Consider the following 72089-nt stretch of genomic DNA (forward strand, 5'->3'; position numbering starts at 1 on the left):
ACTACATAGCCAATTTTTCAAAAAGTGTAAATATGTGCACAAAAAGACATATGTGAGATTGCTCTTGGCAGTACTATTTTTAATAGTCCTAAACTGGAAGCAATCCTAATATTCAACAACAGAATGGACAAATAAATTGTGGTATGTTCATCAAAGTAAAAGCACAGAAGTACATATAGAAATTACTGACTTTTTTTTTCCAGCTGCATAGAGGGAAGCAAGGGTGGTGAAAAACACATAAAAATGAAGTTTTAAAGTTGTTTTTATTTATTTATTTATTTATTTATACCGAGCTTGGAGTGTAATGATGCGATCTCAGCTCACTGCAACCTCTGCCTCTCAGGTTCAAGCGATTCTCCTACTTCAGCCTCCCAAGTAGCTGGGATTACAGGCATGCGCCACTACGCCTGGCTCTTTTTTTATTTTTAATTTTTATTTTTTAGTTTTAGTAGAGATGAGGTTTCACCATGCCCAGGTGAGTCACGAACTCCTGACCTCAAATGATCCACCCGCCTCGGCCTCCCAAAGTGCTGAGAGTACAGTCATGAACCACCGCACCCAGCCAAAGTTTTTTTAAAATTGGTCATATAGCTATTGTATATATAGCTACATACAACAACAGGAATAAACCTCACAAAAATATTGAAATAAAAGAAAATAGACACAAAAGAAGCCAGACAATGGAATTTTTATAGACCACAGACTCTTTGGCTTCCAATGTAATGAAAGTTAACACGGGCCAAACAGATTTCCCAGACAAGGCTTTTATTTGGGGCTTGTGCTTGAGTGTAAGGGAGACAGCAGAAGCAAAAGAATCCTCCAGCTGACTCCCTGAAAAACCTGGTGTGGATTTTTTTAATTAGGCAGAGCAAGAGAATTGACATCATGTGTAAGAAATTATGCGGGCTAGGTTGGGCAAACCTTGTGAGGGGTACCGGATGCAGGTCAGCATCTGTGGTTGTGATGATTATCTTGAGTAATGGGCCATCTGGAGGTCTGTCCAGAGGCAACAAGGATGCAAATCAATTTTTCAGCATTCCTTCCTGAGATGGGACACTCCACAACCTTGATTCCATATTTGGGTCTTCTAAGGCCCGTTTCTGGACTTAAATAACATTCACCCTATTTGAGTACTTTCTACTTACTGTTACGTTTTAAGCACTTTCATGCATTAACTCATCTTAATACAAAAGTAACAGATGAGATAGCTACTATTATTTCCTTTTAAAGAGAAAGGATTCAGGGCTGCACAAAGTCCACTGACTAGTGGCACTTCATGAATCTAATTTAGGCAGCTTAATTTAAATTCCATGTTTTAAAACATTGCCCTACACTGATTCTACCTCCTAACACAACAGGAATTCTATTCTTACACCTCCCCAGTAGAGGATGTACTTACCAAAAAAGTGGTGATAGAACAGACATGGAGTCATGAAATTATAACAGTGAACAAAATGTCTATATATACTCACTTTTGCAAATTCAAGGATAGGAAAACACATAAGAATAGATTTAAAGATAACTATGCACATAAGCAGACAATAATAGCCACATGGAAAAAATATGATATTGACAGAAAAATGTATCCTCTTTGTAGAAATGTATCTTGTTAGAATGCTTTGTGGTGCACGTAACTGAATACCCTAGTCACTGTGATTTAAACATTCATTATTTATTTTAGCAAGAAAAATGGAAGATAGGTGTTGCAGTGATTGGTCAATGGCAGGGAGAGTCAGGCCCAGTTGGTCTTTTTGTTTGGCCAGGGTAATGGGTTTCTGCCCTCAGGCTTGTCTGTCTTCTTTGCAAAGTAAGAGCTGCATCTTTCAGTTTCACAGACTTACACACTGGTACCTAAGGAGACATTTTCTCTTTTTGCATCTCTTTTTATTACAGAAGAAAACCCTTGCCAACCCTCCTCCTTACCCCCAAGTCTTCCTTTCAACAGCTAGGGCTGCATGACATGCCCATGCTAAATCAGTCACTGGTGGCAGGGATAGATTGTGATGACTGGCTTTGACTAATCAACATTCGCCTCTTGAAGATGCCAGTTTGACAGCATGTGAGAGGGTGGATATCCCCGGTAAATTGGAGGCTATGGGCTTGGAAGGAAGAAAGGGGTGGAAGGCTGGTTGTTGGTTAGGCAACCACCAGTGTTTGCCACAAGAAAGTAGTAATGCTAAAAACAACCAGGGCTTTACAAGTAACAGCCTTAGCCACAAACCAAAGTGCCACTTTTACGTGAATTCTGTGTGAAGAAGACATTTTCTTATGTCTACACACAGATTTCTCAACTACAAATAAAAAACGTGAACAGTATCATCTTTGAGTATTCAAGAATATTGTGTTTGATTTTACTGTTCAAAATGGCATTTCCAACATATATACTCAATCAGGAATGACAAGATGTATTATTGAAATGCTAACATGATGAATGCTTAAATCACCTGCAGTACCCAAATTGGAAGCCAAAAGAAATGCTGAGTCAAAGGATTTTTTTCCTTGTTTAGAGAAAGATTTGGAATTAAAGACCTAAAACAATTTTTATTTTCTTTAATGTGAGCCTTTAGGTGTTGGATTCATACATTGTGTAAGAATGTTTATAACTGAAATATTCAAGAGTTACAAATTCATTTAACTTCACTTCCCTATCATTTTAATTCCCTTCTTCCTAATTTGAATTCTCTTTGCAAATGTTTCAAGTAATATTATTACTTTCATGGCTCTTTATTCAATATTCAGTATACTTTTCAATGCCACATGGACATTGCAGTATAAAAACATAGTCTTCATCTGCTGTAACAAATGATAGTTCTTTTACCATAAACTTTGGAGGTTTTCTATCAGTTTCTAAGAGGGAAAGCCAGTTTTCTCAACCCTGTGCATGGAAATTATGAATAGTTATTTGAAAAATACAAAGTTAAGAACTTTTTTGTACTTAAAACTGCTAAAAAATTGCAAAATTACACTTCTATAAAAGTCTTATGTGCATCAAAACTTTTCACCTTCTGCACCTTTCTAATAAGTGATGCTTCCCTTTTCTTTGTGACAGGAAGCAAGGTCTCACCTCCAGCTGAGGCTTAGAGTTGAGTTTTTAGGTTTGATAGATATGGTGTAGTTGAATGGTGGAAAGAGACAGGCAACAGCTTGGGATGATTTGAGTTACTACCATAATATTGTACTTTATTTGATCATATGCTAGATACTCTAGCATTTAGAAAGAAGGAAAATTGAGACTATGATTCACCACATTAGGGAAGCAAACATAGATGGATTAAATAATTAAAAATAAAAATAAAAAACAGCCCCACACTTGGTAGGGTAAGCTGTTGTGAATTTAAAATTAGTAATTTTCTTACCCCAGATTACAACATGAACAAAGGAACGGCCTCTCCTTTCACTACCTATTCTAGCGCTGGGGTTTCAATTCCTGTCAACAATCCCTGATAAATTAATGGTACCCTTTATATCAACTCCTTAAATGTATACATCATCAGAAAAAAAAGTGCTATGGCCACCTTGAGAAGACAATGCCTCATATTTTATGAATAAAGAGGGGGTCTCAACTGTCAGGCCATTCTGAGTCACATATTGACCCCAAATTCTATTGAACATCTTCCCCATCTGGTCCTCATCAAGGATGCGGACCCCTGGGAAAAATAAAAGGAAAAGTATTTTTCCATTTCGTCCCCTATTTCCCCTTTTGTGCCTCCAAGATTGAAGGTGTTATCCCCATCCCCCACCCACTCCATGCTCTATGGGGCAGCCCCTCGTCTGTAAGGACCCTTAAAGGCATTTCAGCATCTCAGCAGAAAGGAACTGACTGGGAGGAGGATCTTTGAATGCAGGGGAGCTGGGAGGACTGAGGGGGGTTGGGGCCCTCCTTGCACACATCTCCCACCAGGGGCCAGACCTTCCGGGCTTGGGTCTCGGGAGCCCAAAGCACGCCCACAAAGGCCGAGCGCCCTGGCTTCGCTGCGTTCCGGAGAAGCAGGGCGGGCTGCTTCTCCCGGATCTGGCGGGCCTCTGGCCACGGCTGGTTGGAGGTGGGGGTGGGCGAGGAGGGGCGCTCAAGTCACGTGCCCGCGCTGGGGCCGCAATAAATGCTCGCGAACGCGAGAGAGCGACGGAAGCGCTAGGCGCCTGGTTCTGCGCGTACTGGCTGTACGGAGCAGGAGCAAGAGGTCGCCGCCAGCCTCCGCCGCCGAGCCTCGTTCGTGTCCCCGCCCCTCGCTCCTGCAGCTACTGCTCAGAAACGCTGGGGCGCCCACCCTGGCAGACTAACGAAGCAGCTCCCTTCCCACCCCAACTGCAGGTCTAATTTTGGACGCTTTGCCTGCCATTTCTTCCAGGTTGAGGGAGCCGCAGAGGCGGAGGCTCGCGTATTCCTGCAGTCAGCACCCACGTCGCCCCCGGACGCTCGGTGCTCAGGCCCTTCGCGAGCGGGGCTCTCCGTCTGCGGTCCCTTGTGAAGGCTCTGGGCGGCTGCAGAGGCCGGCCGTCCGGTTTGGCTCACCTCTCCCAGGAAACTTCACACTGGAGAGGTAAGGGCGATTCTAAAATGCATCGCTGAGTCGTCAAGCTGCCACCCTTTCCTATCTCCCTTTGCCTTCTTAAACTGTACTTAAAAAAAAAAAAAAGCCAACTGTACAGAGTGGTTGGGCGCGATGGGTGGGTGGGCTACCCGGAAAGCAGCGACGATAGAAATTAGCGGGAGCTCTAGTTCTTGTAAGTGACTTTGTTGGTTTCACCTACTTTCTCTGTCGCGCGCTTTCCATTTGAGTTCAGAGAAAGAACAGTGTGTGCCTTCACACTTGAGAGGAAAAGCTCTCAAGTTGCCGGGGAGCTGCTGGCTTCTTCGGGTGCAGGCCACAGATTAGTCACAGACTTTCCAGGAAATAAAGATTGAGTTCTTGACCTGAGCCTGAATAGGAAGAGACTTACCCCAGGAACCCAAACCATTCATTTGCAGTAGTTCACGGGGCCCCCTAGATGTAGCCATGGATGCATATATGAATAGCCTTTTGTATTTCTTTGAAACATTCACTCTCAATTTTAGAATGCTGTGGACATTCTGAGTGTGAAACAGAGATGGGCCACTGGAATAAAATAATACCAAATAAAATATTCACACCTTAAAACTCTTCATAGAGAAACATGAACCTCTAGATTGAAATCAAACGTTCTAGGTAGATATAACATCCTTTGCAGGGTATATGTAATGTATAGCCACTTAAAGTCTTGCAATTCACATAGTATTTTCAAGCTTTGACTCTTCTAGGCTACTTTTGCCATTTACTTTTGGCCTCAGGGGTATTATCTTGGATAATACAGTTGTCTAGTTTGTGGAAATTGCATTGTGAAAAGTCCTCTGGAAGAAAAAAAATGGGTTGGAGATAAGTTATTTCAAAATGTGAGTGTCCATTTTCTGCTGTTAAATAGACAAATCAAACTGGCACACTTCCTTTGTAACTGTTGTTTTGCTCGTGTTATTAGAAAATTCATATCTGCTGGAATTTTCATCTTAATCACATGACATGTCGTTATAGCCAAAAGGAGTGGAAGAGCCTGTCTTGGAGATTTTCCTGGGGAAATCCTGAGGTCATTCATTATGAAGTGTACCGCGCGGGAGTGGCTCAGAGTAACCACAGTGCTGTTCATGGCTAGAGCAATTCCAGCCATGGTGGTTCCCAATGCCACTTTATTGGAGAAACTTTTGGAAAAATACATGGATGAGGATGGTGAGTGGTGGATAGCCAAACAACGAGGGAAAAGGGCCATCACAGACAATGACATGCAGAGTATTTTGGACCTTCATAATAAATTACGAAGTCAGGTGTATCCAACAGCCTCTAATATGGAGTATATGGTAAGGACATTTTTCAAGTGGTATGTACAAAAGAAATGTTTATTCATGCTTTCAGTCAGCAGTCTTCATGCTGTTCTTTAATCATTTATTTTATATGAAGTTGAAAAAAGATTTTCTTTGAGGGTATTTTCCTCTGCATATTCGTTTATTAATGTTCCTTTTGTTTCTAAGAGCTCTTGACATTCAGAGTAGGACGAAATGCCTTTAGATGCAATGTTCCTACTAAGTGCTGTAAATTCTACTCTCACCAGGAAGGTTAATATAGTGAAAATGCAAAACAGCTGGTATATTTGCTGTTAATTGACTTAGCTGAAAATTTACTTCCTAATTCCTGATAGAACCTTTTTATGAATGGTGGATCTGAAAAATTCAGACTAATAATCGGAAGAAACTTTCTGGATTGCTGAAATATATTGTTCCTAATGGGTCTTTGTTTCTTATAAACATGTAAATGACATTGTAAAGGATACATTTTTATGGTTGCTTTATGTTGAAGAGTGCTTTGGCAATGGCTTTTTTCTCCCCTTGGATTTATTATTTGTGAACTTGAAGCATGAAAATAAGCCTTGGCAAAGGATTAATTTAAAATATTCAGCTTATCCTTAACAACCTTATATTTACTCTGAGTAAATTTGCAACTTTAAGGGACATAATTACTTTAAGACTACTAGCATATAACTCATGAGTATACTGCCATTTCATACCCTAAACATTTAGAAAACTTTTCAAAAATCTATTATATTCCTTCCATGAATGAGGAATGCACTAGCAAAGCCTGATAATAAATAGTTATTGGTGATGGCAAAACTTATTTAACAAACATTGGAAATGGCATTTTCATTGCAGTTAATTTTCATACATTCTAGTTTTTTTCTGTATTTACCTTAGTTTTGGTGGATATTCTTTATTTAGATAATTTTCATGAAGCATGGAAGTTCTAAGTTCCTATTGCCCGTTATAAAGTATGGCATTACACTATTTTAACTTTTACCAGAAAAAATTATTTTACCCTAAAGAAAGTAGGTGGCACTCAAGAGACTAATCAGGGATTAAGAATTGAGACTCAGGAGTGAGGCTGTCTGGGTTAAACTTCTGGCACTGACACGCACTAGCTATGTGACATTGGGCGCTTGCTAATTTCTCTCTACTTTGGTTTCCTGGTGTCTAGTATTATATACTCACCTCAAAGGATTATTGTGAAGATAGAAGGAGATAACCTGGACAAAGTTTAGCTCATTAGCAAACATACTTCAAGATCTCAGTAAATGTTACCAAGACATATATAACTAATTTTATGTTTCCTTATATGGTTTAAATATAATATCTAAGGAAATTGTTAGCTCTTCTCAAAATACTGTGCAGGATATGACATCTGTAATGTCTCATATTTCTGCTTCTTGTATAGTGTTTGTCTAAAGTGAAAAATTCTATGACTTCTTCATCTGTGAGACTTCAAACAGAGTAGCCAGTTCTGGAGCCCCTCCAACTAGGCTACTGTATGCTTATTCCATGTGAATAGGTATTCAGTTGCTTTTTACTTAAAATAAGGAAGACTTGGGAGTTCAAACCCACAAAATGAAATCTGAGAATATTTGTGTATGTTTTAAGTAATATGGAAATCATGAAAGAACAGTTCTGTGATTCGTTTTCATGTCTGGCTTCCAAAAAAAATAATAATAATAACTGCCTATTGTATGATGTCTGGTCTGGGATGTTTATATGAGTTTCTTTTTAGTTTCACTGGTTTCAGTCTATCCTTGAAATGTAGATTCAGAAACCAGCCAGGGTTTATGTTGTGTTGCCCTTAGATACTATTAGCACTGGAACTGTGTCTTGGCCATTAACTGGGCTGCAGAGAAGTGCATTGCCCAACTGTAATACACATTTTCTAGAGTACACATTTAAGGCGAAGTCTAAAATACTATTTTATTTGAAATACTGTCGAGTTAGGCATTTTAAAACAATGTAAATGAGATGTAGATCATTCTTATAAAAATCCAATTTATTCAAATCGTTATTTAAAATGTATTTATTCTGAGAAAACAAACCTTTAAACTGGCTAAAGAGCTATTTCCTGTAAAATCTCTAGTGTCCTATGATAAGTACTGCTGATTTTGGCCCCTTATACCCTATGTGTCTGTCATTTCATGTTAAATGTTTGACTAACCAGTTACCTATTGGTTCATATTTTAGTTAACTCTTTGTCTTTAAACCTATGGGAGCCAGGCTATATCCAGACATTATTAATATTACATTTCTACCCCTATTCTTTTACTCATTTAACTTTTAGGGTTAAAAATTGAGTCTGGGCTGGGCACAGTGGTTCACATCTGTAATTCCAACACTTGGAGGCAGAGGTGGGAGGATCACTTGAGGTCAGGAGTTCCAGACCAGCCTGGCCAACATGGTGAAACCCCGTCTCTACTAAAAATACAAAAAATTAGCCAAGCATGGTGGCATGTGCTGGTAATTCCAGGTGCTGGGGAGGTTGAGGCACCAGAATCGCTTGAACCCAGGAGGGGAAGGTTGTAGTAAGCTGAGATCACACCACTGCACTCCACCCTGGGTGACAGCGAGACACTGCCTTAAAACAAACAAAAAAAACTTGAGTCTGGAAAGCCTTATTTTCTTTTAAAGAGCTCATTGGCGTTGAGAATAAAGAAATAGACTCATTTGAAAATTTGCTCATAAGCAAGGACACAAGAATTCTTTGTTCATGTCTGTAAGTAATGCCAGAGGAGCACAGAACAAATGGAACATTTCTAACTTTGAGAGCTAATCAGTGGGTGAGATGAGGTACATACTGTTTCTGAAGGTGGTCAGAAACATGAATCGTAGGCAAGAGTTGGGGGTATACATCAATTAGAGGAAGAGGAAGAGAAAAATGCAGGGTGGCAGGAATTGGCAGGCTGGTTGTGGGGAACTGGAAGCAGATTAAGTTCATGGAAGCAGATTAGTTGATGAAAGCACAGACCTTGTGGCAGAGTCAGGAAGGGGAGAAATAAGTTATTGGTGATAGAAACCAGTAATCCTAAGGAAGGAGATTACCTACATTTAATTTGGGGTAAATGGAGAAACTGGAACTTTTAGGTCATTCAGTGATACTGTTGTTGAAGTGGTAGTAGATTTTGGAGGAAAAAATACGGCTTTGGATCTAGATTTCAGCAGGTTCACATTTTGCTTCTCCTGCTTATTGGCACATGAACCCTGATAGTCAGCAACCATTCTAGGCGTTGTTCTTCTCATTGGCAAAATGAAAGAATATAAACCTTATATGTTTATTGGCCATTTTTATGTTTTTTTTTTTTATTTGAAAAATGTCTGTACATGTCCTTTGCACACTTGTTAGTGGGGTTGTTTTTTTTCTCATTGAGTTGAGTTCCTTGTAGATTCCAGATACTAGTCCTTTGTCAGATGCGTAGTTTACAAATATTCTCTTCCATTCTATAGGTTGTCTGTTTACTCTGTGGTTATTTCTTGCTGTGCAGAAACTTTTTAGTTTAAGCACCATTGGTCTATTTTTGTGTTAGTTGCATTTGCGTTTGAGGTCTTTGTCATAAATTCTTTGCCTGGGCCAGTGTCTAGAAGAGTTTTCCCTGGGTTTTCTTGTACAGTTTTTATAGTTTCAGGTCTTACATGTAAGTCTTTAATTCATAAATCATGCAGTGTCGCTCAGCCATAAAAAAGAATGAAATCATGTCTTTTGCAGCAATGTGAATGGGACTGGAGATCCTTAAGTGAAATCACTCAGAAACAGAAAGTCAAATCTCCTATGTTCTCACTTACATGTGGGAGCTTAAATACTATGTGCACATGGACATAGGAAGTGGACTGATAAACACCGGAGACTTGGAAAGGTGGGAAGGGTGGCAAGAGATGAGAAATTATGTAACGTGTATATTACATTATGTAATACATGTAATTATGTAATGTGTATATTGTACACTATTTGGGTGGTAGTTACACTAAAATTACAGACTTCATCACTACACAATACATCAATGTAACAAAACCGCACTTATACTCCTTAAGTCTATTTAAAAAAAAAAAAAGAAAACAAACCTGATAGGTTGTAGTGAGATAAGACATTTGCTTCTGTGGAATAGCTTTGCTTTCTTCAAGTGTTTGCCGTATGGGTTTTAAGATCCCATTGCTTGGTTCTTCCATATCCCCATGCTCTTATTTCCCACACATCTCTGAAAAGTTTGTTTCCCAACTTTTCATTTCTGTCCTTTTCCCGTTCTACAGGGACTTCTCTACTCCTTTGACTTTAAATATCCTATGTTTGTGGCTCCATGTCCTGTATCTCCAGCTGACAGCCTTGTCTTTGAGCTTCATTTTTATGTTTCCTACTGCCCATTGGACCATTCCATGTACTGTTACTCCACAGATATAATACTGCACACTGCAAGTGTCAAAACAAAAACAAAAAAACTGCCTTATCCTTTTCCTCCACCCTCACCCGCCAGTCTCTTTGTTGTTGATTAATATCACTAACATCTTCTCAGTACTTTCTAAGAAACATACAAAAAAAAAAAAAAACCAGAAAATTGGGCACATCGTTAACTTTTTACCATACATTTCCATATATCACACACACACAAACATCAATACACCATTACTTGCCAAATTGTGTAGGTTCTGTCTCAAATGTCTTTCGAATCCCTCTCTTCTATTTCATTCTAATCTTTGCTCTTTTTATACCTACATTGGTACCACAGATGCCCACCTAGCAGACTATACCAATCCTATTTTTTTTTTTTTCGAGATGGAATCTCACTCTGTCAGCCAGGCTGAAGGGCAGTGGCACAATCTCAGCTCAGTGCAACCTCCACCTCCAAAGTTTAAGCGATTCTCCTGCCTTAGCCTCCCAAGTACCTAAGATTACAGGTGCGCACCACCACTGCCAGCTAATTTTTATATTTTTAATAATAGAGATGGAGTTTCATCATGTTGGGCAGGCTGGTCCCAAACTCCTGGTCTGAAGTGATCTGCCCACCTTGGCCTCCTACAGTGCTGGCATTACAGATGTGAGCCACCATGCCAGTCTTTGTACCTACTTTACTTCTAATTTATCTCACTCTCCTCACCATTAGTAAAGGTGACTTTTCCCTCAAACCAATCTGCGCTGGTTGCTTAGTTGCACAAAAGTTCTGTTGACTTCTGGCTGCTCACAATTTAAAGCCCACCATGATTAGCTTATAAAGGGAAGCATGTTGTCCAGTCTGCCCCAGAGTGGTCAACTCCCTTGTGTTTATTTGAACCTGTGTTCACATTGAATTACTCAATGTTCTTGAAGATGGGCATAACTCCTTATGCCCTTGTGCTGGGCTGGAGCGCAATGGTACTGTCTCGGCTCACTGCAATGTCCGCCTCCCAGGCTCAAGAGATTCTTCTGCCTCAGCCTCCTGAGTAGCTGAAATGGTGGGCGTGTGTCACTTTGCCTGGCTAATTTTTTATTTTTAGTAAAGATGGGGTTTCACTGTGTTGGCTAGGCTGGTCTCGAACTCCTCACCTCAGGTGATCCACCCACCTCAGCCTCCCAAAGTGCTGGACAGGTGTGAGCCACCAGACCCGGCCACAAACTCTTACTTTTCCCTCCAAACTCAGCTTAAACCTTGTCTTTCCTATAAAGCTCCCTCTGCTCTCGCCATTCCACTGCTTCATTCCTACTTATTTAAGCCTATTTATAGTATTAAAGCCTATTTCTTTTGCAGTGAAATATCATATTTGTTTTCCTTTCTAAGACTGAATTGCTAGAAGGGTAAGTATCATACCTTATTTATCTTTATAACTAAGCTTGGTGAATAGAAGGGCTACTCAGTAAACATTCATTGATTGAATATTGTTGAATGCTCAATAAATACTTGTTGAATGAGGGGATGGATGGATGAATAGGTAAGATTATATGAAACAAATATGGAGGACAGGTAAGACAGAGAAATTAAAATAATAAAAGTTCTGGAAGGTAGGATATCACCAAAACCAGAGATATCGATGTGGGAAATTGGAAACACTTGAGAACAAGGTATAAATGCTTCAAATAATTCAGGATTTTTTCCCTAGTTTTTCAAATTTTCATGAGCTGCTAAAAATTGTCCTATAACATAGAGCTACTAAACTATTAGTAAAGGTATTGAAATGTTTTGGAATTTAAATAATAAAACAGATTGATGAGTACTTACCCCTTGTTACATATTTTTAACATAGAGTCTCTAAAACATTATAGATAAAGTTCAAAATAGTTTGCTACTATACAAAGTGTGTCTAAGTGTAGAATGTACTTCAGCAACCAGGGAGGGCACCTGACCTAAAAAGGACACATGGGTCAACTATGTAAACTGTTTCTTGCTGTTATTACTGTTTCCCTGTTTTTATGAGAAGTGTTGGCAGACCCTCTACTGGGGGGTTGATTGCTATGCATGCCTCCTCTGCCCTCATGTATTGGAGAGGCTAGGGGCAGAACCTTCTCATGACACTTTTCTAACTGTAAGACGAAACACATCTGAATACCTCTCCTTTCGCTAGGCAACCAGAACCCAGGGGCCAAATAACTGGTGGTACTTTCAGTCCTGGGTGTATGTTGATGCAAACAATGTCTTGGTTTCAATTGGTTACTTATGTTCTTTCTAAGGCCATGCTTAAAATTAGAAATTATGGTTTTTTTTTTTTTTTTTTTTTCCTTCTGTGCTTCAGTATAGAAGATAACTCCAGAAACTGGACATGGGACAACCTAGTTTGTTGAACAGGGTGATGCTAATCTGGAATATGCAAAAGTGATCTTTAGCTTGTGAATTGCTTCATTTACTCTTATAAATTCATATTTTCTAACATTATTTGCTATCAGCGGTATATGTCCAGAATAAATGTAGATAAAGAAATGATGGCCTTATAACTTATTTACCCATAGCTTGTTTCCTAATCTTGGTACAAGTGCCAGGAATTGATTGCAATGAATATTTTATTGCAATTAAGGTTTAATGGCAATTAAGGTTATTGCAATTCTTGATTCCTAAAATAAGAGTTTTCTCTCTGTATACTGTTGCTTGACTGGTCATTTTCAAAAGTTAAATATTTTTATCTCTGACATATAGTATCTGCACATACCTAAAGGTGTATGAAATTTCTGTTTAAAGAATATCATTATTACTTAAAATTACTAAAGTTCCCTTATTCTGAATTTAAAATAGCTTATTTAATTTTCCTAAGGTGTTTTTGCTTTAATAGTATTACTGAGATACAATAAGTTGTTTTAAGTATCATTTTCTACAGAATTTTGAAGTTTACAAAACCTTAATTTGAATATTTTTAAGACTTCGACCTTTAAAGTGAATGTATTTTTCTTTTTGAAAATTGCACCATAGATGACAATACCTATAGAAAAAAAAGTGACATTACAACCCAGTTCTATTCTCCCTTAAATGTTAGCAACATATCTAGGGGTTTAGAAAGACAAGAGAAGAAAAGTAGTTTCAATAGGAGAATGGAGCATCCAGAGCCTGAGATATGCCACAAAATTTTGGAATTGTGCTTTTATTCATTCCTTTATTCAGCATGTATTGGGAGTTTACTAAATGCCAGGCACTATCTAGGGTTCTAGTAGTAAACAGAACAAACATTCTTCCTTGCATGGAATAGATGTGAGTCTCCAGACAGCCAGGGTGCCCATGTGGCAGACAGAGGGAGCATGAGAAGTGTGGTAGGAGATGAGGTTACAGATTTAACTGGGGAAGGATGCAGATCATCGTAAAGACTTTCTTTTAGCTGAGTGATAAGAAGCCATTTGAGGCATTTCGACATATGAATAGCATGATCTTACTTACAATTACTCAGGATCATTCTGGCTTTGTTGAGAACATACTTTAGGCAGTGCGAAGAGGACTTTAGATGGTGGGAGGAGCACAGCTGTGAACAGGAAGACAAGGCAATTGCAGTAATCGTACAACAGTTGATGGTGGCTAGGAGTGGGGTGGCAGCCACGAAGGTAGTAAGAAATGGAAAGAGTATGAATATAAATCCCTATGTGATCATAAAATTAATCTTGAAAAATTCAAGGAGGCCTTGTTGCAAGATGAATGAAATTGACTTGGTTGGCCAGCCAGCCAGTAGGCTGGGATTTCCTGCATTTGATGCAAGATCTAAATCCATCCAAGCCTTGGCTACTGTGTTTTGAAAACTGATGGCAGTTTCCACTCTGGTTTGAATATCAGTGGAGAAGATTCTGGATCCTTCAACTTGCAAGGACTTCTGGAATGGTTGCAGAGATTCCAGAAATCTCTGGTCACCCATTTTACCCACACAATTTCAAGAGATTAGAGGAGGTGGAACCCAACCTCTGTCTCCTCCCTTCCTGGGATAGATACGCCTGCTGTTTCCTCACCTAGTCTGCCTTCCCTCTCAAAACGCAATCTGCTTCCTCCCTCCTTAAAAACAGAAAATGAGAACTTTTACATGAGAAGTAGAACAGGAAACTGTCCAGTTTCTGCCCAGCAATCATTATTAATTGCACTATCATGGGGAATGTCTTTGGGATTTTATTTCATTTTGGAGGCAGTGCAGATAGATTTTGCATATGGGGTATAGCTGTACAGTTTGCGCCATTAGAACTTGGAAGCATTGTAGTTGTTATTTTTTCTAAGATGGGGAAGAATATGGATAGACCAGCTTTAGGTAGAGAAAGATGGGGCGCAGTGTGAGACATATTAAAATTGAGATTTAGCTTAGATATCCAAATGAATGTGTCAGGTATGCCATTAGATACAAGGCAGTTAATATATGGAGGCCAATCTTGAACATGAAATTAGGACCCACCACCATTTAAGTGGTATTTAAACTCATGAGGAGAGATGAGATCATCAAGGGAATGAGTATAGATAGAGATGTTCAAGACATGAGTTATTGACACACTTTAAAGTGTAAAGGCAGGGAAGGTGAGAAGGAAAAACACAAAGAAAATTGAGAATTAGGAAGAAAACTAGAAGAACATGATGACCTGGAATTCAAATGAAAAGCAGAAAGGGTGATCAGCTCTGTCAAAGGCTGCTTATAAAGCTCAAGTAAAATGCAGATATGACAATTTTATAACATATTTGACAATGTAGAGGCTACAGAAATCTGATAATACAGTCTGGGTGAAGTCATAGTGGTCCCAGACTGGTTCAAGAATGGGATCAGAAAAATTAATTCATTACTTATTTATCAAACATGCAACATCTCCTGTGGGTCAGGTAGTTCCCACAGTCCTTTGTTTTGAGTCAGGGTCTCTGTCCCCTAGGATGGAGTGCAGTGGCACGATCACAGCACACTGCAGCCTTGACCTCCAGGGCTCAAGCCATCCTTCTACTTCAGCCTCCTGAGTAGCTGTGACTACAGCAATGTGCCACTAGGCCCAGCTAATACACAGTCTTAACTCTCTTCCAGCCTGAAGTTTTCAACTTAGTTTTAGAAGAGATAATTCAATTAGGGAACATATCTCAATTTTTATGATGATAAATAGGAAAATGTAATTTCTTTGCATAATTTTTTTGCAAATTATGCCTCTATTTAAAATGGATGCCTTTATTTAAAAATGGAAATATTAATTAATCATATAATACCGATTAAGAATTACATTTAGTTCAGGAAAATTCTCTCTTTGCTATTGTTCAGGCTGTGCTCTCTCACATATTCCTTACGGGAATTTATACACCAAATTATTGCACATGCTTTAAAACTTAAATTCTCATATTTTTAATGATTTTTACTAACTCGAAGCCAAGTGTTTATAAAAATGGCAATGGGTCATTGCTTTATATATATATATATATATATAAATACGCATGTGTTTTATATATATATACATGCACATACATCATGGATGTTTATACATATATGCATATGTAATACATGTATATGTGTGATATTTAGTTTACAGAAAAATGTGAAAATTCAAGTGGTAATGAATTATCTGGTGAAGATATTACAGTATTTATGTCTAACCATGTTCTTACTTTCCTAAATATTTGTTGCCTTCATAATTTTTAAAAGCTGCTTGTAAGGCTTTTATAATTGATTAAAGTGATTTGTTATTATTGATAAATTTATGTTTAAAAAGGCATTTAAATCAACAAATATTGATTGAGCACTTATGTGACACACTGTTCTTAATGCTGAGGAATGCATTAGTGTATAAAAAGTTTGAAAAGTTAATGAAAATAAGTAGAGTGAGGTGATAGAGAATGAGGGAGGTGGAGCTAATCATATTGGGTAGTTGGAGAAGGCTTTTCTGAATTGGTGAATTACAAGGAGTCAGCTAAGGAAAGATACAGAGACCCATCATTCTAGGCAGGAGAAATACTAGGCACAAAGTCTTTAAGTCAGGAATAAGGTTGGAATTTAACAAAGAAGGACTGTGGGACTGAATTTTATTCCATAACAGGGTAAGTATTAGAAAATAAGGTAGACATACCAGCATGAGCCAGAATCTTTTTTTTTTTTTTTTTTTTTTTTTTTGAGATAGGATCTTGCTCTGTCACCCAGGCTGTAGTGCAGTGGCGCAATGATGGCTCACTGCAGCATCAAATTTCTGGGCCCAAGCAATCCTCCACCTCAGCCTCCTGAGTAGCTGAGACTACAGGCACATACCACCACACCCAGCTAATTTTTAAATTTTTTGTAGAGATTGGTCTTGCTGTGTTTCCGAGGCTGGTCTTGAACTCATGGGCTCAAGTGATCCTCCTGCCTCGGCCTCCTGAAGTGCAGGGATTATAGGCGAGAGCCACTGTGCCTGGCCCCAGAATCCTTTTTGGCCTTTTAAGTGAATAAAAATTTGTTTTATTTTGAATGAAATGGAAAAGCACTGGACAGTTTCTCACAAGGGACTGACTTGCTCTTATTTCCAGTTTCAAAAAATTACTGTCTACCTTATAGGGAATCATCTGAAGGAGGAGAAAGACTGAATGCAGAGAGTTAAGAGGCTATTGCTATATTCTGTGTGAGAGATGGTGGTTACTTGGATCAGGGTGATAGGGGTAAAGATGGAGAAGGTGAGTGGTTCCACGGTATGTTCTGATGGGATTCCCGATGGGTTTTGCTGAAAATAATGTGAAGGGTGAAGGATAAGGAGGAATCTGGGATGTTCTTAGGTTTTTACAAAGCTCTTTGGTGGATAGTTGAAGCATTTGCTGACACAGGAGGAGAAACAGGAGAAAGTGAAGATGAAATCAGTAATTTCTTTTTGGCTGAAGTTTGAGATGCATGTCATCCTTAGTTATGTTTAGTGGTCAGTTGAGTGGTGGGACACAGGTAAAAAATATGGAAATAATGTAGCTATTAGGAACTCTCTGAACTGACTGAATAAGATCACCCAAGAAGAAGGTTTTTTATAGACAAGGGTTGAATGCCTTAGACTGAGCCGCGGGGCATGCAGCTATATAGAGGTTGAGCCGAAAGAAGTTAGCTGAGAACCAGTGGTCAGCAAGGTAAGAGGAAAGGATAGGATAGGCTGGTGTCCCAGAAGCCAGGAGGAGAGTTCAACAGGAAAAAGTTAACCTTTTTCACTATTGCTGAGAATGAGATGAAGAAGGAAAGTCTACAATGGTTTTGTCAATATTGAGGTCACTGATGACCTTTCTGAGAGTAATTTCAGTGGTGAGGAATGCTCAGAAGTCTTGTTAAGCAGATAAGAAGAGAATGGGAGGCGAGGAAGTAGAGAAGTAACTATCTCAAGATGATGTTGCTGTGAAGAGATCAGAAAAATGGGATAAAGCTAGAGGGACATAAGGGAAAGCTTTTGCTTTTTTGTTTTTTAGAGAGCATGTTTGCAGGTTGCTGGGAATAAATAGGTTGAGAAAGCACTTGGCATAGGAGAAGAAAATATAACTTATTCTAACAGGAAAAGCTGAGGTTGTTCGTATAGAAGCAGGTAGTTTGGAGCGTTTAATGAAGAAAACAGAAGGGAATTATGTGAAAGCTTCTCTTTTGTCCAGACACAGTGAACTGTCAAGATCATCAGCTGAGTTGAGAGGGCAGGAAAGAAGGGGGTTTGAGGATAGGACATTATGAAAAAATAGTAGTTTTGGAGAAATTGCCTTAAGGATATTTGTGGAATCAAATGTATGGGAAGTTTTTAAGTGCTTTAAATTAACCTGTTTTACCATGCTTTGAAGTTCTTAGGTTTAGTCCAGCGCCGTGGCTCATACCACGGCCGGTAATATCAGCCCTTGGTTGCTGAGGCAGGTGGATCACCTGAGGTCAGGAGTTCGAGACCAGTCCTTCAACATGGTGAAATGCCGTCTCTATTAAAAATAGAAAAATTAGCCAAGTATGGTGGTGCATGCCTGTAGTCTCAGCTACTGGGAAGGCTGAGGCAGGAGAATTGCTTGAACCTGGGAGACGGAGGTTTTAGTGAGCCAAGATCGTGCCACTGCACTCCTGCCTGGGCAACAGAGAGACTCCATCTCAAAAAAAAAAAAAAAAAAAAAAAGTAAAGTTCAAAGGTTTAATAGCAGTGAAGAAGTTTACTATATTATTTCAAGGTATTGCCAGGAATCAGAGATTTAAAGTAGTGGTTTCTTCTCTGATTTGCCATTGGTCACACCACTCTGTCCAGCCACTTTACATGGTGTCTCCTGCTTGCCCTTTGGAGACATTTGACTAGGCAACATCTGGAGACTAGAACGAGATAATCAAAGACATGTTAGTAACGGATTAACTTTTTAAGTATTCAGATGTTAGATAATATGGATCAAGTACAGATACATACCAAATAGCATGTTTGGGGCTCATATTGCAGATTGAATGCTAAGTACAGATGGTTGTACAGGAATCTAAATAATGAAAATTATTTAACTGTTGACCCAAATATGTAACTTGGATTACTGGGTTATTAAACTGGCTAAAAATAAGAACCTGAAACTGATCTGGCAAAGGTTACTTTTTTCTTCTTTTGACTTGTTAACAGAATCAATAAGGTGTGATTAAGTCAACTACTTATACATACATACATAAAAGACAGCAGATTTTCTATATTGGCAGCTCATAAACCTCAAGGCAAACATTTGAACAAGGACACAGTCTATTTAGTAAGCCATGCATGCTTTATATTTTAAGTTTTAAGCCAAAAAGTATTTTGAAATTAGCAGGATATTAAAGATAGAAAGCATATTTTTGTCATGGCAAAGCAAGTAGGTATGATTTTGGAGGGTAGAAATAAGGTGTGCTTTAGTCTAATACTACTCAAACTTTAATGTGCCTATGAATCCCCTGGGAATCTTGTTAAAATACATATTTTGATTCAGTAGTTTTGGGAACCCCAATATTCTGCATTTCTAACAAGACCCCAGGTGATGTGGTGGCCGCTGTTCTAGCAACCTCATTTTAAGTAGAAGGCTTTAGCCTTCCTGGAGGAAGTGGGGTTTGAATTGGGACATGAATAATTGTAAAATACAGGTTCTTTATTTTCTCCCTCCTCAACTATCACATTCGCCTCCCTTTTTATAAGGTAGTAACTGTAACTATTAAGGCAGGAAAATGAAATTTCTTTTTCTTTTCTTTTTTTTTTTTTACAAAGTACTTATAATACACAATGTTGGAGAAGTTTGAACAATAATTTTCTCTCCTCTAAGGCCAAATGTTGAAGTCAATCTAATTGGAAGAGAAATGGGAAATGAATCTCAAAATTAGTTAATGACAAAATTCTGCTGGATAGTGAAAGTGAAATACAGCCACCGACAGAATAAACCTTAAAGGCCATATGAGTAAGAAGGGAGGAAGTAGAATTTCAGTTGAGTAAGTATGAGGGGTTGGAAGGCAGCAACTAGATACAAGGATAATGAGCTATTAGGCAAGACCAGGAGTGAACATGGGAGTTACTGTTTCTGGAATGTCCCCTGTATGTCATAGCAACTCAAACAATACAAAGTAACCACCAGAACGCTGGACAATCCAGTAAAGGTGCTGCTGGTAATAAAACATGAAACTATATCTTATGCTTGGTCAAGACGTGTCAAATCTGTATCTGAAATAGTGAATGAATGAGATCAGATGTTGTCCAGAGAAGGAAAATCAAATGATAAAAGTGTTGAGAGAGGGGCAGCTCTTGAAGGAAGATGGAATAAGAACATGGAAACTCCTGTGTGGAAAGAAAAGGCCAAGAGGTCTGCTAAATCAAGAGTACTGTGAATAAGTGAGTACAACCTGAACAAATACAAAGCAGTGCTATCTCACATGAACATCTACCATGTTATTCCGTATGCCTTGAGATTTTTGATGCTGAACAAATCTTGCCAAGCCTGCTGCCCTTTGCAGATGTGAGAATGCCTATTGCCCTCCCTGTTTTCTTTGTAATGAATTTCTCCTTTCTGCTTCCTTTAAGACTCACTTAGAGCCTAACCTGCTTTTGTCTAAACCCTCCATACAGAGTTAGGTGCCCCCAGACTCAGTTCTCTGACTTCCATAGCCTCATTTACATGCCTCTGCTTGCAGTGTTTACATCCTTGTCTCTTTCTCTAGCCTCACATTCCTTTGTAGGAAGGGACTGTGCCATGGTAATCTTTGCATTCCCCAGTTGTGTGGCTGACACATGCCCTAAGCTCAGTTTATGTTAGCTGGAAGGAAAACAAAATGGGATGAATGAAAAAAAATGAAAAGATGACTAGATTTTCAACAACAATTTAAAGTGGACAGAATAAAAAGGATTGAATTCTGTCTTGACAAAATAGTTTTATTAGAAAATTGCAAAAACATTCTTTTTAGTGAAAGCTTTTCACTAAAATATTTTACATAATTACATATCATTGCAAGTTTGATGTGATATGTAAAATATTTTACATATCCTGAAGTACTCTATTGAAAAATATAAAATTATGTAAAACATAATAAAAATATAAAGTCATGTAAAACAATTTTGTGTATTTTAAACATAAATTATTTTATGCAAAACAATTTTACATAAAACACAATTTTATATAAAACAAAATTTTGTGTTTTTAAATAGTAGAATACCTTTTGGCTTAGGGCAAACATTCATTTTGGGTTAGTGCAAACTCATTCTTTAATAAACATGACAGGTGGCTAAATTATCACTGGATTTCAGTGACTTTCTGAGTTGCACTGGGTTACTGACATCTCTGTCTCATGATTTGGGGGTGGCCAGAACCCCTCTGAAGTTCAGGATAGGATCTTCCAGGAGATACAGTGATCAGAATGCCAAGACTCTTGATGAACTGTTTTCAAGATGTAAGTCACAGTATGGTAAGAAGTACAAAGTAGTATATTTTAAACTGCATATAAATCATGAAGAATTTCAGAGTAAAGCAGTGAACAGTAAAGCTTCTTAAAAGAGGTATGTTTTGAAATAGTATTTGGTAGAAGTTACCGTCATTGTGTGGAAGGGAATATGGTGAGACCCTTATCAGTAAGGGATTGTTGTGACAATATGTGTCCAGCTGATTCAATGGGGAGGAAATGGCAGTCACAATCTGTGTGAATTGATTTAAGCCTCAATTATGGAGATATTTAGGCTTGGTCAGATTTTCCCAAATGGTGGAAACAACCTTGTTCTGTCAAGTGTGAATCATGGCAGACTTGAGCATCATAGCACTATTCCATTTTCTTATCTGCTTACTTATGATGAAACGTTTTATTTGAGGTAATATGACCGTATTAGTCTAACTTTTTAAAGCGAAACATTTATTACAAATTATTTCCAAACTTTGAGTTTCTTGACCTTTCTTGACCTAAAAAATGTTTTACATATATATGTATGTTAGTGAAACCTGAACTTCAGGGGTACTTGGAGGCTTCAGTTGGAAATGAATCTCAGATTTGTTTTTAACAAAGGTCTTAAATTAGTTAATTGTGTAAGAATTTACAGCAAAGCTAGGAGTAACATACTCCAACCTTTGTTTTGTAATTCATGTTGTCTTAAATATGAATTATAAGATTATTTACTCTCTCATTGGAACTTTAGATAGCAGTGATTATCTTATTTTTCAGTCATTCAAAATTTTGAATTTTAATTTCTCTCTTACCCATATAAATACCAGCAATGTTCCCAATGTGAAGAGACAGGATACATTAATTACAGCAAATCAAGCAGATTCTTATAGGAACAGGGGAAGAAGAGAAAATTCATTAAGATCTAGTATGTGTCAGGTAACAGGTTGTTAGGCAGTTTGCTAATCAAAATTCTGTGAAAGATTTATATTTTCAAATATTTGTTTCTCAGCAGGAAACAAATGCCACAATAACTAGGGTTCAACAGTAAAAAAAAAAATAATAATAATGATGAAGGGCCTATATGCAGAGTTGTGGGCAGGATTAAGGCAAGCCATGGGGTGTGGCAGGGTGCCCAGGCTTTTGTGGTCCTGACACAGGCTGGTGAAGACAGGTGCCTGGAAGCAGGGTTGTGTGAGAGGACCCAGTCTCCATCACGGTGAGGCCAAGAGGACTCAGAGGGGCAACACGTTCTGAAATTCACCTCCCACCCTCGGAATTCCTGTTTGTGTGTTTCCTTGGCCAAATCTAACCAGGAGCCAGGGGGCAGGAGAGCCTGAGGTAACTCAGTATGTGGAGCTATCTCGTGAGACATAGAACTTGGCAGGAAGGTGCTGAGATGGCTGTGTGGGGTAAATGAATATTTAACACCATCTTCTTTCTCAGAGTTCTAAATAAGGACTTTTGAAAACCATTCTTTAAAAAATCATCCTTTTAGTCATTGTTTTAATATTGAGGAAAATAATGCTATAGTCATATTCCTGAGGAATGTCTAAAAATCTGATTGAGAATGCTGTGGTTCTTAAACCAGCTTTGAGCTTCATGGCATTCAAGGAAAACAGGAAACCGTATGTTGTTTGTAGCTCTCACTGCCTGTTTGCAGGCACAGCAATTTATCATTCTTGAGGCAGGAATTATTAGTGGAAACTTATCACAGAATTGTTAATATAGCAATATAGAGACACTGAGCAACGTAACATAGCAGTTTCATTAAAAGTATGTAAATATACATTTGAATGTTTCTTATATTAGTCATCTTTGGTTTAAATTCAAGTTTGGATGTCAAATTGTAGATTTCAGTTTCATTGTGTCCATAAACTTTCTTCTTTTGTCCAAGAAGTTTTTCACTTTTTAGATCTTTTTTTATTTCATTTTGAAAATTTGGTGTCCCCACATAAATACACAAAAGCAATTATTTTTTATTTACTTTCAAAACCTAAGTTATGGTTATTTTGATATGTGAATATAAAACATAAACTAATTCATAAGTACATACTGTAGAGGGATTTTTTAATGAGTTTTCCTATCATGCATTTTTATAGACTTTTAGATCAATCCTGCATCTATATAAAATATACTGGGTTGTGAATAAACTAAACACAGATGTTTATTCTTACAAAATGGCCTAATGTCTATAGATCAAGACTTAAAGATCAAGAAGTAAAGAATATGTATAGATCAAGACTTAAAGTACCATCAATTATATGATACATTTGCAATTACTAAAGATTTTCTTGATAAGTGAGTTAGGTAAGGTATGGCCAAACTTGGGGCAGGGGACCTTGACACTGAGATGAGATGAGCTTAATCAGTAGAAATTCTATAGAAAATGTAAGGATTGTAATTCTATAGAAAATTAATGGCTTTGCTATCCCACAAAGACAATAAGCCCTATGTCATGCATCTGATGTAATATTAAATGTGATATATTTATATATTGATACAATGGGTTTAATTGAAATAATCTTGTGAGTATATCTGCATATTAAGTTTTCATTACAAAAGTTATTTTAATTTTAATAAAATGTAGAGGAGTTTCCTAAACTGTTAGCTTGCTACTTTTTTAAGGTTTTAAGCCTTTGTTTTAGATTTTAAGTGAAACACTACCACACATGCCTCACATCTCTGAATTTGCAGGAGACCCTAATTTGTGCATTGCCTTAAGGTAATGCTTCTTTCTCAGTAGTTGGCAAAGTCACTGTGCCCTGTAACACAAGTGTTTCCTTTGAAATCTGAGCCTCGTGCATTTTCCCTATAACTACAAAGTCTATTCAGAATGGGTGAAGCACAACACTTAAAATACCTGGAGTAATTGAATTGTAAGGAATGCAATACAGCTGCTTGCCATAGTGCATTTAATACCAGATGATTTAGTCACAAAAGCATCTCACACTCTTTCAGCACAGATTTATTTACTTATTTATTTCATTGACGTCTGGGAGAAAATTACATAGCTTTACAGATTTTATAATGAGTCATTATATTTGAAATTTGAATCTGATGTATTCTGAACTGTCCAGTGTGATATTTTCATAGACTAACAAACTATTGGGGTATCTTGGAAGTTAGGTTATTGCTGTAGTTAGGATCACGTTGACAACTTTATCAGATTCTTGGATTGTAGTTTCTGATTTAAATAGGAAAACACAAAAGATTTGGGGAGGGATCGAAATAAGATGGATGATTTACAAACCTGTTTTATTTCAGAAGTGGTAGCATAGTAAGAATTATATTTTAAAGCAGTATTTTTAAAAAGATAATTCTGTATGTCTTTGATTTTCTCAAATCACTTCTGCATTCATGAGCTTGAAAAATTCCGGTGTTCCTGATAGCTGTGCAAAAAATTATATTTAGAAGTCTGTGCTTTATTTAAATGTTTTACCATCATATTTTCAGGACTAAACTGAAGAGAGGCCTGTTTTTAACTTTTTATTAAGATTATCTTCTTACTCAACTAAATGGAAAGTTTTATTGAAGGTTCTATGTTGTATTTATCTGTTATTAACAATATCAAAAATACTTCGAAGAAATTGAGCTCTGCTCTCATGGGCTTATAATTAGAAAATCTGAAATCTCCTTGGTTATCACAAAACGGCTTCTCAAACAGCAGTTTGAGAACAGCTTTTGCTTCTTAGGTAATTGAGATGCTCTTCATTGTCATTTTAATTGTCATCAGATGCCTTTATTTGTCACCAGAAATGTTATTTTACAGCTAATTCTTATGGGATACTACAAGCAATACAGGGTATCATCTAAGAGACTGTGAAGTACAAACAATGGAATTGGAAAGCTAAGTCTTTTCGATTTAAGTACAAAAGAATTCGGAAAGACTTATTTCAGCTCCGTAATGTTAGAGATAAGGAAATAGAAACCAAACTTGATATAATCAAAGATATAAATTTGGAAATAATTTAAATGGGAAAGAGAACTCTTCCAGGGTGTTTCATGTATTTTATGGTTTGAGTCATTTGAACAATGCATACTTTTGTATCTGTCTGTATAATAAAAGAAGAAGAAAATTGATCACGAATGCCCTTGACTTATATAGGTCCAGAACACACAGCACTAAAGAAGGGGTATTTTCAGCACCATTGAGCATAATTCTATCATTACTTCTGTCAGCCCTTGACTGCTCAGAACTGGGATAGGTAGGATTAGAGATATTGGAGTGCTTTTCTGAGTTAAGCATGCACATTTATGTGTCTCTAAAGAAGGATGTTTGGGGAATTTATTGTTCAAAACTTATTGCAAATGCTAAGACAGTTTTAAAAATAATTTTATCATTATTTTCAGCTTTCACTAGTGGAAAGGTAAGACTTTAGAGCCTCCAGCCTAGATCCGGACTTCCAGCATAACTGCCTTTGCAATGCCACCATATTTCCATTAGATTATTACTTTGCCAGAGAGAAATGCATACTTTATTTTGCTTTGTAGATTCAGGGGGTACAGGTGCAGGTTTGTTACATGGATATCTTGTATAATAGATATCTTGGGCTTCTAGTGTGCCCATCATCCAAATAGTGAACATTGTACCCAATTACCAGTAGGTGATTTTTCATTCCTTATCCTTCCCATATTCCTCCCTTTTGGAGTCCCCAGTGCCTATTATTTTCCTCTGTATGTCCATGCATGTGCCCACTGTTTAACCCCCACTTATAAGTGAGAGCATGCAGTATTTGACTTTTTGTGTCTGAGCTAATGCAATTTTAAAAGTCCATATTGTGAATTATATCATGGGCCAGTATTTGTCATCTAATTAGGCTACTTAACGGTATAATAATCCAATTAGGAATTCTTTTTGGCATTTATCTTGGAAGTCCATTAAGGCTACATCAGTTTTGCAAAAAGTTGTACAACAAATTCAATCATTTCTATATTATCTATACTATGTAAAATTTTTAGATGATTAATTACAATTGTTGCTATTTTCCAGTTTTTTTGAGAAAGGTTTATGTTATCTATTTAAGACATTTTTCTCAGCATGTCTTTAAAAGTCTCATTGTAGCTTCATCCAGTTTGGTGAAAGTTTCTACAGTAGCCAAAAATCTTGCAATCCTATTTCTTTATATAGGGACTAGCATTTAACAATTATGAAGTTATGTAAGAGTTTCTAGTCAATAATTATTTCTGTGTAGCGGTTAGGGTGTTAAGCTATCCATGCTGGTCAACTTTTTATTAAAATTTCATTATTTACTAATTTATTTTATTTATTGAGGAATCTAAAGAATTCTGTAAAACTACTTAACAAATTCAGTGTCATCCTGGTCTCTGTGGTAGACTAATTACAACTTACCAAACAACTTTGTGGATAAATGAAGGCCCATCACCTCCACCCCACTAATCTTTGGGGGTAATTTATATGTGAAAGTCTGATTACACAAATTTGCATCAAGCATATAATCTCATAAAACTTTATATCCTTTAATGTAATCCAAAACAATGCTAATTAATGCAAAACATTTAACATTAGATCTTCTTTGTGAAATTAATGTTTGATATTTATTTGAAAAATAACACCTTCCATTTTAGTTTTTCATTAACATTCTTGAAACCTCAATTATCAGAAAATACTCTCTTCAGACAAATTCTTAGTTATTAATTATTGGTCTTCAACTCTTGTTTAATGTAGTACTATAATAATTTTGAAGTTATAAAGAGTAAACAAGCCCCAGGAAATGAATTTTCATATTATGTAAATCTGGAAAGAGTATTAATTTACTATGGTCAAGAAGATATATTTGAAAATCCTTAAATCTTTTTAAGAGAAAAAAACTGTGTCAAAGAGAATGAAAAAGTTGTATCACTAATTACTGTTTTTGCATAATATACAGTGATGCAACCTACTGGTAAGCAATACTGCTGGCCTAAATTACATTCTTGAATGATTTCCAGCTGTCATTGACTCTTATTCGAGCACCATAGCAGGTGTTCCAGTGGGAGCTCAACTCATGTTTCACAAAGGATAGCAAATTTTTATGTATCTAGATAGCTGCATAATTTCTCATTTCTATGATATTTTAGTACTAAAGTTACTATGTATTTGTAGGTTTACCAGTTTTCAGTTATTGTTTGTTTGTTTGTTTTTTTGAGACTGAGTCCCGCTCTGTCACCCAGGCTGGAGTGCAGTGGCGCGATCTTGGGATTACAGACGTGAACCATCGACTTTTTTTTTTTTTTTTTTTTTTTTAAAGAGACAAGTTCTTACATTGTGGCCCAGGCTAGAGTGCAGTAGTATGATCATAGCTCTCATAGCTCACTGCAGCCTCAAACTCCCTTGATCCTTACAACTTAGCCTCCCAGCTTGTTGGGACTACAGGCACGTGACACCGTACCAGCTAAATTTTTCATTTTTTACTTTTTGTAAAGACAGGTCTCCACATATTGCCCAGGCTGGTCTGGAACTCCTGGCCTCAAGTGATCCTACCACCCTCGCCTCCCGCAAAGTGCTGGGAATATGGGCATGAGCCACTATACTTGGCCTGGTTTAATTTTGAAAGTTATCTGTCAAAAAGTTTAAAATTTCTCATACACACACTTGAGATGAGAAAGCCTTCATGCTGAACTAGTTTAAAAATATCATTGGAGACAAAGAATGTCAATAGTATTCTAAATATTTCCTTAAGTAATAAAACTTCATTGAAGGCGTAACTATGCTCTAAGAAGGAACAACTTTCAGATGTAGTTGGGAAATAGAGTTGTTTTCATTTTTGCACACCTCAAGTGTATAGAAATGGGTACCCAAGTACTCATTTTATAGAGAAGTGGCAATTGTAGTGTGGTTTGTCTTTAAATTAGTGCTGGGTGAATAGTTCAGAGGAATTAAAAAAGAAGCTCTTTGGGCCATCTTGATTTAATTTGTAAACCTGATTTTAAATAGAAATGTGTAGGCACTAACCTACACTTAATGGGGTGGGTAGAACTTACTGGCAGTTTTAAAACGTGAAATAATATGTTGTAGCTTTAACAAATATGTACCATGCTTATTGTTAAGTCATGATAGAATTTCTTCCAATAAGTTTTTAAGACTTGATTTGTATTATTGAACTTGACCTAAACAGGTATGCTTTATTCGATTCTGTGAATAGATAATTACTTTTAGTCACTAATATTAATATTGATAAAGAACTAAATTTTAGTTGCATGCCCCTCTGCTTCAGCACTTATATTAAAATACTGTATGCTATTATTTTAGCAATATTATAGTTTATTCAGTATGCTTTTCCCAGTATTTTTAATGGATTAAATAAAATCATAAGTCATACCTTAAATACAGCTTATGCATTGTATATATTCAACATTGAATTTTAGTCCTCAAAGTGATCGGAGTTACCTTCTATTTCAGCTAACAAATTTACAAATAAGAAAAATTAGCTTAAAGTATTTGAATAATATGTTTTACGTTTTATTCCGATTTCTATACAACAGAAATATAAGCAAACTTGAAACACTTAAATACACTGTAGTATATTAAACTAGTTAGGAACTAGTTGTATATCTTTTCTAAAAAGGATCCATTTTCAATTTCATAGGGAAAACTGACACCTAAGATTGTAGAATCGTGTGTGAAACAAGAGTAAATTGAACTTGAGTAGAGGCCATGAGGATTCTTCTAAGAGCTCAGCTGGATAGTCCTCACTTGAGGTGTCTCATGATTGCCCTGACTTGAGTTGCTGTCATCTGAGGGCTGGCAAACTCACAGGTCACATGCCTCGGCTGGAAGAACTCACATCTCTGGAGTTCTCTCCATATTTTCTTTCCAGCTACCTATTCATGGTAACTGGACTCCTAATTCATTGGCTTAAGTCTGTCACGATGTGTCTTAACAGGAAAAAAAAAGAAAAAAAAAAGAAGCTTTGTTTCCTAACCTAGCTACCGAAGTCTCCCAGCCTCTTTCTGTTTATTAGAAGTGAGTCACTATTTAGCTCAAATTCAAGGGAAGAGGGGGGAATTCAACTCCACCTTTGGTGGAAAGGGTATTTTAAAACCATCACAATTGTTTCAAAGCAATTATTTTTAGACTTCCAGGAACTGTTTCTATTTTTCCTCTGTTTTCTGGCTGCTCTTTGAATATGAGATTGATATATTAAAAAAAAAAAACCTACAGATAAGTGTAGTTATGTCCTATGTATAACTAGAGTACTCTGCAAGAATCTGATTTCCTGGATTGCAGACAATGATTTGTCCCCTAAGGACAACCTATGTCTTTAGGGACTCCATCTGGAAACCTGCTTACTTTTGAGAGACGATTACTTCTCCAACTTTCTAGATACAAAAGGAAATCAACATTTTGCCCATTTTCTGGGACTTCAACCAAATTCAGTGTTTCTTACTTAATTCTTCTTTGGACAAATAGTGACCACAACTTGAATTATACTTTTGTATAATAAACATTATATATAATTATAAAATTAGGTCAAAGTTAAATGGTAAAGTTAATTAATAATATGCCTGTAATTGGCAAATAAAGTGCTTACCTGATAATACTTGTTTATAGCATTTGTTTCTGATGTCCATGTCTTAAAACCATTCATCTTGAATATTTGACACTAATTGAAAGTAAAATTAAAACTTTTATGAAAAGCAGCAACTCTTGCTGCTCTTGTATTTTTAGTCGCATATACACTATTTTTGTATTTTTGCTAGAAAATTAAGATACACTAATGATGATAATAAACTTATTCTAATTTTGTATAAATTTCCCTTTGTGATTTGATCCATATTTCAGAGCCACAATGGAATGGGGAGGAATATTCACCAATGAAAAATTATATGAATGAATTAGGAATCTTCTTCTCCTCAAACATACATTTCTTTTTACATGCCTCTTTGTCCCTAGGGTGTTTTCCTTTTGGCGTATTGACATGATTAGATTCCCTGTATCCTTTAAAAATCAAAGCAAGTGAACAAATTCTCTCTAGACTCTGGCATCTCATCTATAGCTTCTGCCACATTTCTCTTCCTCTCTAAAGTATTGAGAAAGTAACTCACATTTGTTTTCTGTACTTCTTTCTTTCTCTTCACTTATTAATGCTCTGTGTTCTGATTTCTTCACCCATCATTGATCTGAAGTTGCTTTTAGTCATGAATTAGTACTTAGGAAATCTTGGTTTTCTGTCATTCACACTTGTTACCCATTCTCTACTCCCAAAAATATCTTCTCTCTCTCATTGCTTTATAATTTCATATTAATTAGTTTTTCTGTAACCTCTTTTATCCTGTCTTGCCTGGCTTCTTTTGTTATCTTGTTAGAGTTTTTTCCTTTTAGATTTTGATAACCCCAGAATTTTCTTTTTTATTCGTCTTCTCATTCTATATAATATTCCCGAATAAATTTATCTCTGGGTGAATAACTTCAAGATTCATATCCTCAGAGCACATTTTTCCTCTGGACCCCCAGTCATGTAGTTCTGCTCTCTACTTGGCATATGTGCCCTCATACATCACCATTGAAATATGCATGGAAATACCTAGACACACACTTGTATTACAACCATCTATTTCTCTTTCCCTATTTCCTTTCTTCCAATTTAGTAGTATCATCGGTCTTACCTTTTCTTTCGCTTACCACCTACTCCAGCCATTTATCAAGTTCTAGGAGTTTAAATTTCTTTTTTTTTGTATCTTTATTATTATTATTATTATACTTTAAGTTTTAGGGTACATGTGCACAATGTGCAGGTTAGTTACATATGTATACATGTGCCATGCTGGTGTGCTGCACCCATTAACTCGTCATTTAGCATTAGGTATATCTCCTAATGCTATGCCTCCCCCCTCCCCCCACCCCACAACAGTCCCCAGAGTGTGATGTTCCCCTTCCTGTGTCCATGTGTTCTCATTGTTCAATTCCCATCTTTAAATTTCTAAACATCATTTCACTGTCTACTCTTTTCAGCTTCATCACTGTCACTTGGGTTGTGTCCTCAGGTTCCATTCCCAGATTTGTTTTCCCGTTTTCGTAACATGCCCGGAGTCTGTAATTGTAGTGCTAAGATTGAACCTAGGTCTACCTAACTTGGTGTTTTTACCAGCACACATACTATACTGCATATTTTTCAAATTAATAAGTTGAATACTAAACCCAGGACTTGGAAAATTATTTCAGTAATCATTTCACTAAAATAACTTAATCGGTGATTTAAATTATTTCTTTTTAAATTATTTTAAAAGAATTTGTCATTATTTAATTTTAATTTTATGTCTACATATATTTTATGAGAATCAGATTTGTTAATCATTCATGTATTTAACAAGCATTTATTAATCACCTTGTCCAGATGATAGACACTAGAAATAGACCAAAGATAGCAGCAGCACTGTCCCATTCAATTTACAGTCTCATGAAAAAGATAGATATGTAAGCAGATACTGATATTACAATGTAATAAGTGCTAAACAAAGGAATGTAACAAAGCCTTAGGAGTCCTAAAGGGATAGCTTACATCTAAGAGAATTGATACGATGTCACAGAAAAAGTATTTTATAAAGCTGGATTGTGAAGGAAGAAAGAGTAGGGACTTGTCTGACAAATAACTGGGAGAAGGTTGCTTAGGGAGGGGAAACAATGTCAGCAAGAGCAAGGACTTGTATGCTTAATGATAGGGAAGAGTGGGACCCCGGACCTTGGACTTTATGTATATGGGGATTTGTTTTATGTGTTTAGACAGAGGAATCACTTCAGCATATTCGTGTTCACTTAAGTAATTGTAAAGACGTATGGGGCAATTTGGAGGGTTAAGAGGTAGAGACGGGGAGATTGATTTGGAGGCCAGTGCAAAAACTTAGATGACTTTTGAGTCTGATGAGAATCCAGACTATGATGTTGACTTTGTAAAGAAAGAAAGAAGAAAATGTAAGAACTGCTCAACACTGTGTTCTGCAGAAGTGTCCAAATGCTACATGTGCACATTTTGCTTTTGTTTTAAACTGTAGACATGGGATGTAGAGCTGGAAAGATCTGCAGAATCCTGGGCTGAAAGTTGCTTGTGGGAACATGGACCTGCAAGCTTGCTTCCATCAATTGGACAGAATTTGGGAGCACACTGGGGAAGGTATCTTAAAGCACAACTTTTTCTTTATGAAAAAATAAGTGTTTAAAATGAAGTCCTTATTAATTCATCAGTACAATTTTTCAAAGACTTGGTGCCTGAAAGAAAAGTAATCACGAAACAAGTAACAAAAAATAAATGCCACACCAGAACAATCAGCAGTTTTTTAGACTTTAATGTAAATCATCAATTTATTAGTAATGTAAGGGGCATAAAAATTTAAGTTTAATAGTTTACGCCAAAGTGTCTTTCTACCAAATTATACCAATGTATTTTGCAATATTTAGTTTTGTATTTTCTCCAACTTTGCTTGCCCTCTGTGACTATTTTCTTTCTAATAGATATAGGCCCCCGACGTTTCATGTACAATCGTGGTATGATGAAGTGAAAGACTTTAGCTACCCATATGAACATGAATGCAACCCATATTGTCCATTCAGGTGTTCTGGCCCTGTATGTACACATTATACACAGGTATGTTTGGGGGGTATTATACTTAATTCCCCCAAATTGAGTTAATGTAACTATGAAAGAAATTAGGCTAGTGAACTTGTCTTTCTTATTTAATATGGTTATTAAAAAAATTTATATGGATATTGATTATGTTGAATTGGCTTACAAAGTTCTATAAACAATGAAAATAATTATCACACAAAAAAGTCCAAACATCTACTTAAAAAGACATTATTTCAGTGATTTTGCATATCAAACATTTTTAATATAGCCCCAGTAATATGGGGGGAAATTTACCATCTTCAATGTCAAAGTTTTATCTCAAGGAATAAAAATATAGTTTTATTTACCAATGACATTCAATATTTACATGTGCAACATATATATATATATTTATATTTCGTGTTCACAATTGGTATGTTCTAAACTTCCAAATCAAACAACTAAAGGCAGATTGATAAAGCTCACTGCTGATCAGACTTATTATCAGTGAATATAAAGCAGATTGATTGTTCTGTATGCTTTTGCATGTGATAAGATTGACCAGCATCAAACTACCTGATAACCAGTGGCATGATGAAAAGATCATGTTGTATAAGAAATCTGAACATGTAAATTTTTGCTCCAGTATTTGCTGTTTAGGATGTGATTTTCTGTTCCTTTGTCAGAAAAGTTTCTTCATAGAAATGTTAATATGACATTAGGTTTGTGAGGATGTAACTTTTGAATTATTTACTAAATTTGCATTTGAAAATGCTTGCATTTTATAACCAGACACAGTTATTTTTCTGTAGCTCTGTTTTTAAAATTGAATTAGGTATTACTCAAGGTCTCAGGAAAAAGACCCTTTTTGATTTGATCTCAGTTCATTTTGAATGATAAACGTTGGCTTCTCACATTCAAATTTTATGCATTTTTCTCTCAGAAGTGTTGTCCTATTTCATTTCAGCCTGCTTTTTCTGAGCCTTTCATTTTTCTAACATAGGTCGTGTGGGCAACTAGTAACAGAATCGGTTGTGCCATTAATTTGTGTCATAACATGAACATCTGGGGGCAGATATGGCCCAAAGCTGTCTACCTGGTGTGCAATTACTCCCCAAAGTGAGTAGACAAAACACTACGTTCAGATGTACATTTTTCTTAACAAAATGAAAATACCTTTACGTTCCTGATTGTTCCCCATTTTCAGTGTGTATCACTGAAGTGTATTATTTTAATTCTGTTTATTTAATATGGCAACAATTGTAGTTGCCTAATGCATAAAATAAATGCATAAAGGGGGATATGAAATATGAAAGTATAATCTTTGTGAATATGGGAACCATATTTTTATGTCTTTGGTTTTACTCACTATACTATCCATAAATATTGAATAATTGTTATTTATTAGAGATTAACAGCTATACATTAATTGAGAAATGTATTTTCATCTGTGTAAAGACCATTTAAGGGATTATGTTAACAATGTGACACAATCATATTTAGGGTCAAATTCAAGTTTAATAATGTGTTTTTATTAAAGTAAATGGAATATAGTGAATATTCCATGGCAGAGTTTGGCTTTCTGCAAAAGTTTGATTTTGTAATTTTTAACAATATGTGTTATAAATTACTTTGTAAATTTTCAAAATGAGGCAGTAATTTATATTTAAACCTAGTAACCAGAAGGGCTCTATAATAAATTATATGAATGTCTTAAATCTATACGCCAAAATAATTACTTAGAATGTTCATATATAGTGATGTTTCACAATGTTTTATAAATTATGCCATTAGACTACTTTTTAATAGAGCGTATCATCTCTTAAAGGGGAAACTGGTGGGGCCATGCCCCTTACAAACATGGGCGGCCCTGTTCTGCTTGCCCACCTAGTTTTGGAGGGGGCTGTAGAGAAAATCTGTGCTACAAAGGTAAGTGCTATTGTGTTGTGGTATTCATGTTGATTTATATTTTAATCCAGCTCCTGCATTACTTATGTTTAAAAAAGCCAGAAGTGCACTTAATGATCACACGAAAAGTATCTAGAACTCTATTTCAAATATTTTGAAGAAATCTTTTACAAATATTTATATTACTAATAAGTTTGTTATATGAAATTTTTAAAGTTCCATGGTTATTTCAGGTAACTATTTCTGATTCTACTTTGAAATTACCCCAGAATGACAAGTATATTTATATTCTTAAAAAGAGTCATCTTGATGTATGGTTGACTAGAGTTATTTCCATAACTGTCATCTTTTTTTAAAGGATTTAGCAATTTAACACAATTTATTTTTAGCGCTTTAAACATTTTTAACAAAATACCCCTTTGTGTATCTTATTGAACCATGCTCAATGAATTATGTTGATTTTTCACTTCTCACTGCACACTATTCAATTTGTCATGCTAAAATAATAAGAAAAGTATAATAGTAACATAAAACTACTATAAAAGTAGTACTGTCAAATGCATTTGATATCTTAAAAAGTAAATATGGTGTCCTGTTTATAGCACATAAAGATAAACTGTTATGACAAAGCTTTGTGAAAAGTCATGCACTTGTGCATTCAAGTGAACATTTTTTACTGCCTTGTACTTTTTTCTTGATGACTAAAAGAGGAATAATGTAGACGAAGTGTATTAGGAAATATTTGAACAATTGCAGCCCTTTTTTAGTGCTCATAATGACACGTGTCTTTTTTTCCCTTAATGATGCATTAACTAAAATGAGTAGACAAGAAGTGCCCATATATGTCCCTCTGTTGTGTAAGCCATTTTAAAATTCCTAGAAGCGTTTGCAGCATTTTTTCCTTGTGTGGGTGTTTTTCATATTCTCTGTGTCCAAACCTCCAACCTACCTGCCTCTTCCCCGGTGACCATTATCTTTTACTTAAAGCTGACTTTCTTGTGACTTCATACTTTTTTTTTAGGTTCTGAGTTCTTGGGCATGCATCAAAATTATACACCTCTCCAAAATGTGCCATTGTCAAGCCTTTGATAAAGGCCAGTCTGGAAATAAACATTAAATTCAAAGTTTGAAATTACTCTCCATACTCAAGTTTAAATTTCTGCATATTGAATTTTCTTCTAAAGGAAAAAAACTCTATGGACATGGATTTTGTCATAAATAATAAGGGCATGTAAATCCTTCTTTAGGCCACATTTCCATTTGGGAGAAGTCTAAATGTGATCCTCCTGAAAATATTAAGAATATGATTTTAATTGAAAACAAATTTGATTTTGCTAAGCCATGACCTTATTAGATCACTGTGTAGATTTCATGGTGTCATTATGAAAATCAAACAATGATATGTTGAAATATAAGCAAAGTTTAGAAGTGGCTTCATTGAATATTAGTCGAACATTAACATAAATGAATCAAGGACTTAAAGGCTTATGTGTGTTCATTTATTCCACTGCAGTACCTAAGATCACCACCTTAAGCCAAAACCTGTGCAGAAAAACAGTACTGATTTTTCTAGTTCTAAATGTTAAATAGGAGTATTAAAGTATATTATTATTTGATAATTCATGCACATGTAAAATAGGGTTAATATTTCCTAAATCTGCTTTCTCTAACAGAAGGGTCAGACAGGTATTATCCCCCTCGAGAAGAGGAAACAAATGAAATAGAACGACAGCAGTCACAAGTCCATGACACCCATGTCCGGACAAGATCAGATGATAGTAGCAGAAATGAAGTCATAAGCGCACAGCAAATGTGTAAGACCTCCATATTACTTATAAAAATTTTCAAAGTACATAAATGGTATATCCATCAAGATTTTATTAATTTGAACATTTTTAGAATGGAAAAAATTTTGTCATTAGGCTATATATAATGAACTACAACTGCTTTTATATTATTTAAGTTATTTAGGTATTTTTTTCTTTGTAGCCCAAATTGTTTCTTGTGAAGTAAGATTAAGAGATCAGTGCAAAGGAACAACCTGCAATAGGTAATATTTGTTATTATTTTGAAAATTAATTGAATATAATAAATATTTTTATTTTGTACTGACATTCAGAGAAACTAAATTTTGTGCCCAATTACTTTTATTTAGGTACGAATGTCCTGCTGGCTGTTTGGATAGTAAAGCTAAAGTTATTGGCAGTGTACATTATGAAATGGTAAGTGTTATAAATGTAATTATTTGAGGATAGAGTCATTCCATGTAATATTTGATTTTTATTGTGCAAAATAACACCTTACATAAGTATAGATATTTTGCTCAGAAATGTTTATTTAATTGAAAGTCACATAAGTGGTAAATAGTTGGGACTTATGCAGAACTCTAATATTTTTAACATCTTTTTATCTCCTCCTTTTTTCCAAGCAATCCAGCATCTGTAGAGCTGCAATTCATTATGGTATAATAGACAATGATGGTGGCTGGGTAGATATCACTAGACAAGGAAGAAAGCATTATTTCATCAAGTCCAATAGAAATGGTATTCAAACAATTGGGTAAGTACCAAAATAATCTTTTGGACCAGATAATTTTAAATTGTAACAGTGAGCTAACACATTTTTTTTTAGAGCAAAGCATAGAATAATTTAAGAAGAAAGAATTTGGTTATTTTCAAGGTTCATTTTAGCTTGTAGTTTTCTTAGACAAAAAGAAGATAACGCATTTAAGGTCAAAGTTGAACTCTTTTGCTTTTAATGGGCATGCTAAAACTCCAAATTTTTGAGTTTCATTAAAAATGTATAAATTTACAGTTAATTCCCAGTGTAAAGCAATACATTTTTTAGCTTGACAGAAAATACCCTGAGAAGGGTAAGTAATTTGCATATTCTTCCTGTCCTATTTAGGGAAAATGGCTTATTTCATGCAACAGTAACTTTGTTGATAAGATAAATTACATTAGAGAAAAGAGCATTTTGAAAAGTTCTCTAAATATGTATTATGCTATGTCATCTTTCTTTTGTCCATTTAAAAGTATCCCAATATAAAAGCATTTAATTTTATTAATGTTTCTCCTATTAGGTGTACCAAATACCTTATTCGAAAACACTGTACATTTTTACATGTACCGTATAGAAAGTAGAAAAATGGGGGCTTTTGAAATACCTCTTTAGTGTCTTTTTTTCCCTCTAAGTAAAACAGTAAACATTACTGAAGTTCATACAGAACTCCTTTTCTTAGGAAATTTGACATTGTCTCTTTTGTTACAATACAGTTGCATGAAACTTCACAGTGGGGTTAAGTTAGAATTAATAACTATAAAAACTATTAGGAACGCTCAAAAATTTGTGGAATGATCTCCTATACAGTCTTTTTTTTTTATTGTTGTTTTTCGTTTGTTTGTTTTGTTTTTTGTCACCCAGACTGGAGTGCAGTGTCACCCAGACTGGAGTGCAGTGGTGTGATCTCAGGTCACTGCAACCTCCACCTTCTGGGCTCAAGCGATTCTCCTGCTTCAGTCTCCCAAGTAGCTGGAATACAGGTGCGTGCCACCATGCCCAGCTAATTTTTGTATTTTTAGTAGAGACGAGGTTTCACCATGTTGGCCAGGCTGGTCTTGAACTCCTGACCTCAGGTGATCCACCCGCCTCAGCCTCACAAAGTACTGGGATTACAGGTGTGAGCCACCACATCTGGCTTATACAGTCTTATTAAAAGGCTTGAAGGGTGGTTTTTAGCTGTTAGTGATAACTCTTTTTAGCCAAAAAAAAAATTTTTTTTAAAGACAGTCTCACAAGTTCAACTTTTCCTGCCTCAGCCTCCCAAGTAGCTGGGACTACAGGCACGTGCCACCATGTCCAACTAATTTTTGTTATTTTTAGTAGAGATGGGGTTTCATCAGGTTGGCGAGGCTGGTCTCAAACTCCTGACCTCAAGTGATCCACCAGCCTCAGCCTCCCATAGTGCCAGGATTACAGGCGTGAGCCACCACACTTGGCCTGAAGTTCTATAGAAATATTCATTAATTAACCTATTAACTTGGAAAACATTTATTACTTTCAATAAGTAATAAATATTAGTTATTAGCTTTAGTAAGCCAAGCAGTGGGTGTTCTGTTAAAGGACATTTATCCTGTTATTTACTTCTTTTCCTCTTACTTTTTAGTTATCTCTATTATAGAAATTCTCTTGAAACTTGAAGGCTATATTTAATAGATTGTATATTTTATGCCTCAAAGAATGTTATTTCTTTTGGACACGTTATAGATGATGAATATTAAATACAGAATTTGAAGCTGATGGAAATAAAGAATTGTTGAAACTTTACACCTTCAGTTCTGAGCTAATGTATTCAGAGAGTGTACCATGTTAAAGTACCATCACAAATAAGCCTTACCTTTTGCAATAGATGTTATATAAACCTATTAAAATTTTGATGTATAATTATGTGCCTAATCTTATATTTCAGCTTTTTAATAATGCATGTGATGAGGAGAAGTTTATTCATTTTACTGTATAATTTTGCTAGATACTAGGGGGAACAAAAAAGGAATAATGGACGCTCCCTTAGTTACTTATTATTTTGTAGTCTTTTCACAACATTGTCTTGTATTTCCTGTTGTGAAAGACTAAATAGTTTGGTCCCGTGGAGGCAGGAAATTAGTATGTGAGGGTTTTAATTTTGATAGGAACCAAATATATTTTTTATATATATATATAGTTCTATGCTATTATCTATATGTTTTTGAGATCAATAATGAAAAGAGATTACCGGAAGAATGGTGTTGATTTGGTTAATACCTGATGGTAATATGGATTTAGCATAAAACTGATGATGTATTCTTATATTGCTACTTGTCTATTTTAGTAAGTGTTTAAAAAGAAAATTAAGTGTTCATAGACTTGAAAGATACCAGAAATGATGCTGCTGCTGATGCCTATATGAAAATAATTAACATTTCTGTATTTTTACCTTCAGCAAATATCAGTCTGCTAATTCCTTCACAGTCTCTAAAGTAACAGGTTAGCACATTCTTCATCTTATTTTCTTAGTACTGTGTAGTATGTTACTGCTTTCAAAGGATTCACTCATTGTTTTGTGTTTTAATTCTTCAGTTCAGGCTGTGACTTGTGAAACAACTGTGGAACAGCTCTGTCCATTTCATAAGCCTGCTTCACATTGCCCAAGGTAAACCAGTGTACACATAGGGGGCTTTGGCCCTGTGATAACTGTTTTTGCCTGAAATTCTGATGTCTCTGGGATTCAAAAGTTGTATAATCTTGAACTTCTAAGCAGGAGGGAGCAATGAAACATCATAAACTACATGCACTCCAGGCAGGCCTAGTGTACTTTCTCAAAATGCAAAAGTATTCTCTGCTATTTCATAATGTCAGGGTTTATGCATGTAATCTGTATGTTCATCTGTGATACAAAGAGTGCCTTATTAGTCTGCTGTGGCTGCTGTAACAAAATAGCATAGACTGGGTGGTGTAAACATGAGGAATTTATTTCTCACAGTTCTGGAGGTTGAGAAGTTCAAGATCAAGGTGCTGGCTGATTCAGTTCCTGATGAGGGCTCTCTTCCTGGTCTACAGATGGCCACCTTCTCTGTGTCCTCACATGGTGGAGGGAGAAAGAGAGCTCACTCTCTTACATCCCTTCTTGTAAGGACACTAATCCTATTGGATGAGGACCCTACCCTTATGACCTCATTTAACATTAATTACCTTCATAAAGGCCCTGTCTCCAAGTTAGTCAAATTGGGGATTGAGACTTCAACATATGAACTTTGAAGGGACAAAATCATTCAGTTCATAACAATTTCTTACAACAGAAACTAAAGTGGCATAACTCATATTTTAACATCATTATCCAGTTTTTTAAATTAGATCAATCTGATTGCATTTGGTAAGTTAAAAAGCCCATCTTTACCTTTCTTTTATTTTTGTTTCTTAATATTCTCTTTTACAAGATTATAATGGAATTTATATACTATAAAATAATGAAAAAAGCTTTATTTATCTTGGCCAAGCTAAGATGAAAACTGTTAGAAGTATTATGGTTTAATCCATAATCAGTAGCTAGGAAAAATAAAGTATGTCTCCATATATCCAGTCTTAGTTCTACACACACTATTTCCATTAATGCAAATATCCACACTACTTTTAAAAACTAGTAATGAGATTTAAAGATATCATTGTAATTTGACAAAACATTTTAGTCTAAAAACTTAAGGAGCTTAATTTTTATGGAAAAGTTTATCTACTTTGGAAAAACATCATTACTTACCCTTTTGAAATGAAAGCAATGTTTCACTTAAAGAATGGGATTGGCTGTTCACAAGGTATATAACGGAATCTTTATAGCGGAAGACTGTGATCTTCATATAACAGAGTACTTCATTTTCTGTCAGTTTCTAAGTTACAGATGTGATATAAACAATAAATGTCCTCACATACAAATAGCCTGTTTCCTTTCAAATCATTTGTCTCTACTAATGCAAGAGTGCTGTTGTAATATTTTTGGTCAGCTAACTTGGTGCATGCTAATTGAGAATTTTAAAATTCTTCAGCTTGTGCGTTTGCTGAAATCAGCAGATTACCAAGTATGTAGGATAATTTGAGGACCTCTTACTGGGTGAAGTGCATCATATACTTTTTACCATTTGACCACCAATGAATTATATGCTGAATATTTTTGTGATAAAAATACAATCTCCTGTTACTAGAGCTTGACTAATTATCCTCTTATAAGGCTCACATATTTGATTAGATCATTGTTTGCTCTGTAGTCTTAGTCAATTTTGGAGAAATATTTTTTTCAGAATTCTCAAGACCCCTACACTTACAGATTGCAGTTTTATAGAAAAAAGTAAAGATGTATTGCTAGGTGAAGCTGGTAAATTTTAGCATCATAATATGTGAAAAAAACCCAGGAACTTTAGAATTTAAATTTATAAATATGTATTAAATACCTACTAAGTACGAATATTATGCCTAGCCTTATGTCAGCCATGTGACTAGGTTTATGAGGACCAAATAATAAGGAGGGTCTCTGTAGAGCATTCTAACATAAAGGCTCTCACTAGTAGATGCTCAATAAAGGGTAATTTTATAACTACAAAACAAACTATATCAATATTATTACAAAAGGGATAAATCAAGTAAAGCATTAATAAACAAGCTCCCTATTTCTTGGCTTGTTTCAGAAAGCAAAACATCGAAATAAGGAAAATGATATAAATTTTTAAAATTCATTTTAGCCTTTACTGTTACCAACATAATAAATCCATAGAAATGACAATTTATGCATAATATTGACCTTAAGTAGTCTGAAAAGCTTCTCCCTTTTTTTTTATTTCAGTGAAACAAAATTGTCATTTGTTTCTCCTGTGTAAAATTTGTAATAGTTTTGGCCAGGCGTGGTGGCTCACGCCTGTAATCCCAGCACTTTGGGAGGCTGAGGTGGGTGGATCACGAGGTCAGGAGATCGAGACCATCCTGGCTAACACGATGATACCCCATCTCTACTAAAAATACAAACAAAAATTAGCCGGGCGTGGGGGCGGGTGCCTGTAGTCCCAGCTACTCCAGAGGCTGAGCAGGAGAATGGCGTGAACCCGGGAGGCCGAGCTTGCAGTGAGCTGAGATTGCGCCACTGCACTCCAGCCTGGGCGAAAGAGCGAGACTCTGTCTCAGAAAAAAAAAAAAAAAAGAAAAAAAATTGTAATAGTTTCATAAACTGGGTTATAATGATATTATTTATATGACAGGTTATAACTTTTAGGGAACCATGTAGTTGGTATATTTCTTTTAGAATTTCATATGACTTAAGTAGGCTGAGGCATAGTCTATTCTGGAGAAAAAATGACAATAAATAAATTAATGAAATTAGCTCAAGAAGACCTTGAAGAAACAAGATTCCTGCAAGTCATGTCCTTGAAAGTTTCCATGTCTGGTAGAACAATTCAAAATAAACTATCTAACTATTATTTAGTAACCATTTGGTGGCTATGTAGTAATTATTACTTAGTGTCTTATAAAAATTATAAGAAATGTTATCCAGTTTTACATATACCTACAAACAATTAGATCTTTAAAATTTATTGAATGCTCAAGATGTAAAAGTAGATATTAAAGTATGTCAGCATTTTCATTCAAAGTTTACCGGCAAATTGTAGGTAAAAAAAAAAAAAAAAAAAAAGTTTACCGGACCAGTACCTACCTTCTCAGTAGTATGTAACAAGCTGTTAAAAACAGATTGGAATACAAACAAGCAAAAAACTTCCCCCAATCTTTGTTTTACCTGAACTCATCTAAGTAGAAACTAACTCAACTTGGACTACTGACTTTGGCATTCCACAAACCAGCAGCTGAATATGGGCAAGATAAAGTTTGCAGAGCATGCAGAGCAAGTGATTTTAACAGCCATAAGGATGACGGTGAATGCCTAGCAGTTCTCAAATACAGTAAGATCAGTTTCCAGTCAAAGGGGACACCCTTCTTCCTGCAGAAACCCCAAACAGCATCTTTTATAACAATCAAGCCTTTAATTCAAAGTTATAGAAACTCAGATGGATTTATTATATTTAAATGGTTCTGGTTTCCATGTTATGTGAAGTATATACACTCTAGAATATACAGTGTTATACAAATTTTAGAAATAAAAACTATAACTATTTCTTAGAAATGTTATATTCTAAGATCTTCCTATGTTAAGGAAGATCTGCTTCAATTGGCAAGGGTAGTTTCAACTGAAGTATATTTAGAATACTTTTAGGAAAATTGTTGATGCTATCATCCACTAATGATTATCATGTAGTTATGTTAACAGTCTCATTTACTACTTAAAATTGTGTGTTTTCCAGTTTTAGTTTGTGTTTCCTTTTAGTGATGAGTGCGTGTGTGTGTGTGTGTGTGTGAATGCAGACGAGCCACTTGATTAAAAGTAAAGTGCCATTTGACAGTTTCTTGAACTTTGAGAGTAGATTTTTTAAAATATCATGTGATTGATTAAATATTGATAATTGGATCCTACGTTTAAATAAAAAGCTTTTGGTCATATTGTATTAGAGCCTGAACAACAAAAAAAGTGTTTGGAAATGTCTTTGAAGTGAGCTAAGCCAACCAGATATCAGTAAGGCAGTAGGATTTCTGGAGGAAGTGCATTCCATGCAGAGAGGAAGATAAATGCAAAGGCTCTAAGGCAGAAGCCTATTGTGTGTGTTTGAGGAATAACCATTAGGCCCATGTGACTGGAGCAGGGTGAGAAAGTGGGAAAGGAGTAAGATATAAAGTTGGAAAGGCAGTGAGGATAGAAGATGCAGGGCTTATTGACCTTCCTGAGGCTCTTGTCATTTACTCTGAATGTGATGGAAGCCACTGGAATATTTGGAGCAGAGGAATGATGTGTTTGGACTTGTACATTTGTTGTTGTTGTTTTGTTTTGTTTTGAGATGGAGTCTTGCTGTGTTGCCCAGGCTGGAGTGCAGTGGCATGATCTCAGCTCACTGCAACCTCCGCCTCCCAGGTTCCAACAATTCTCCTCCATCAGCCTCCCAAGTAGTGGGATTACAGGCACCCAGGACCATGCCCGGCTAATTTTTGTATTTTTAGCAGAGACGGGGTTTCACCTTGTTGGCCAGGCTGGTCACAAACTCCTGACCTCAGGCGATCCACCCACCTCGGCCTCCCAGAGTGCTGGGATTACAGGCATGAGCCACTGCGCCTGGCTGGACTTGTACGTTTTAATATAAGTATGGAAAACAGATTGGAGAGGGCCAAATTGGAAGCAGGGAGACCATAGAAGAAGCATAGAAGAGCCTATTGCAGTAAGTTAGACAGTAGATGATAGAGCCCAGAGTTACCATGATTGAGGTGCTTGGGGATGCTCTGATCTTGGATATGTTTTCATGTACAGCCAATGGAAATTGCTGATGGGTTGAATGTAAGGTGTGAGATTAAGGGAGGGATTGAGGATAGAAAGGTTTCTGGCCTGAGCACTTGGAATCATGGAGGTGCCATTTATTGCAATGGGAAGCCTACGGAAAGAAACAGATTTGGGAACTAGAGAAGGAGATTAGGAATTTGGTTTCATACATGGTAAGTTTGAGATGTTTATTATAGCTAAGTGGAGATGTTGAATAAGCAGTAGGATATTCAAGTATGGAATTAAGAGATCTCCCAACTGGAAATGTAAATTTGGAAATTAGCCATTTAAAGATGATAATTAAAACTATGAAATTGGATGAGATTCCAAAGATGTGAATATAAAGAAGAGAATCTATGAGATGTATGAGGCAGACAATGATTCAGATTTTCCAAGTTATTGGTTTACTAAATTCTACAGATACATTGGGTACCAACTTCTCAGATACATTGAGATGCTTTCTGATGTTTCTTTTGGCTTCAAATCCCCACATTAGAAAGCTTCCTAACTAATTTTTTTTAAATGACATTTATGCCAAAAGATAGATAAACAGAAGCAATTGTGTCTACTGCTTGGGCTTGTACAATTGACCTATTTCAGGAGAAAAAATGAGTAGGGTTTAGAATGTTGAGCTTACTTTGTGTATGCATATCTGTGGTTTTACTAATAAGAAAGACTTAAGTAACCAGCTTACTTAATATATATATAATATATTATTTTTTTCAGAGTATACTGTCCTCGTAACTGTATGCAAGCAAATCCACATTATGCTCGTGTAATTGGAACTCGAGTTTATTCTGATGTAAGTATCCTAATTTATACAGCTGTCAACATTCATGTATATATATAAATGTATAGACACATTTAAATGTGTATATGTACATTTATATACAGAGCGAAGAAACAGACTTTGTTAATGTGTGTTCTCAGAAGAGTTAAACATCCATATCACTGAAAAATTAATATCCATATGTACAATAAGAGTGTATAATTATTTGACAAAATTTTTCTTCACTTTCTCCCCATATGTTTTATATAAGACACATAATGAAATAGTCTGTAGTTATTGTTGGGAAGGAAAATGTGTTTTGTTTTTCTTTTGATTCTTTAGTATTTGAAGTCTGAACTGGATAATTAAGAATTTGTCAAAAGTTGAAACAATATCTTCACTGCCAAACGGCCATTTAAAATGTAGCATAGAGTCATAGAGATGCTACATTGAAATATATGCAAAAGAGAACTAGTTGAGGGGATGTTGTAAGAGATGACTTTAGTGGGTTGGACAAGGAATGTGAGCTGTGATGGCCCAGGCTGGAGTTCAGTGGCATGATCATATCTCAGTTTAACCTCAAACTCGGGCTCAAGTGATCCTCCTGCCTCAGCCTCCCAAGTAACTAGAAGAACAAATACATGACACCATGCCTGGCTCTTTTTCTATTGTTGTAGAGATGGGGTCTCACTGTGTTGCCCAGGCTGGTGTGGCCTCAAGCAGTCCTCCTGCCTTGGCCTTCCAAGGTGCCAGGCCTGTTAAGTGCTTGTTGAGCCAGGTTTTTAGTGTTGGTTGCTAAAGAGGATCAGGGAACGTGTTCTAGTGGGATAAGTGACATTTACAAAGTAACGGAGTTAAGAGTCAATGAGCTGTACATCAGACTAGCAGATAGCTTTGTCTCTAAGCTGCTGAAAATCGGAACGAAAAGGGGCTTCAACCAAGTTAGTCTGAGAGAGAGAGGAATCCAGCTCACATCAGTGTGTAGACAAAGTCTGAAAGTGCATGCTGATGAGTTTACGTTTTATGAGGCAAACACTTAGAAACCATTACAGATTTCTAAGCCAGAGAGTTACAAATGCAAATTTAGGAAATGTCTTATGCACATATTCAATAGAATATTAAGGGAATTTGATCATGTAAAGAGGCCTGAATATGTACATTACCACCTATTTCTCTTGGTGAGCTTACTTACCAAGATTTTTTTCAGTTCAGCTTTACCTTTGCAGTTATTTTCCAATTCTGAGTCTCTCTCAAGCTCCAGATTTGCACTGGTCTTATGTGCCACTGAAAAGTCCTGCTGGTATCTTGAATGTACTAGTCTTCACATTTGTGCTTATATTCTTGCCTCTGTTGAAATACAGTATTTTTGCAAATTTTATGTCAAAACTGTGGTCATTTTTCAAAACCTAAATTATTGCCACTTTCTCTGTGAGGGTGCGTTGCTGGACCTTCCAACCCAAGTATGAAGTTGCCCTTATTTCAACCCCTATAACTTCATTTTTTCCTTTTGGCACTTAGCCTGTTGTATTGGGTATTATGATTATTACCGTATCTCTTTTATTAGTTTGTAAGTTTCTCAAGGGCAGCAGCTGGGTTATTCATTCATCATTTTGTGATCACTAATTTGATGTCTGCCAAGCTGTGAACAAGACAGGCATGTTCTGCCTGAACAGGGCTTAGAGCACATAGCTACGTCAGGTATTAACCAAGTACCTTGCACATAAGTATTTGTTGAAACAAGTAGATTAATAAATATATAGGAATATGCATATCTGAACTCAACAGAGATTTCCAAAGAAATCATACTTTTCAGATTTTCCCTTTAAGCAGGAGAACTTTTAATTTTAGTCACGTCTAGTGAAAGTCTTTCAAAATATCCTGTATACTTCTATGTCTTTAAAGTCATCTATTTGCTAGAGTTAAGGTTTTGTTGGAACTCATATCTTGAGATCATTTTATCTTTCTACCCTCAGTGAAATGGCTGCATAATATGTGTCTTATATAGGTCCTTTGAAGAGTAAGTTGGAAATATAAAGATTACTGTCAAATAGCAAGTATGAAATCAGAGATCCAATCGTTAATAGCCAGTCTTCCTGGCCCTACAAAATACATTATCTCTCCAAATAAAGGATGGAAATGTGAGAATCAATCAGCCAGACTCCCTCCCTCCTTCCCTTCTCTTTCTTTCCTTCCATTTATAGAGCTAGACCTTGTACATTCTGTTTCTTTGAACTTTTAGTTTATTATATATTTCTGCATTCATTAAAAAAATTCTATTTTTACAGATAATTCTTTTCATCATATATTAGTTTTTAAAAAGTCTGAGTATGAAAAGAAAATGTCTTCTGACCTTTGAACTCAAATAGGGATGCCTGCTGAATCTATAATTGCAGGCAATACAATAGTCTCAAAACATATTAAATACTTGGACTTAGTAAATGTTATATCTAAGCACTTTTGTTGCCTTGGGAAAAATGCTGATTAATATCCTTTTAACAGAACAAATACTGAAATGTGCACGGAATTATTTTTAATTCCATCTGTTAAGAACCATATTGGAGGCAAATATAATTCAATGGGACTTTAAGTGTTGAAGAAAATGTCTTTGAGTAAGGATGCAGGTTTTAGATACATGGTATTTTGCGATACAGCAAAAGCATGGAAAGGATTAAACAGCTTGGCATTCAGACTCTGATCTAGTAAATACTGACTGATGCTCTAGAGTTCACAACACAGTAATAATGCAAGGTCATGTAAGATATACATGCTTATTTTAAAAAGCATATTAAATCACTCACATGTGCATAGAGATAAGAAAAGAACACACCACTGGGATCAGAAAAGACCCATGGGCATTTGACATGGATTGCTTTATACTGAAACAGTTCAAATATTGTCTTTGGTTGGATTTCCTTGGATTGTACTTAGTTGTTGACAAATTTTGGTAAAACATTTGGACTAAAGCAAATGTTAAAATCTTGAGAAGATTTTAATGGGCCAAAAGAAATGATCTGACTTTTAGAATTCAGTAGTTTTAAAAATTCAAAAGTATTGGACCTGAAACAACAATTTTCTTCTCCATAGAAATCCCATTCAATTCAGATTATATGACTAGTGCAATGTAATCATAGGACTTTCCTAGTATTTCATGTCAGACCATTCAAACTAAGTTGACAGGCATTACAAATCTAGGTAGAAGCTATGATGATTCTTCATTTTTTTCTTTTTAGGGTTATTCTTTTAGGCAAAGTTTCTCTGTGTAGATTATATTATTTACTAAGAAAAAAACTGCCCCATTTCTTGTATTTTGGAAGAGGGGCCATAGTCATATGCAGAACTATGGTGGAGTTTGTATTAGGCAAAAGTGAACATACATGAGGGATGAATAATCTAACCTATGAACATTTGGTCAGAGTGAGCCCAGTATAGAACAAAGGCTAACATTTAAGAATGACAAACAGGACCTAGAAGAGATAAAAGAAGCTAATTTGCTTTTTATTGCTTTGATACTCTAAAGCCTACTGTTTGGACAGAACAGGTATTTGCTAGATTAGATTGGGGAGGGGTCTTACCGTTGCAGTCACCTTTAAGGTTGGCCTTCAGACTTGCTCCAAATTGGCTTTGACTTTGTGACGTTTCAAACACTCTTTTATGCACAAAACCTCATCCTGTAGCTGCTCACTGGCTATCCATGACATCAGGATGTCAGCGACTTCAGTCTATTAATAATAGAAGAATAGGCTGGACAAGTCCAGCAGGAATTTCCAATAATGGCAGTTTGTTTCTTTACCTTCTCAGCTGTCCAGTATCTGCAGAGCAGCAGTACATGCTGGAGTGGTTCGAAATCACGGTGGTTATGTTGATGTAATGCCTGTGGACAAAAGAAAGACCTACATTGCTTCTTTTCAGAATGGAATCTTCTCAGAAAGGTAAAAACAAAACATATGTATGTATACTTTTAAATACCATCTATCACTGTATTCATGATTGCTTTACAGTTGACCCACTTGAATATTTTTAATTTTTTTCAAAGTTAAGTGGCAGAGCCAGTGTGTTCCTTTGCACACTTGTGTACCAGTCAGCCTTCCAGGGATGGGAGAAGCTGTAGTACCAGAGGTGCCTGTCTCCTGCAGGCTTATAAAAATCAACATGAAAATCGGATTACAAGTCAGAACTACTCTTTTGTTAATTAGTCTTATAATTAGGAACTTTCTTTCATCCTCTTTTGGATTTTCTAGATTAGTTTTATATTTAATTCTTTCTAGGTGAGCAAGGCACAGAATATTTCTCTAATCCAGTTATCTGATAAAGTATTTGACAAAAACAATGTCTGATTTTCCCTAGAACCAAATTCTCTTATTGATTTGAAGTTGGATGCCTAGTGTGATATAAATGAACTCTTTCAGGTCATTTTTCATATTATTTAACCCACCCACTAGTGTCATATATTTTGGTGATTTGAGAAAATTCATGTAACTCACTTTATCAGGTATCAATAAATATTAAAATAAATGAAGCAATGGTGATTTTTAAAATCATTATTACTTATAAAAGTAATATTAAAAGTCCTATTTATTTGTATATAGAAAAATCCCTAACTTTTAGATATTTCCTGGATTCTTCAAAATTGCTAATGGAGAACACACACATGTACACCAAAGGATGTGTCATACGGGGTATCTAGATTACCTTCAACATAACCATCTGGGTGTCATCCTCACAAAAATACAAATCTGCATTATCTGTTTTCATATTAGACTATATCAAGAGGTAAGTGTTGAGAAAGTGACATTTCTACAACCTGCTCATGGCCTCCTTAAACAGAATAATATATAAAATGGATCTTTGAGTTATAAAATTGGATATGCAATTTTATAAGCTAAACTGAGTGATATGGTTTTATGTATGCCTCGTAATTCTTAGATTTATTTTAAAACTATAAAACGATAGGTGATATCCTAATAAAACAGTATAATAATTATTTTTGAGTACCTACTATGAATATTCCAGATGTTAGATGCTCCTGAGCACTCTAAGTATGTTAGCTCAGCTTCGACAGCCCTGAAATGTCAGGCCTATACCCGGAGATATATGTGTGTGTGTGTGTGTGTGTGTGTGTATATGTATGTGTGTGTGTCTGTGTATATATGTATGAGTGTGTGTATATATGTGTGTATATGTATATGTGTGTGACTGTATATATGTGTGAGTATGCATATGTGTATGTGTATGTATATATGTGTTTCTGTGTATATATGTGAATGTATATATACACACACATATAGATACGTATATACACTTCTATATACACATATACATACATATATATACACATATACATATATATATGTTAACTGAGACTCTGAGGGGTTAAATGATGTGCTCAAGTTCATATAACTTGTAAATCTCAAAGCTCAGATTCAGTCTGTAGGCTCAGAGATATGTGTTATTCCAGTATTTAACTGTGTACAAAAAGGAAACACACCAAACACATTCATTTCCTAAGGCACTCAGTCAGTTTGTTTCTCATAAATAAAATGGCTTTGGATTGGCCATCTACTTGCATGAAAAACCTGGCATACATGCATGCACATGTGTGTATATGTTGTGTGTGCGCACTTGTGATACCCTTATTTTTGCTCACTCAAATTCTCTCCCTTTTTTCTTGTATGAATAAATATATAAAACATAGTTCACTTTGTCTCTTTCTTAGTATTTATTTTATTGATCTCCAAAAGTCTTTTGTAATTATTAAGAAAATAAAACTTTATGTAAAAGCTTCAAAAGCTTACAGTTGATTTGAATAAATAATGATTAATGGTACTACCAATCTGTTTTAACTTTTAGACATTTAAACAAAACATACCTTGATTTACGTTGCTAAATAAATATAAACAATTTAATAAAGAGTAAAATTTATGAGTCTGCATTACTTTTAACTTCTATTTAAAAGTACTTTCAAAATGAGATTGAATGCTCTGTGTGTGTGTGTGTGTGTGTGTGTGTGTATTTTTTCATTTCAGTGAAGATATTCTTAGGTCTTTCAGATTTGACCATTAAATATCCTTACTAACATTTTCCTTGAAATTATAGATGTTAAGAGTATTAATCTGTATGATAGCAATGTAATTTAAATTTTGTCAGACTTGGGCAATGATAATAAGCTAGCGCTCTAGAGTATTGCCTAAGTATCAGCTATCTTTTTAGCTTGTAACCGTGCATATCAGTTGTAAATCTGAGTCTCAGTATTCCCCATTAAAATTGAATAACAGCTGCTGAACTCTGCTGTATTAGAATGAAAGGAGGTAATATAGGAAAACATGATCTAGAATCTGTGAAGTTCTGTGGAGACTACTATTATTACCATTACACATCTTAAATGTTATTAGTAAACTTGCAGCCCAGCATAGAACCAAGAGTTAAGAGTTATGTCATCCTCATTCGAGCTTTCCAATAACTATAAATTATAGTAGCCTAAGAAAGTTGACCATCTGGATTCATAGAGCTGCTTTCTTGACTGTCATAAGAAAGCATGATTTGTAAGAAGGATTATGTATAGAGATGACATCAATATACTTTTCATATATTTTTTTTTTTTGCAGTTTACAGAATCCTCCAGGAGGAAAGGCATTCAGAGTGTTTGCTGTTGTGTGAAACTGAATACTTGGAAGAGGACCATAAAGACTATTCCAAATGCAATATTTCTGAATTTTGTATAAAACTGTAACATTACTGTACAGAGTACATCAACTATTTTCAGCCCAAAAAGGTGCCAAATGCATATAAATCTTGATAAACAAAGTCTATAAAATAAAACATGGGACATTAGCTTTGGGAAAAGTAATGAAAATATAATGGTTTTAGAAATCCTGTGTTAAATATTGCTATATTTTCTTAGCAGTTATTTCTACAGTTAATTACATAGTCATGATTGTTCTACGTTTCATATATTATATGGTGCTTTGTATATGCCACTAATAAAATGAATCTAAACATTGAATGTGAATGGCCCTCAGAAAATCATCTAGTGCATTTAAAAATAATCGACTCTAAAACTGAAAGAAACCTTATCACATTTTCCCCAGTTCAATGCTATGCCATTACCAACTCCAAATAATCTCAAATAATTTTCCACTTAATAACTGTAAAGTTTTTTTCTGTTAATTTAGGCATATAGAATATTAAATTCTGATATTGCACTTCTTATTTTATATAAAATAATCCTTTAATATCCAAATGAATCTGTTAAAATGTTTGATTCCTTGGGAATGGCCTTAAAAATAAATGTAATAAAGTCAGAGTGGTGGTATGAAAACATTCCTAGTGATCATGTAGTAAATGTAGGGTTAAGCATGGACAGCCAGAGCTTTCTATGTACTGTTAAAATTGAGGTCACATATTTTCTTTTGTATCCTGGCAAATACTCCTGCAGGCCAGGAAGTATAATAGCAAAAAGTTGAACAAAGATGAACTAATGTATTACATTACCATTGCCACTGATTTTTTTTTAAATGGTAAATGACCTTGTATATAAATATTGCCATATCATGGTACCTATAATGGTGATATATTTGTTTCTATGAAAAATGTATTGTGCTTTGATACTAAAAATCTGTAAAATGTTAGTTTTGGTAATTTTTTTTCTGCTGGTGGATTTACATATTAAATTTTTTCTGCTGGTGGATAAACATTAAAATTAATCATGTTTCAAAGTTTTATTTTCAGTTCCTTTTGCATGCCTATTTTGATTTAGAAATCACTTTAAGATAAATGAACAAAATTATTGTAAGTCTTCTAAACTTGGTTTATTGACGTTAGTATAAATAACATACAATACCAGATGTCTACAAAATCGACCTGATTATTTAGGTATTTGTATGTGAAAGAGAAACACATATTTAGAAACACAGCAAGGGAGATTTTGAATAAAGAGAGAGATGAATTTATAAAGTAGGAAAAAAAGAATCTGAAAGATACAAAGTGATTATAAAAGAATTGACAGGACAATAAATACTTCAAATACTTTTAGGAAGTAAATGAGTAGGAGTTTAGGAGGGATAAACGAGATAAATTCCATGCAATGATCAAGGAAAGCAAGAGAGCAGATAATACAAAAGAAAAAGAAGAAGGTTCACATAAATAGCTTCTGGAGTGCAAATTATAAAGACATCAACATTTTTGATCATATAATAAGTACTGGCTTACAGCTAAGTGGTTCCAAATACTGGTAATTAAAACAATGATGTATACGTTAAAGATTGCAAAACTTAAAAGCAGATTTTTATGGGAACTTTTTTCGAAAGGATACATGACCACCTTCTTAAATAGTATGACTTTACATAGACTCTTTTTCTGGTCCTTACTGCTCCTCCCACAACAGGGAAGCCCGATCAGTTCTGTCAGTATAAGGTTTTCTTCTATTTGCCCTTAGTTTAGATCTCCATCATCAATTCCACTTACTATTGTAATACCTTCAGCTGGAGCCTGTGTCTTTCTCCATTCCTTTTTAATACATTCGTATTTCCCAGCCCCAGAACCCTTGAAATTAACTCTTCCATGAGTTTTCATTGCTGAAGAAAAACCAAACATTCTTGTAAAAACATTTAAGAACTTCCATAGTCTTGTTCATATTGTTTACCTATCTTCTACACAAGGCGTGTCCTTGGGTAAGTTATTTAACTTCAATTTACCTTACCTGTAAAATGGAACAAATAATATCTCCTTAAGATTGCTCTACGAATTAATTGACACATTATGTGTGATGTACTTAAAGGAATAATAAATGCATAATATGAGGTCAGTGGACGCCATTTTCTGTTATAATCATTTTTGTTATCTAATTTGGGGAAACTATTCATCTGTCATATACTATTGATCCTTTGGCACTTAAATAAATGTGAAATCCTCCAGGAATTTTCCTGTGATTCTCCTTGTAAGAATTAAATGCTCTCTAATATGATATCCCTTTAATTTGACCATTGTAATTATTTAATTTGTTTTATTATATTCTTTAAAAGATAAGCTCTTTGAGAATGGTAATACTCTTACTCATCTCTCTACCCAAGAGCACAATTACCTCTGAGTTTTACTTCCTTGGACTCTACAAATGGTATATCAGTATTGTTGAGTGAGCATTCCAACAATTCCTAATTTTATTTTTGATGAAAATGAATATTTTTTCCACATTATAGTGTGAGGTCAACACAAAGTGCTATAGCTAGTGAAAATAGTTTATTGATAGACGTGGATTTAAAACAGATCAATGCTTGTAGAATAGTATTAATGTCATTATTTTAGCATTTAAAGTTTACCAGACCATGTGTTACTTTAATACTTTTCATATATCAAAAAATAATTTTGTATTTTAAGCATAGTATTATGAAAATAAATTACTCTCCTAACCTTAGATAATTTGCATATTACAGGGTCCACTTTTCAATACTGTCCTCTAAAATCTTGACTGTTCTCTTGCTGTTCTAAAATGTTTTTAAAGAAATGTAAACTCTTCTAAATAGCATGGTGAGTCAAGCAAAGAAACAGCTATCATTTTTGCAAACATACCAAATTTCAGATTTGGACTTTAAGCTAATTCATTGCACAAAGAATTACATTGTTGGAGTTGATTTTAAAAACTTATCTGAGGTGACATCTCTACCCTGGCACCATAATATTCAGGAGCTGAAGAAATAGTTTAGTGAAATAATCTGATCCTCTTTTATTAATTTGTTGTAATTAAGTCGAAATTATATCATCAGTTTGAGATTTAAAAAAGGCAGGCAAACTCTTTAGAACACTGCTCTTATACTTAATAATTAGATATTCTCTACTTCCTTTTATCCCCCAATCCTTATGTCACCTTGCACGGAATTATCAGAACGTGAAACAATGCTGGTAAGCAAACATCCTTGCACTAGACCATTAAGTTATGAAAACTAATTTTCCAATGATTACTAACAAATATTTTCTGATTAAAACCATAGTGAATTGGCAATTATGTTTACCACTATACTGATGAAGAAGATGAAAAGCAGAGGGCCTACAAATGACTGTATCTGATAAGCTCAGTTTAAAAAAAAAAAAAAACGTGTACAGAAGATGAAGTAGAAATTAGAGATACTTATTTAAAAGGCATGAACTGATTGCAAATATCATTAGGGGCTGGATGTGGTGGCTTAAGCCTGTGGTCCCAGCACTTTGTGGGGCCGAGGTGAGCAGATCAGTTGAGCCCAGGAGTTTGAGACCAGTCTGTGCATGATGAAACCCCATCTCTACATAAATTAGCCAGGTGTGGCGGCGCCTGCCTCTAGTCCCAGCTACTTGGGAGGCTGAGATGGGAGGACCACCTGAGCCCAGGAAGTTGAGGCTACAGTGAGCCGTGATTGCACCACTGCACTCCAGCCTGGGCAACAGAGCAAGACCTGGTCTCAAAAAAAAAAAAATTAATTAGAAATGCTTTTAAAAAGCCTAGCCTGATTGAGTCCTTATGCTAAGAGAGATAAGAATTTTTTACAAAATGATATGAGAGCAGCATGATTAGGTACAATATAACAAAAAACAAATAGCCCCTTCTGAAGCTTTCTGCTTTCATTCATGCAAAAATTACTGAGTTCCTACAATCTGCTATAGATTTGTGCTGATCACTGTAGATATGTTTATAAACAAAAATGCCCTCAGGAAATTAGATTCTTGTGAGGAACACATACTAATTAGATAATCACATGAATAAATATACGAAACCATGGAGATTATAGAACTTTGTTACTACAAAGAAAATATTTATGGTACCATGGCAGTATTGAAAAGTAGGACTTAACCTTGCGGGAAGAGTAAAGATGACTTTCCTGAGGAACTGACATAAAGTTTAGAAGAACTTAAGGATGAGTAGAAGTAACTTGGAAGGGGAATAATTTCTTACATAAATAAACACAATGCAAAATACCTTATGGCAGGAATAGTCTAGAAACAACAGCAACAAAAAGCTGAAGGCATGCTGTACGTGAGTCTGGACACGTAAGCGGGGGAGCAGAGAAAGGTTGAAAGAATCTCTTTAGGGTTAAAATGCACTGTTGGTGCTCTAACAGATGCCCAACATGAATAACACTATGACATGACACATAGTAGTATACTCAAAAGCCACTCAGGAATTCAGAGTTTGAGCACAGGAGCAAAGTATGAGATACATTCTGTATTAATAACAAACTTAGAGTTTTATAGCCCTTTACAATAAGGTTATTTAATACTCCTGGGATCTAGAGTTTGATTCTTACATGATTAATATGTCTATAAGCAATGGATTGAAGATGATTGAGAGCAGGAAGAAGGATGACGTGTATTGAGAACCAACAATATTTTAGAAACATTGCTATACATTTAATGTATTTGGTTCTCACAACAAACTGTGAGACAATATTATTTTCCCATTCTTATGTCTCAGAATGTAGATTCTAAAAGGTTAAGCAACACTGTCTAGGGCCTTGAGTTTGGGAAATGTGATTCATGTCTCCATCTCTCTAAATCTAAAGCCCATCTCTTGCTACTGGATCACTTCTGCTGGACATTTCCATGGGGACAGGGAATAATTTCACTAGCTCTCCTTACATCAGGTTTAGAAATACTCTTAAACAGAATTCTGTAATCTTTGAATATGCCATACATTTGTTAGATGTAGAAAGATCTGTAGAAGAGGAGTAGAGATTTAGCTTTCTTTAAAAGTAGACTATAAAAAATTTTAAAAAGAATATTGATTCAGGGAACACCAGGAAAGGATGAGGTTTGTGTTCCATAGATTTTGAATTAGTAAACTACTTTTTCAAGAAAATAGACTGAATTACTTCCCTTTCACCAATTCATAAAAAGGGAAATAAAGACAAATAAAAATGTTATGCTCATAAAAGCATGGATATCCTGAAAGTGGATGGCAGTTGAAATCATATTGACAATTCAGAACACATGGTGCCTCAGCTCAGAGCCCACCCAAGAGAAGGGTGCAGTTGAGGAGAAGGCTTCTCTTTATGGTACAGCCATAAAGCAAAGTGATTGAAGAATCTGCCTTCTGATTTTCATTCAGGTGGGCTCCTGGATTTCACTCTACCCTTCAACCCCACCCTGCCCACATACCCTCAAATGAGTCCGCCAAATTAACATGCCATGATACACATAAAGAACTTTAAGTCAGACTTCTCTTATCCAGGTGACAGGTTGGCAAAGAGATACCTACTTTAATCAATCCAGTTCTTCAAACAGATATAAAAACAGACAAAATGAACTGTCAGACATAAGCACAGAAAAGCAAGCATCACATCAACTGACACCAGAAGCAGCAGATGTTTCAGAGAAAACAAAAGTACCTCTTAAAATCTTACCATCAATATCCTCAGGGGATACAGTACACCCGTAAAACAAGAACAGACTAATATAGAAAAGAAACCATTAAAGAATAAGAAAACCATATTTTGGAAGACATTAAAGTAGTTAAGACTTAGCCATTGGACTTCAGGAAGCAAGAATGATAACATGCTTGGTGGTTGTGCCTAGAATGTAGGAATTCTGGGAGAAGCATTGAAGTGGAAAACATAACAAAATTTCTTGTTAAAGATAAAAATACAAAATGCATATAGATACCCACATACATGATAACATTAGATATTGTTAATAATTATGTAAAATTAGGCATAAACTGTGACGTAACAATGCATTTCTACTGAAAAATGTTGTTTCCATGTCAACTTTGCTTCTTTCTAGTTGGCTAATGCCATTCAAATTTCACTAAACTTTGCTTAAGCATAGTTTGCTCATATGTAATATGGGAATTATAATTACTTCCCCACAGGGTTGATAACAGAATTAAATTAAATAATAGAACATAGCTGAAATTACCTAGCACTTGCCGAACACTAACTAAATGATAGTTCCATATGCATATTGCATTTTCTCAGAGGTTGTGCGGATTTTATTTCAGATTTTCATGAACCATGTTCAATCATTTTAAATCAAATTTATTGAGGTATAATTTAAATAAAAAAGATGTCTTTTCTAGAGTTTTATATTAATATATAGTATTACTGTCTTCTGCCTTGCCTTTCTTGCTCAGCATGTTTTTGAGATTTGTTCATATTGTTACATTTAGCAGTAATTTTCTTCTTTTTATGATTAAGTGGTATTTTATTATATGAATATCCATCAATTGTCTTATCTTTCACCTATTAACAGACACTATAATTGCTCCATCCTTTATTTAATACAAGTAGAGCTGTTAGAAACATTCATGTACAAGTCTTTGGGTATACATATATTTTCATTTTTAGAGTAAATAAGTAGAATTTCTGGGTCATATGGTAAATATACAATTAAAAGATTTTGCTGAACTGTTTTTCAAAGTGGTTGTGCCATTTTACATTCTCACAGTAAATGTAACAGAGCTTTCATTTGCTCCACATGTTGGCAAACTCATTGTTTTTCTATTTTAATTAATCTTTTATATCTATTAAAATAATATAAATAAATTAATTCTATTTGATATTTTTGATTTTAGTGATTCAACTGGTGTGTAATGCTATCTTATTGGAGTTTTATTTGGCATTTACCTGATGAATAATACCATTGAGCATCTTTTTATGTGTCATTTGTATATCTACTTTGTGAAATACCTGTTCAAATATTTTTCCCATTAAAAATTGGTTATCTTTTTATATTTAGATATACATAAGTACATATATAAATATATATGTATATCTTTTTGAAAGTTTATATATATATATAGATGAACTATATATAGAAAGTTTGAATATTTTCTTCCAGTTAGTGGCTTAACCCTTTTTTAATGACATCTTTTGAAGAACAAAAGTTTTAAATTTTGATGAAGTACAGTTTACCTTTTTTTTTTTCTTTGGGGGGATTTACACTTTTTGTGTCATATCTAAGAAATCTTTGCTATCACCAAGTTGCAAGAATTTTTTAATATGGTTTTCTCTAAGAGTTTTATAAAGTCTGTGATCCACTTGAGCTAACTTTTGTGCATAGTGTGAGGTAAAGGTGGAGGTTTATTTTTTTCCATATGGATATTCAATTTTTCAAGTACCATTTGTTGAAAAGATGATGCTATCCTATTGAACTACCATTACTGTCTGTTAAAGAAATCAATTGATCACTAGTATATGGATCTATCCTTGGACACACTATTCCAGCACCAACCAATAGAAATTTAATATGAGCCACACATGTGATCTTAAATTGTTGAATAACTACATTAGTAAAAAAAAAATTCATGTGAATAATACATTTTATTTGATCTATCATATCCAAAATATTGTTTAACATATAATTTGTATAAAAATATTTGGTAATAATTTTGTTCTGAAGACTGATATTAATCTTGCCACACCAGGATTCACATGACAGCCACTGAATAATTTCCATCCATCCACTTACTTTTTTTTGAGACCCAATTTTTATGCATTTTGGTGTATACATTGCATAACTTGCAGTGTTATTCTCAGACTATTGGCACATGCATACAGTCATCTAGCAAGCAACACAATCAATTCAAAAATTCTTTGGTGCCCCATTGTCTTCCATGCTGTCTCCTGTTCTCAGTCCCTGTAACCCCTGTTCTGTTTTGTCAGATAGTTTTACCTCTTTCAGAATTTCATAAAAAATAAAATCAGTGTAATATTTTAAGTCTGGCTTCTTTCACTCAGCACAAATGATTAGAGATTCATTCATGCTGTTGTGTGTCAGTGGTACATTGCATTCTTCTTCCGAGTAGTATTCCATAATGTGGATGTACCATATTACATCATTCATTTACCAGTTGAAAAGCATTTAGATTAATTTCAGATTTTGGTGATCATAAATAAAGCTTTGCAAGGATTCCCTTATAAGGGACATTGTATGCCTAACTTTAAAAAACACCAATATTCCAATGTGGTTGTACCATATTTTGCATTCCTCCCAGCAACATCTGAAGGTTCTTCGCATCCTTGCTAGCATGTACTATTAACATTCTAATAGGTGTGCAGTGGGATCTCATTGTTAAAGACTTACTTTTAATCTTATCATTTCTTTATATTTAACATAGTTTTCTTGTAGGTAGCAGAGATGGGCCTTTTTTTAAATCCTGTCTGACAATTTATCCTGTTAAATTAAATATTTATGTCATTTACATTAAATATAATATTGAAATGATAAGGCTTAAATCTCTCAGCTTGCTATTTGCTTTTTACCCGCTTTAACTCTTTCCTGTATTTTTCTGGATTAATTGAAATTTTTAAATATTCCATTTTATCTCTGCTTCTTGCTCATTTGCAAGTCTATTTGTTTTAATTTTTTAGTGATTTTGTTACTTGAAAGGGGCCCAGATCCAGATACCAAGAGAGGGTTCTTGGACCTCATGCAAGAAAGAATTCAGGAGAAGCCCATAGAGTTAAGTGAAAGCAAGGTTATTAAGAAAGTAAAGGAATAAAAGAATGGCTACTCTATAGGCAGAGCAGTGGCATAGGCTACTCAATTTAGTATACCTATAGTTATTTATTGGTTATATGCTAAGCAAGGGGTGGATTATTCATGAGTTTTCCAAGAAAGGGGCAGGGATTTTCTGAAACTGAGGGTTTTCCCCATTTAAGACCATATAGGGTAACTTCTGAACATTGCCATGACATTTGTAAACTGTCATCGTGTTGGTGGGAGTGTCTTTTAGCATGCTAATGCGTTATAATTAATGTATAATGAGCAGTGAAGACAATCAGAGTTCATTTCATTGCCATCTTGGTTTTGGTGGGTTTTGGAGGGCTTCTTTACTGCATCCTGCTTTATCATCAGGGTCTTTGTGACCTGTATATTGTGCTGACCTCCTACCTCAGCCTGTGACTAAGAATGCCTAACCTCCTGAGAATGCAGCCCAGTAGGTCTCAGCCTTATTTAATTTGGCTCCCATACAAGATGGAGTCCCTCTGATTCAAATGCTTCTGACAATTTCTCTAAGGCTTATCATATGCATGTTTAAGTAATAGTAGTTATTCTGCAAAACGTATTGTTCTATTTGTATGTAACATAAAAGCCTTAAAACAAAATACTTCCATTTACCCCTTTTCATTCTTTGGGCTACTTGTGTCATAATTTTACTTTTGCATTATTATAAATTTCACAATTTATTATTATGTTTGTTGAAACAGTCAAGCGTATCTGAAATTTTAAATGATAAAATATATTTACACACAAACTTATTATTACAGGTTTTCTTCAAAGGTTTTTATTTTGCTTTCACTTTTGGGAAATATTTTCACTGTATATAGGATTCTAGGTTGATAGTTGTATGCTTTTAGCACTTTAAAGATGTTATTTCATTGTCTTCTCGCTTATGTATTTTCTGAAGAGATATCTGTAGTCATTCTATTATGTATTTATCTCTAGAAATGGTTCTTTTTACTTTAGCAGCTTTGAGGACTGTCACTTTATCATAATCTAGAGATAGTTTACTCTCATATTAAGATCTCTATTAACTGTTTCAGGTGATGAGCCAGGAATCTCCACTCTTGTTGATCAGAGCTAGGTTGTCTCCTAGTCTGGGATGAGCTCTAAAAGTGGTTCTGTTTATTCTTCTCTTATTACTCTTTGTCAGTCGTTTGGAGTATTACATTATGCTTCGATTTCCTGGTATTCAGCAAAAACTGAAGGTGACCTCATGCAAATGTTTGGACTTCTTTCTTTGAATAGCCTCCTCTTTTCCAAAACTCTGCATTGCAACTTCTGATAGTCTCAGCATTCTTGAACTTAATTCTTTGTCTGCTCAACTCACACAATGGTGCTCTGCTTGGGAACTTCCTCTCTGGACTACATGTGGAATGATTCTCAAGACCCACAGACAGGTAATCATGGGGATCACTTTGCTTGTTTCCTTTCTCTTAGGCACTACAAGTGTTGCCTGGTGACCAATATCTGAAAACAGTTTTATCATATATATTTCCCTCCTTCATATATATGTATGTTGGGAAGAGAAGTTTGATCCTTGTTATTTCACTATAGTAAAAACAGAAATCTTCAGGTTTTTTAATAAAAAGAAAGATAATCTAAGAGAAACTCTCGTATTTTTCACTTTGATTAGCTTAAAAAAATTAAACAAGAGTGTCCAGATTATCTTTGAAAAATAGTATGATTTGCAAGAAGTTTTGGTATTATTTCAAATATGTGGATTCCTAGTTCCGCTCAAATGTTAGTGGCTTCTCACAGAAATCACAAGCTTATTAGATCCAATATTTTGATAAGAAAAGCAGGAATGCATGCTGGAGGCTTAAAAGTTTGGAAGAACACAAAAAGTATGCTAAACATGATAATTTGACCTCTAAACAATCAAAAATGTTGCTCTACAAATAAGCTAAAGGCATAAGCTGTGAACCACAAATGCTTTGAAATATTATAATCCTGAAATAGAAAAAATGAAAAGGGCAAAACTAAAAAAAGCTAAAATATATTAGATAGGGTTATTTTAAGAGCTTAGAAGTTGAGCTGATTTCTGTAATATGTTTTTGACATTTACAGTATTATTCCTTTATAACACCATCTTGAATATTTGATACTATAGATATATTAATGTCTTTCCAAGTAATGCTGATAATGTACCTTTTTAATCTTGTAAGAATTTACCCAATTTTAGGTTTTTTATTTTTTTCTATGTAAATGGTATCAGAATGGGTAAACATATGATCTAATTCCTAGGATAATAATAGGACAATTTAATATATTCCAGATGAGTTATGTTTGCCAGGAGGATTTTTTTTCTTATAATCTGGAAAATATCTTCAAATAATAGAGTTCTCTACTTTTAATGAAAAGCTTTATTTTTCAAGAATGACTTCCCAAATGAATAGGAAAAAGAATCCACACCAAATATTCTCTAGAAGTCTGCCTAATTATTTTCTATAAGCCTCTAGTAATAATATTATATCTACAGAATAATAACACTTCTGCAAAATTTCACAGTTATCTATGCACTGGAAACATAGACCAAATTGGATAGTTCATGTGAAGAACATTATTACCAAGGCATATAGTCACCAGACTGTCCAAGGTCAACATTAAAGAAAAAAATCTTAAAGGCAGCTAGGGAAAAAGGTCAGATCACTCACAAAAGAAACCCCATCAGGCTAACAGTGAACTTCTCAAATGAAACCTTACAAGTCAGAAGAAACTGGGGACCTATTTTGTTTTTTTAAAGAAAAAAAAAAAGCCAACCAAGTATTTCAGATGCAACCAGACTAAGCTGCATAAACACAGGAGAAATAAAGTCTTTTCCAGAGAAGCAACTACTAAGGGAATTTGTTACCACTAGACCAGCTTTACAATAGATCCTTCAGGGAGTTCTAAACATGGAAATGAAAGAATAAAACCTGATAACACATGAAGAAAACTACTTAAATACATAGCCCAAAGACCTCATAAAGCAACTATAGAATCAAGACTATGAAGAACAGCTGGGGATAGGCCCCCAAATCTGACCATAAACTGACCCCAAAACTGGCCATAAACAAAATCTCTGCAGCACTGTGACATGTTCATGATGGCCATGATGCCCACGCTGGAGGTTGTGGGTTTACTGGAATGAGGGCAAGGAACACCTGGCCCACCCAAGGCAGAAAACTGCTTAAAGGTGTTCCTAAACTACAAACAACAGCATGAGTGATCTGCTATGGGAACATGACCTTAAGGACATGTTCCTGCTGCAGCTAACTAGCCAGAGGCCATCCCTTTGTTTCGGCCCATCCCTTTGTTTCCCATAATGAATACTTTTAATCTATAATCTATAGAAACAATGTTTATCACTGACTTGCTGTCAATAAATATGCGGGTAAATCTCTGTTCGAGACTCAGCTTTGAAGGCTGTGAGTCCCCTGATTTCCCACTCCACATGCTATATTTGTGTTTGTGTGTCTTTAATTCCTCTAGTGCTGCTGGGTTAGGGTCTCCCCAACCAAGCTGGTCTCAGCAAGTGGTGTCCATAAGTGGGGCTCAAACTCAGGTGGAAGGGTTGCTGGAGCAATGGTTGGAGAACATGGAACTAAGCTGGAGGACACCTGAGTACTCTTAAGCAATCCCTGTGGTGAGTAAGAAGGGGAGCTCGGAAGCATCAGGATAACAATGGGACAAGTGTGGGCTCTGGCTTGTTCCACCTTGGAACCTTTTCACACTGATGATAAGGAAAAAGGAAAGTATAATGAAGTAACAGAAGAGGTAACAGAGCAGGTTTGTTTGCCAGCCAAATCTAAAGTGGCAAAGGAGGAAGAGGTTCATCTCTACCCTTCTGCACCCCCTCCTTACTATGAAGAAAAAGAGTGGCCTGACCCTCCAGATCTTTCTTTTCTGGAGGACACTGGGTGAAAAGTAGTTGCTCCAGTGACTGTTTAAGCAGTGCCTCAAGCAACCACTCTCAGTTCTATTCAGGCAGGAATCCAGCAAGCTAGACATGAGGGTGATATAGAGGCTTGGCAGTTCTCTGTTAGAATACACCCCCCAGATCAACAGGGAAATATTATAGCTACATTTGAGCCTTTTCCTTTTAAATTACTCAAAGAATTTAAACAAGCTATTAATCACTATGGACCAGGTTCCTCTTTTGTAATGGGACTGTAAAGAATGTTGCTGTCTCCAGTCAGATGTTGCCAGCAGGGACGATAGGATTATTTCTAGGTAGATCTAGTTTAAATTTAAAAGGAGTGCAAGTACAAACAGGAGTCATTGATTCAGATTACAATGGGGAAATTCAAATTGTTATGTCTGCTTTGGTTCCCTGGAAAGCGAGCCAGGAGAGCATATAGCACAGCTCCTCATTATGCCACATGTGGAAATGGGGAAAAGTGAAATTAAACAAACAGGAGGATTTGGAAGCACGAATAAACAAGGCAAAGCAGCTTATTGGGTGAATCAAATTACTGATAAACATCCTACCTGTGAAATAACTATTCAGGGGAAGAAATTTAAAGGTTTGGTAGATACAGGAGCGGACATTTCAATCATTTCTCTACAGCACTGGCCATCTGCGTGGCCAATTCAACCCACTCAATTTAACATAGATGGAGTTGGTAAAGCCCGTGAAGTATATCAGAGTAGTTATATTTTGGATTGTGAAGGGCCTGATGGACAACCTGGGACTATTCAACCAATAATAACTTCTGTACCTATAAATTTATGGGGGAGAGATTTATTACAACAATGGGGAGGACAAGCTCTAATTCCAGAGCAATTATATAGCCCTCAAAGTCAACACATGATGCATGAAATGGGGTAAGTCCCTGGTATGGGACTAGAAAAAATTTGCAAGGTTTCAAGGAACTGCTTCAAGTGGAAAGACAAAGTTCCCGCCTAGGTTTAGGATATCATTTTTGATGGCAGTCATTGTTAAGCCTCCAGAATCTATACCTTTAAAATGGTTAACAGATAAGCCAATTTGGATGGAACAATGGCCAATGAGTAAAGAGAAACTGGAAGCTTTAGAGAACTTAGTTACTGAACAATTAGAAAAAGGACACATAGCTCCAACATTTTCCCCTTGGAATTCTCCAGTTTTCATAATTAAGAAAAAATCAGGTAAATGGAGAATGTTAACTGACTTAAGAGCCATTAATTCACTTATACAACCTATGGGGACATTGCAGCCAGGATTGCCCTCTCCTGCTATGATTCCAAAAAATTGGCCTTTAATAGTCATAGATTTAAAAGACTGTTTCTTTACTATGCCCTTAGCTGAGCAAGACTGTGAAAGATTTGCATTTCCAATTCCTGCAGTAAACAACCTGCAGCCTGCTAAGTGTTTTCATTGGAAAGTGTTGCCACAAGGCATGTTAAACAGTCCAACAATTTGCCAGGTTTATTTAGGGCAAGCAATTGAATCTACTTGTAAAAAATTTTCACAGTGTTACATTATTCATTATATGGATGATATACTTTGTGCTGCCCCCACTCGAGAAATATTACTCCAATGTTATGATCATTTGCAAAATTTGATTTCTCATGCTGGTTTAATTACAGCTCCTGACAAAATTCAGACTACTGCTCCTTACTCCTACTTAGGGACCTTAGTAAATGACACTACCATTGTGCCACAAAAAGTAACTACACATAGGGATCAATTGAAAACATCAAATGACTTTCAAAAATTACTAGGGGACATTAATTGGATATGACTTGCTCTAGGCATTCCTACCTATGCCATGAGTAATCTATTTTCTATCCTTAGAGGAGATCCTAGTCTCATTAGCCCTCGGCAATTAACAAAGGAGACTGAGGTAGAGTTACAGCTAATTGAGAAGCAAGTCCATAAAGCTCAAATAAATAGAATAAATCCAAAAAAGACTCTAGATTTGCTAATTTTTTCAACTCAGCATTCACCTACTGGTGTTATTGTTCAAGAGCAAGATCTTGTACAGGGGCTTTTTCTTCCACATACTAGTTCACGGACTTTGACTCCTTATTTGGATCAAATCTCTACTATGATAGGAAATGGGAGAACTCAGATTGATAAATTACATGGATATGATCCTGGAAAAAGTATTGTCCCTATCACGAAGGCATAAATACAGCAAGCTTTTATAAATAGTCTTACTTGGCAAACCCATTTAGCTAACTTTGTGGGTATTCTTGATAATCATTTTCCTAAAATGAAGCTGTTTCAATTTTTAAAATTAACTAATTGGATTCTCCCTAAAATCTCTAAATTTAAACCAATTAAAGGTGCTGAGAATGTTTTTACAGATGGGTCTAGTAATAGTAAAGCTTCTTATTCTGGCTCGAAAGGTAAAGTTTTTAAGACGCCCTATATGTCAGCTCAAAAAGCAGAGCTTGTAGCTGTAATTAAGGTATTGACTGCTTTTAATATGCCTATTAATGTGACTTCTGATTCTTCATATGTGGTTCATTCCACACAGTTAGTTAAAAATGCTCAATTATGATTTCACACAGATGAACAACTGATGACTTTATTTACCCAATTGCAAAAAGCAGTCAGGAGTAGAATGCACCCTTTTTACATCACTTACATTAGGGCTCATACACCTCTTCCAGAACCTTTAACTGAAGGGAATCAAATGGCTGATCACCTAGTTGCTACTGCAATATCTAATGCTAGACACTTTCACAATTTAACCCATGTTAATGCCTCTGGTATCAAACACAGATACAGCATTACCTGGAAAGAAGCTAAAGCTATTATCCAGTGATGCCCAACTTGCCAAATGGTACATTCCTCATCATTCACAGGAGGAGTTAATCCTCGAGGATTGGAACCTAATTCTCTTTGGCAAATAGATGCCACACATGTTCCCTCATTTGGGAGACTAGCTTATGTACATGTATGTGTGGACACCTTTTCTCACTTTTTCTGGGCTACATGCCAATCAGGAGAGTTTTCTGCCTGTGTTAAATATCACCTTTTGCAGTGTTTTGTGGTGACGAGCATTTCAGCTTCTATTAAAACAGACAATGCCTCAGGCTATACTAGGCAAGCTGTAGCTACATTTTTCTCTATATGGAATATTAAACACATTACTGGCATCCCATATAATTCTCAAGGACAAGCCATTGTAGAATGAATGCATCTCTCTCTAAAACGACAATTGCAAAAGCAGAAAGCGGGAAACAGGGACTACGGAACACCACATATGCAATTGAATATAGCATTATTGACTTTAAATTTTTTGAGCCTGCCTAAAGGCCAGATGCTATCAGCAGCTGAACAACATCTACAGAAACCAGCTGCAAAGACAGTAGCAGAACAACTGGTTTGGTGGAGAGATCCAATAACAAATAGTTGGGAAATAGGTAAAAATATAATAACCTGGGGTAGAGGTTATGCTTGTGTTTCTCCAGGCCAGAATCATCAGTTAATTTGGATACCATCAAGACACCTAAAACCTTGTCATGAGCCAGCCAGATCCTGGGGACCCCCTGGTTGCAGCCATGTCTAGACTGATGCTGAGGAGGACCCCAACTATCATGAGCAACACCTGTCAAACACAGCCACCTACCTGGGGACAGATTAAGAAGCTGTCACAGAAGGTGGAAGAAAACCTGAGGAAAGCAGGACAACCAGTAATTTAATGAGTAATTTAATGATAGCTATGATAGCGGTGATCACCATTGCCATGAGTATTCCACCAACAAGGGCTGACACAGAGAACTATTATATTTACTGGGCATATTTATCAATCTTGGCTGGCAGTAATGCCTGGATGTAATCACTGTATGACACAATTACATATGCTTTCTGATCTCAGTATTTACCATAATAAATCTGCTCCTATAATTGAGGCATACCACCCTGAAAAATCTATTTGTAAACAGAATTGGACCTGGCCAGAAAAAATGAACGTATTTATTTGGGAAGATTACATTGCAGAACAAGCAGAGGTGCTGCACAATGATTCCTATGGAATCATTATTGATTGGTCCCCTAAGGGGATGTTTAGCTTGAATTGCACCTCTCAGTCTGCATGCCATGGCCACACTATGTTCAGCTGGTCTAAACAAAATGGTCAGATGGTAGAAATAGTAAGAAATATGGCTAGAGTTCCTGTTATCTGGAAACATGGTGTTATAGTGGCACCTCAACCTCAAATGATATGGCCTGCTGTAGGAGCTAAACATAAGAATTTGTGGAAACCATTAATGGCTCTTAATAAGATCAAAATTTGGGAAAGAATAAAAAAGCATGTAGAAGGACACTCTACAAACTTGTCTTTGGATGTTGCAAAATTAAAAGAACAAATATTTAAAGCATCCCAGGCACACCTGACCTTACAGGAACTGGAGTGCTTGAAGGAGCTGTGGATGGATTAGCAGCTAGTAACCCATTAAAATAGATAAAAACACTTGGAGGCTCTGTGATTTCAATGATGATTGCGTTATTAATATGTGTTGTTTGTCTTTGTATAGTCCGCAGATGCAGATCCCAACTCCTGCGACAAATAGGTCACTGTGATAAAGCCGCCTTTGCTTTTATTGCCTTGCAAAAACAAGAAAGGGGACATGCTGGGGATAGGCCCTCAAATCTGGCCATAAACTGGCCCCAAAACTGGCCATAAACAAAATCTCTGCAGCACTGTGACATGTTCATGATGGCCATGATGCCCACACTGAAGGTTGTGGGTTTACTGGAATGAGGGCAAGGAACACCTGGACCACCCAGGGCGGAAAACCGCTTAAAGGCATTCCTAAACCACAAACAATAGCGTGAGCAATCTGTACCTTAAGGACATGTTCCTGCTGCAGATAACTAGCCAAACTCATCCCTTTGCTTTGGCCCAACCCTTTGTTTCCCATAAGGAATACTTTTAGTTAATCTATAATCTATAGAAACAATGTTTATCACTGGCTTGCTGTCAATAAATATGTGGGTAAATCCCTGTTCAGGGCTCTCAGCTCTGAAGGCTGTGAGTCCCCTGATTTCCCACTCCACACACTATATTTCTGTGTGTGTGTCTTTATTTCCTCCAGCGCCGCTGGGTTAGGGTCTCCCCGACCGAGCTGGTCTTGGCAAAGAACTTTGGCAACCTTAAAATGTGTTACAGTCCAAACAAATTTATAACAACTTCTAGAAGCACTCTTCCTTGGTTTTATCTTGATTTCATTGGGAAGGAATGATAAGCTGTAACTAAGCTAGATTGCTAGTGGGAAACAAGGGCCAAGTTTTTCCTAGGAGATCCTATCCACTTTCATGACTATTACCTAGCCCACAATGACATCCTAATCTGTTTCTGGCCAAGATCTCTGCAATAATATCCAGGAACATAAGTACAACCAACTACTGTATATCTTCACATAGTTGGGGCATCTTAAAGTCAACAAATCAAATATATTCTTCTGTTCCCTAACAAATTTGTGTTGTCTGTATTCCATATACAGCTGAATGGTAATACTTTCCTTCAGCAAAAAACTTGAGTTATTTCTGAATCAGTCTTTTCCTTTATTATGTTTCATCCACCAGAAAATTTCATTGACTCTACGTTATTCTTCTCTCTATTGTCACTGCTGCTGTCTTACTTTAAATCCTCAGGCTTTCTTGCTTGAATTATAGCAGCACCAACCTAAATGATCTTCTTGCTAGTCTTGCCACTTCCAAATTCATTCTTTACAATATCATAGGAGTTATTTTTTACAATATGTATCTTATATAATTTCTATGCCAAAATTCATTAATGGCACCCCAGTATCTGTAGGATAAAAATATAAGTTACTTAGAAAGATAAAGTATTTGCTTACCTGGACCCAGAATCTCTCTCTAAACTCATCCCTCTTCAATCTCGTCCTACATCTGTTCTTAGAATTCTATGTTCAGAAGACACAGCATAGTTTCTATCCACTTTGTGCTTTTATAATACTAGTTTCTTGCCTGTAATACTATACCCTTTTTACAACTTGCCAACCCCAATTTGCCCTTCAAGACTCAATGTAGAACTTCCACTTCTGACTATAATAGTGACACAATGCTTACCAAGAATTAGAATAGTCAGATAACATTTTTAACAACCAATCTGTTTGAAGACAGATTAGAATTGCTAAGGCAGCTAAGATACAAAAGGCCAGACTTCATGGGAAAAGAAAGATTACTGAAGTAAGACAAACTTTACACATATTCCTTTTTCTCACATGACAAGTCCCAACTTTCATGTTGAATACAAAGCTGGACAGCTAGGCAGAGAGTGAGTGTTGAGAGACACAAACTAACAATGAGTTTTTTACTCATTGAAGAGAAAATTTCAGGCTTACAGCTGCAAAAGCAGCCAAAATCTGAGGCGTCATGTGTCACAGAGAAGAAAAGCACAAAGTAGTAGTAAGCCCTGAATAGTATTCCCCTTGAGGTCAGGGAATTTGCTGATTATACTCTGAAAGACAAGATGCAGAAAAGCCAAACACAGAATAACTAGAAAGAAAAAAGCTTTTGGCAATATCACAGTGATAGACAATGGGAGTCAAGATTTGCCAATAATGAGGTCCTTAGGAAAATTTGACACACCAAAAATGCTCCATCCTAGGAGTGGAGATAAACCAGAGGTGGTGTGAGGCTGATGGAGACAGTCCCTGACAGGTTTGAAATGATCTGCCTTTCTGCTCATTGCCAGAGGATATGGTGAATCATTTCTGAAAGGAAGTAAAAACATCAACAACCTCTATAATTTTAATGCACAATACCCAGCACTTAACAACAACAACAACAAAAATGACAAGCCATGAAAAGAAATAGGGCTGGGTGCGGTGGCTCAGGCCTGTAATCCCAGCACTTTGGGAGGCTGAGGTGGGCAGATCACGAGGTCAGGAGATCGAGACCATCCTGGCTAACACAATGAAACCCCATCTCTACTTAAAAAATAAAATAAAATAAAATAAAATAAAATAAAATAAAATAAAATAAAATAAAATAAAATAGCTGGGTGTGGTGGCAGGCACCTGCAGTCCCAGCTACTTGGGAGGCTGAGGCAGAAGAATGGCGTGAACCCAGGAGGCGGAGCTTGCAGTGAGCAGAGATCACACCACTGCACTCCAGCCTGGGCGACAGAGCGAGACTCCATCTCAAAAATAAATGAATTATAAAAAAAAAGAAAAGAAATAGAATAAAAAGAGAAAGACAGACACACTGCAGACACACAGGTGACTCAGTTAATAGAATAATTAGACATAGAAGAACTGTGATTAACATGCTAAAAAAAAATAGATGACAAGATGGAGAATTTCACCAGAGAACTAGAATCTGTAAAAGGTAATCAGGTGGCTATTCTCTGCAACAATGTAATAACTGAAGTTAAGATTTAGTAAATAGGTTTATAAGCAGATTGACCACATGATGCTACTTGTGTCTGCCCCAAGTTGTAGATATCAGAATGGCTAAGTATTTTAGCAGCA

The 72089-nt window shown here is 35.7% G+C and overlaps 1 protein-coding gene and 1 long non-coding RNA gene across 4 annotated transcripts; one reads left to right on the plus strand and one right to left on the minus strand.

Annotated features, from left to right (window-relative positions):
* The first annotated feature begins 4125 nt into the window (after positions 1 to 4125).
* CRISPLD1 (cysteine rich secretory protein LCCL domain containing 1) lies at positions 4126 to 54179 on the plus strand. 3 transcript variants are annotated; one of them, NM_031461.6, is made up of 15 exons: positions 4126 to 4541; positions 5547 to 5866; positions 32054 to 32172; positions 32511 to 32643; positions 33608 to 33723; positions 34433 to 34533; positions 36186 to 36326; positions 36502 to 36562; positions 36668 to 36734; positions 36941 to 37071; positions 39491 to 39534; positions 39628 to 39700; positions 45167 to 45242; positions 49008 to 49138; positions 51812 to 54179. In NM_031461.6, the coding sequence occupies exons 2-15, from the start codon at positions 5609 to 5611 to the stop codon at positions 51861 to 51863; spliced, it is 1503 nt and encodes a 500-aa protein (NP_113649.1). In that variant the 5' UTR covers positions 4126 to 4541; positions 5547 to 5608; the 3' UTR covers positions 51864 to 54179. The 3 variants fall into 3 exon arrangements, with proteins under 3 accessions (NP_113649.1, NP_001273707.1, NP_001273706.1); NM_001286778.2 differs by lacking the exons at positions 4126 to 4541; positions 5547 to 5866 and adding an exon at positions 19776 to 20030; NM_001286777.2 differs by lacking the exons at positions 4126 to 4541; positions 5547 to 5866; positions 33608 to 33723 and adding an exon at positions 19776 to 20030.
* On the minus strand, positions 45217 to 49078 carry LOC124901964 (uncharacterized). The gene is made up of 2 exons (XR_007060966.1): positions 48782 to 49078; positions 45217 to 46556 (listed from the first exon to the last, which is right to left on the minus strand). It is a non-coding gene; the product is annotated as an uncharacterized LOC124901964 (long non-coding RNA).
* Positions 54180 to 72089: the final 17910 nt, after the last annotated feature.

This window comes from Homo sapiens, chromosome 8, assembly GCF_000001405.40.
Source record: "Homo sapiens chromosome 8, GRCh38.p14 Primary Assembly".
NCBI classification, from domain to species: Eukaryota; Metazoa; Chordata; class Mammalia; order Primates; family Hominidae; genus Homo; species Homo sapiens.

Bases quoted from the DNA above. Each gene is read 5' to 3' on its own strand.
- CRISPLD1 (NM_031461.6), top strand. From the start codon at position 5,609: ATGAAGTGTACCGCGCGGGAGTGGCTCAGAGTAACCACAGTGCTGTTC. The intron at 37,072-39,490 runs GTAAGTACCAAA...TTTTACCTTCAG, and splicing joins AATGGTATTCAAACAATTGG to CAAATATCAGTCTGCTAATT. The intron at 39,535-39,627 runs GTTAGCACATTC...TTAATTCTTCAG, and splicing joins CACAGTCTCTAAAGTAACAG to TTCAGGCTGTGACTTGTGAA.